General features: G+C 42.3%; 1 protein-coding gene across 1 annotated transcript; it reads right to left on the bottom strand.

Moving 5' to 3' along the window:
- Positions 1-14,577: 14,577 nt before the first annotated feature.
- acyp2 (acylphosphatase 2, muscle type) lies at positions 14,578-66,472 on the bottom strand. The gene is made up of 4 exons (XM_060940852.1): positions 66,324-66,472; positions 56,972-56,988; positions 53,511-53,620; positions 14,578-15,035 (listed from the first exon to the last, which is right to left on the bottom strand). Exons 1-4 carry the CDS (start codon positions 66,445-66,447, stop codon positions 14,921-14,923), a joined length of 366 nt encoding a protein of 121 aa, XP_060796835.1. The 5' UTR covers positions 66,448-66,472; the 3' UTR covers positions 14,578-14,920.
- Between the last annotated feature and the right edge of the window lie 5,617 nt (positions 66,473-72,089).

Raw genomic sequence — 72,089 nt, 5'->3', positions numbered from 1 at the left:
AGATCAACACAGACACTTGCTGTGACATGCAGCCTAGTGAGGTATTGGTGCAGACTGCTAAAAAAGCTGTCATGGAGTACAATTCAGAACATTAGAGTGACACTTTGTGTTTTTGTCGAACACTGGAGCTTTGTATTCATTCTGAAGGTTTATTGTTATTAATATTGAATAAAAAGTAACTTGGATATATCATTGTTAATTATCATTCAAATTTTAGGTAAATTATTTTAATTTGCATCTTATACGGATTTTATAAGGGAAATATGAATTTTGGAGGTTGGTTATACAGGTTTGATTGACCAAAGGTTGACATGTATGGTGTTGAGTGATTGTTTTTATTCATGATAGTGTTAATGAAAGTCTCATCTCATCTCATTATCTGTAGCCGCTTTATCCTGTTCTGCAGGGTCGCAGACAAGCTGGAGCCTATTCCAGCTGACTACGGGCGAAAGGCGGGGTACACCCTGGACAAGTCGCCAGGTCATCACAGGGCTGACACATAGACACAGACAACCATTCACACTCACATTCACACCTACGCTCAATTTAGAGTCACCAGTTAACCTAACCTGTATGTCTTATGTCTTTGGACTGTGGGGGAAACCGGAGCACCCGGAGGAAACCCACGCGGACACGGGGAGAACATGCAAACTCCGCACAGAAAGGCCCTCGCCGGCCACGGGGCTCGAACCCGGACCTTCTTGCTGTGAGGCGACAGCGCTAACCACTACACCACCGTGCCGCCTGTTAATGAAAGTGTTAGACAAATTTCACAAACTGTCCCTTTTCATGCTACTGTAGAGAGAAAGTAACTGCACACTCATCTTTATAACTGGAGTACCTCAGCTACCCTACAGGTGTAGTTGATGTGGTACATACCGGAATGCTTCTCGAACCTTCTTCTTTCGGGGCAGACATATCTCCGCACGCTGAAACATGTTTACACTTACAGAGTGCACTTAGTCCCTTACTTTCGAGTACCCTTTATTATTTGGAGGTTGCTAGGAAACCGGTCATGCAGTAATTTGACACATAACACGAAATGGTACTTTTTATTCCCTGTAGCCTTCTCATATAAACAGACATAAAAGAAAGTGTATTGATGCTAAATATAACATTTTAATGTAAAAGATTCTTTGTTTGTTTTGTTTGTTTTTCTGGTCATTTGTTCATTAACTTATAATTAAATGTACGAGTAAAGGTGGATTAGCCATAGCATTGCAGGCTAATAGTGTAACTTGATATGCCAGCCTAGCATTCAGTGAATTACTGAAGAAAAACAAACACTGTTAATCCTGTGATAACATCGATAAATAATACCTGTTTGCAACCTAAAATCTTTATAATACCCAATCAAAGAAAAGTAGACAGTAATAGCTTTTAGAAGACATTACTTTAGTTGCACGGAAAATAACGCTTTCTTATTAAAGATAGACCGCCTTTCAGATTTTTCAAGTGTAGGTCATAAAAAGAAATTTCCCCGACACCCAATTATTTTTGTTTAGTGGCCCTAAAGCGACTGAATTTGAATCACAGACTTCCAATTTTATTAGTTTTTTTTTTTTAAAGAGAACAAGTCATGAATTTATGGCCATGTGGCCCTAAATTCTCCGCTATTTTTTCCTGCTTCACCATGACCCAATTCAAGATACTACATCATGCATCCCGTGGTGAGCTTTCCCCGTTCGCACAAGGCATTGTGGGATAACAGGAGAGAAAAATGGAGGATGTGAGTGTGCGAATGAAACGTGAAAGGCCGACTACAGTAATGGAAAATGAGAAGAAAAGACGTTATGTTATATACAAAGGAAAGGAAGCGCGGGACCAAACTAATAAATATCGGCGCTCAGCGAGCACCTCGGTGTGATCAGCTGTTCGTTTAGCGACAGAATGATGGAACTGTCAGTGCACGCTCAAAGGTAAACCTGCGCATGTGCACACACACACACGTGGACTTCTTCTGTCTGCTTGACTGCGTGAAGCGAGCGATTTCATGCACATTATTTGCTTTAATCCCCTCAAATTAAATAACTTCCCAGCCACAGAATGGCCTGATATTTTGTGAGATATTACAGAAATAAACATATATCACAATGACCAAATTTCAGAGGGAACTCAATTTCACCGATTTTATGAAATCGAAAGGCCGTCTAGCTTTAATGGGAATCTTTTCAGTGAGTCAAATAATTTGGCTCAACTCACCAAAAATACTTTTCTAAACCATAATATTTGTGTGCAACCATATGACAAAATAGTATGACATGTGCATTCACCTGTGAGTGTGAATGGTTGTCTGTGTCTATGTGTCAGCCCTGTGATGACCTGGCGACTTGTCCAGGGTGTACCCCACCTTTCGCCCGTAGTCAGCTGGGATAGGCTCCAGCTTGCCTGCGACCCTGTAGAAGGATAAAGCGGCTAGAGATAATGAGATGTGCATTCACCGCCATGTTGGATGATATATAAATCCAAAATGCTGTCTTGTGCGAACAATAACTGTGATGCATCTCCGACTTTCTCGAAATATTATGATTCTCTGGAGTCCTCTCTCTGCCAAGTCAAGATTCAGAGAACAAGTTGAAATTTGTGGCTTTGACCTATATATGTTAAAGCCGTTCGATTATACAGAGGATTTAGCCTCATTACCAGCGATTGAATACCCTGATATTGTGAACAATATTCTCATCTCACCTCATTATCTGTAGCTACTTTATCCTGTTCTACAGGGTCGCAGGCAAGCTGGAGCCTATCCCAGCTGACTACGGGCGAAAGGCGGGGTACACCCTGGACAAGTCGCCAGGTCATCACAGGACTGACACACAGACAACCATTCACACTCACATTCACACCTACGCTCAATTTAGAGTCACCAGCTAACCTAACCTGCATGTCTTTGGACTGTGGGGGAAACCGGAGCACCCGGAGGAAACCCACGCAGACACGGGGAGAACATGCAAACTCCGCACAGAAAGGCCCTCGCCGGCCACGGGGCCTGAACCCGGACCTTCTTGCTGTGAGGCGACAGCGCTAACCACTACACCACCATGCCGCCCGTGAACAATCTCGTTCTACAAAAAAAAGTGCATCATAAACTGATGTTCCTGGGTTACTGGAACAGCATCGCTAATATCTAATATCTCACCTGGCAAAGTTGACCCACATTGTTCTCCTTGTGTATCCAACCTCGCCAAGGTTTGAGCTGCTTCTAATCTGGCTTTCTTGGTAGATCTTTCATTTATCCTGTTGCTTCTTGATACTGCGAGATGAGTTTTCTTCCGTCTTGGTCTTATCGTGTCCTAATTTGAGTGTTGGTGCCTGATCTGGATTTGTTTTATCGCATAGGTTTGCCGGTGCTCCAGCAAGGTGAGAAGCAGTATATTTGCGTTAAAGCTCATAAGTTCAATTTAATCAGCAGAAAACGGAGCTTTAATTAGCAATGAACTCTTACCAGATATAAAGTGGTCACCACACACATACACATACGGGTGTAATTAGTTTTTTCCTCAGTTAAGTCGTTACAATTTATGCTTTTGAACCACAGCGCATGCGCGGTGTTCTCTGGACAGTTCTTCTTCTGTTTTGTCTGGTTTGCCCACTGGAAATGAGTTCCAAGACAACTGACAGAGATTATTGGAAATCTAAAAATAACCCAGTTTGCTGTCTGTTTTGTTCTGATTTGACTTTCTGATTTTTTTTTTCTCAAGCTGACATGTAACTTGATTAGAACTCATTAAGGGCTTCTGAGTGGAAATGATGCAGGGAATGCTATAAGAAGACATCATTTAATCACACCCACTTTCACCTAATCTGTGAGATAAGTGACAGAAAAGTACAATATGATGGAGGAGAACGTTGATTAGATAAGGGAACACATGGCCTGGAGGTTGGTTTGAATGGTGGCGGCAATCTGGGCTGAAGGGGGGGAGGAGGGGCAACATAGTATAGTATGTCTAAGCAAGACTGTCAATGACCGCGTAGCTCACTCTGGTTCCATCTAGTCCAGAAAGAATGATCTAAAGTGGGCCACCTTGCGTAGGTCTACTCTCAACCAGTCCAGCTCAAATAGTTACCTGAAAGAATCCAAAACGGCAAGGAATTGACCAAGAAGAAGCAATTTTTGTTGAAGGCTTAATTAGTTCATAACTTCATTAATCATTGTAATGAAGCAAATCTGGGTAGAAGTTATATGCACCCTAGGTACCCCTACCTTCCTGCCAGAAAGAATCAAAATCGGTGAAGAATTGAGGGAGAAGAAGCAATTTGTGTGTAAACTGCTTGTTAGGTCTTAATTACTCCATATATTCATTATTAACTGCAATTATGCAAATTTGGGTAGAAGCTATATGCACCCCAAGCAGACCCACCTTCCTACCAAAAAGAATAAAAATTGGTGAAGAATTGAGAGAGAAGAAGCAATTTTCTTGAAATGTGGATGACACCGGACGGACAACACATGATGGCATAAGCTGCCTGCCAGCCGGATGAGCTAATAATTTTGATGAAAACAGAACACCATATGAAATTGAAAAATTTTTGGCTCAGAAGAATATTAGCAATATTTTTGCACAGCTTCCAGAATTCCTAGCTGTGCTCTTGCATGTGCTAGTTATGCTAGCTTTGGGGATTCGAAGAAAGCAGGTCAATGTTGAATTGACGTAATGAGAAAGCCTTCTTGCTGAAAGGTCATCTAACCCTGATTCCATCATCTGACTCTCAAGAATCTATTACAGCAAAATATAACACTTACAGTGTCTTGGAAAAGTATTCATCCACTTTGGTGTTTGTCCTGTTTTGTCGCATTACAAGCTGGAATTAAAATGGATTTTTGGGGGGTTAGCACCATTTGATTTACACAACATGCCTACCACTTTAAAGGTGCAAAGTAGCAACCCATCTAATTTGAAAGAGTTGGAGCAGTTTTGCCTTGAGGAATGGGCAAAAATCCCAGTGGCTAGATATGCTAAGCTAATAGAGACCTACCCCAAGAGACTTGCAGCTGTAATTGCAGCAAAAGGTGGCTCTACAAAGTATTGACTTTTGGGGGTGAATACCTATGCACACTCCAGGTTTCTGTGTTTTTCATCTTAATTATTGTTTGTGTCACAGTAAAAAAATAAAAAAAAATAAAAATGCACCTTTAAAGTGGGAGGCATTTTGTGTAAATCAAATGGTGCTCCCCCCCCCCGAAAAAAAATCCATTTTAATTCCAGCTTGTAATGCGACAAAACAGGACAAACACCAAGGGGATGAAAACTTTTGCAAGATACTGTAGGATTGACTACATTATCCTGTCATAAAATGTTTAAAATTTGAGACTGTGTAATGTCAAAAGCGAGTCAAAGAGTCCCATATATACATTTGGGTACGTACGTTGGGGGAGTGCCTGTTAGAGAACACACTCTGTCTAGGCCGTCGGCATGGTGAGGTAGGGTGGCCAGTTCCTTTCCTCGCTGCCTTTTGACTTCCCCAGTGTTTTTCCACCAGGTCCCCATTCACTGCTGGGTGCACAGGGAGCAAGCCCCAGATCCCCGTCAAGCCGAGGCTTGAACCGGGGACCGTTCGCTTAGCGGTCAAGCGCTCTAATCACTTGGCCACCTGCGTTCCCTGTGTAACGTTCACTGTCCTATTAAAGGGTTTCCAATGAAACAGGAAAGAGAGAAATTTTGACCAAAGCTGATCTTATGGAGTGTGGCATGGTGTTGCAGTGGTTGGCCCTGTCGCCTGATAGCTAAAAGGTTTTGGGTTTGAATTGGGGCCTTTCTGTGTGGAGTAAGTTTGCATGTTTTCTCCATGCTTGCATAGGTTTCCACTGGGTGCTCTGGTTTCTCCCTACAGTCCAATGATTAGATCAACTAGTTTCTCTAAATAGTCCATACAGTAGGTGTGAATATGAGTGTGAATGGGTGTTTGTCTCTCTGTTAACCTTGCGATAGATTGGCAACCTGCCCAGGGTGTACCCTGCCTCTTGCCCGAAGTCGGCTGGGATTTGCTTCAGCTCACCCATAACCCTGATGGATAAGCGGTATAGATAATGGATGGATAATCTTATGGAATTTTATCAACTTTCCACCACTTAAAAGTAGTTCTGTTACTTTACACTATGCTGAAGGGATCTGTCGTATCCATACACCATCACAGTCTCATAACTACACTTGTATTATTGGCATAATCATTAATTATTCCCTTTGAAAAAAAAAGGAAGGACATTACAAATGTATTTAGAGCCTATAAAGTCCACTGACTGAATATTTCATAGAGATTTGGTCGAAAAACACTTAAGGCTTTATATTTATGAACAGCTTTAGCAACCTTTTTTTTTTTTAAATGTAAAACTGCATCACATCACAGTGACTTGTGAATGTGTTTTGTCCTAAGGATGCCAATCTAAAAACATGACTTCATTTAATAGCATATTGTAGCATGACAGGTTTTGGGAAATCAATAAGAATTGGGAAAAACGTGTAAAGGGAATGGGAAATTTGGAGAAAAATTCAACAAGGTGTGTTTGGAATATTATTGGAAGGGATCTGTAGTGTTCAGGGCTCTTATAGTTGGTCTTTGTCCTAAAGAATTGGGCCAGCCATCTTATGAATCCTGAGTATATGGTATGAATAAGAAAATTAGCACAACATTACGAATAAATCTTTATTGAATATTTTTGTATTTGTAGCCTCTTAAAAAAAAACCCTATGCATTCATTCAATGGATTTTTCACAGTCATATTGCCTTGTATTTGATTTGTTATCTTTTTAATGCATGTTTTTCTCTTCTATTTCATTCCTTCTCTATTGTTCTTGCTTGCTCCAAGGTTTAATAAAAATATCATTTTATATATTGATAACTTCATATTGTCCTTCAAAGAAGGTTGGTAGTTTGAAAAAGAGAGAGACTAATAATAATAATAATAATAATAATAATAATAATAATAATAATAATAATAATAATACCATTGTTATATGACCACAGCCATCCAAATAGGAGTAACTGCATTTTTCAGCTAATAGACCCATTGATGACAGTTACATTACATTAATGGCATTTAGCAGACGCTCTTATTCAGAGCGACATACAACATACCAGGGAGCAGTTGGGGTGAGGTGCCTTTGCTCAAGGGCATGTCAGCCATTCCTGCTGAAGTAGGCCATGGCTTCCCCAATTATAATTGCAACAGGAGAAGCCATGGCCTAATGGTTAGAGAAGCAGCTTTGGGACCAAGAAGTCACCAGTTCAAGTCCCTGGACCAGCTGAAGTGGCCTTGAGCAAGGCACTGAACCCCTTACTGCTACTGGGTATGTTGCTCTGGATAAGAGTGTCTACTAAATGCCAGTAATATCCAGGGAATTGAGCTGGTGACCTTTTGGCCCCAAAGCTGCTTCTCTAACCATTAGGCCATGGCTTCTCCTGTTGCAATTGGGGAAGCCATGGCCTCATAGTTAGAGAAGCAGCTCCAGGACCAAAAGGTCACTGGCCGAAGTACCCTTGAGCAAGGAACCTAACCCCCAACTGCTCTGGCAAGAGCTTGTGTCTGATTAGCTAAAGAAAAACCAATGATGTGATTATCAGTTCAGGCGGGAGCCTGGCCAAAACTAAAAAAAAAGTCACAGTGATTGTGAACAATAGATAAAGAGCACAAAAATGAAGAATGAGGCACATTCCAGTAGGGGGATCTGTGCTACTGTCCAACCCATCCAACTGACGGCACAGACCTCTGTCTCGTCCTGTTCTGGGAGTAGGTTTGTGTGTTCTTACTCCATGGAGAGGTTCTGGATCAGTAGAAAACTGCAAGCTCTCTTTGTCTCCCATCCCATGATAAGCCTCTGTCCTAATCTTGGCACTGTCAGCTAAGAGGATTGCAACTGTCCTGGATGCAGATTTGCAGCAAGAGAGCATGCTGGGAGGAAAAAAACAAAACAAAATGACTCCCTGTGCGTTTCCACTGTTGTAAACATTACTGAACTGGTGGTGTTCTATGCATAAGAGACATCTCATAAGAAAACAATATCTGGAGACATTTTCAGTGCATCATAACAGAAGAGGCAGGTTAGATGTGCAACGGAGCAAAGCAAGCTTATGAGTGGTGGATTTTTCATGAACTGAAAGATGATCCAAAAGAGATCTGGGCCCAGTTTCCTAAAAGCAACATAAAAATAAAATCAACTTAATAGAGAGAGAGAGAGAGAGAGAGAGAGAAAATCAATGTGATGCTACCATTTTAGCAATTTAATGATCTTGATGCTGTGATGCTTTTAGCAAAGTTAAATTGTGCAAGATACATACAAGATACAATCCAAGAACAGATTTGACCAGAGATGCACCTGGCCCTAATTTGCACTGGCTGCAACAGTACTAGTCACATGCTTTGCTGTAATCTGTAATCGGATAGAAAAGAAAGGGCACGGTGTTACATGCTACAGCTGTCAGGAATGTGGCGTAGAGATGGACATAAGTGCAGGGCAGACATTTATTTACAGGTGCGCTATTTGCAAATGTGAGGCAAGGTCAGAGAAACTAAACTAAAGCAAACAAAATGAAAACAGAATGAACAGACGGCAGAGTCATAAATACATCGTCATAAACATGGCAAGGAACAAACTGTGACAATAAACAATATGTTGCCCCGTGGGTATAACAACAGCATCCTTATATGCGCATGCTGATTGTGCTCCAAATCAGCAACAGGTGTGAGCAGTGATGAATTATCCCAAGGGTGTGCATGCTACACACTCTGTGTATGTGGATGTGAGTGGGTGCTCGAGCTGTGCCAGGCTCGAGTGCACAAAGGCATGACAGACCCCCCCCCCCAAAGCACTCCCTCCAGGAGCTAAAGTCCTCTTTGGCTGCCTTGGGGTAAAGAGCCTGCCATGAGGAAATATCCAATCTCAGAGCTCCGCTCAGGCTCTGGGTGGACATGGCACCGGAACCTGGGCTTTGGCAGGGGCAAGGACACAGATGGAGGCTTGAGTTCTGGTCGAGCTCTAATCAGGGGTATGAGGATGGATGGGGACTCGGGCTTTGACATCGACTTGGGCTCTGGACTGGGCTTGGACATTGATTCTAGCTCTGGCCTAGACATGGACATAGACTCGGGGTCCGGGCTAGACATGGACATGCACTCCGGCTCTAGACTAGCTATGGATATGGACTTGGGCTCTGGACTGGACTTGGGCTCCAGACTGGACCTGAGCATAAACATGGTTTCAGGCATGGACATGGACTTGAGCATGGGCATGGACCCTGGCATAGGCATGAATTCAAACATGGGCATGGACTCAGGCATGACTCTGGGCTTGAGCATGGGCATGGAACCAGCTGTCGGCATGGGCATGAACTCAGGCATCAGCATAGACATGGACTCAGACATGACTAGACTCTGACCTTGACATGGACATGGACTTAAATCTTGGCATGAGTACTGGCATTACCATAGGCATGGACTTGGACCTGGGCTTGGTTCATGGCATGGGCACTGGAGTTAGCACGGGCATGGACTGGGATGTGGGCATTGATCTTGACATGGGCACTAGAGTGAGCGCAGGCATGAAATGGGACATAGGCTTTAATCTTGGTATGGGCACCAGCATTAGCATGGGCATGGACTTGGACCTAGGCTTGGATCTTGGCACCGGAGTGATGACATCTTCTTTGAAGCCTGGCAGCAGAGCGAAGAGCTCAGCCTCCCTGAAGCCTGGCAGTGGAGCGAAGAGCTTGTTGTCCTTGAACATTGGCAGTGGAGTGACGACATCTTCAAAGCCAGGAGGCGGAGCTAGCAGTGGAGCGGAGGCCACCCCATCAACCTCTGGTGCCAACTCTGGAGTGGGCAGTGGGGTGGAGGCCGCCCTGCTGACATCTGGTGCACGCTCTGGAACGGGCAGTGGATTGTAGGCCACCCCATCAGCATCTGGCACTGGTTTGGAGCAGAGACCACCCTATTGGCCTCTGGTGCTGACTCTGGACCTGGCTCTGTAGCGGAGGCCCCCCGTTAGTCTCTGGAGCTGGATCTGTAGTGGAGACCACCCTGTTGACCTTTGGTGCTAGCTCTGGAGTGGAGACTACCCTCTTGACCTCTGGCATCGGCTCTAGAGCTGGCTCTGGAGCAGAGGCCACCCCATCAGCCTCTGGCATTGACTTTGGAGCTGGCTCTGGAGTGGAGACTGCTTCATTGGCCTCTGGCCAGCTTTGGAGCTGGCTCTGGGCCTGACTCTGGAGCAGAGGCTGCCTTGTCAGCCTCTGGCATTGGCTCTGACTCTGGAGCGTAGGCTGCCCTGTTAGCCTCTAGCACTGACTCTGGAGCGTAGGCTGCTCTGTTAGCCTCTGGCACTGGCTCTGGAGTGGAGGCTGCCCTGTCGGCCTCCCAAGTCTCACCCCCCCCCCAAAAAAAAAAAATATATATATATATATATATATATATATATATATATATATATATATTGATTGGGGTCCTCCTTCCTAGAAGCCTGGACCCAGGGCTTGAGTGCCTCCCCATATGACATGGAGCTCTGGATGCATGGGTGCTGTACTCTCAGAAGGTGCTGGTCTGGTGAGCCAATAGATCATGTAGCCAACCCTCCAGAAATTTGATTAACTTGCGTTTTTTTTTTCTTTTCGTGGGTGTGTCCATATAATATAAAGAACATTACATGGTGGTGCAAAGACATGAAGTTTATCTTCTCGTGTTGAAAATATTTTCACTCGTTCACTTTGCTCACTTGTGAATATGTTCATCACTCACAGATAAACTTCATATTTTCATGCAACTGTGTAATATCCTCTATTTACATTTGGGAAAAAAAAAACCTGGCATATTTGAAAGAATTTCCAATGAGAAATGAGTTCTCACTTTGATTAGCAGCGTCATCTACATCAATCCCTGTCTCACATTCAAACATAAGTCTCATCATCATCATCCTCATCTCTTCACTGATCTCAACTGATCGTTGTTCATGCAAACATTAGAGAGGAAATAACTGCTGATTCATTCTTGTTATTCAGTCATTTAAACAGTATAAAATATACACCGTTACCTGTACAGCGTGTGTAAGTGCACGTCTCTGTTTTGATGATGATGTGCCGGCACAGGAGTATCACAGACATTTTAAGACTCAACATCTGATCACAAACTTTATCAAATGACAAGCACCAAAGTTTCACATATCTTTTGGCAGACCAAATATGTTTACAAATGTTTGTTTAGAAATCATGTGATCGCTATTCTGCTATCTTTCTGTGCAGCAAAACATCTGCAAATTCACTGTTAGTGACCCCTTCGAAATCTTCTTCTTCATTGTATCATACGGGAAGTTTTAAATAGCATTTACCTGATATTTTCTTTCTTTTGTGGCTGCCCGTGAGACAGCCGAGGCCGGTTCTGATCCATTACAATGGAATCCATATGAAAAAGGAATGGATCGGTTAAAATAATTTAAAATATAACGACTTTGAAAAAAAATCTTTAATTTCATGGTACAATTTGCTGAATTGTTGCAGATTGTTTTTCAAACAGTGGAATATCCATGGATGAGAAAATGGTGACTTGCTGAATGTGATTGGGGCGGCACGGTGGTGTAGTGGTTAGCATGGTTGCCTCACAGCAAGAAGGTTCGAACCCAGCGGCCGGCGAGGGCCTTTCTGTTTGGAGTTTGCATGTTCTCCCCATGTCTGCGTGGGTTTCCTCCAGGTGCTCCGGTTTCCCCCAGAGTCCAAAGACATGCGGTGAGGTTAATATGGGACGGCCTTGGGCTGAGGTGCCCTTGAGTGAGGCACCTAACTCTCAACTGCTCCCCGGGTGCTGTTAGCATGGCTGCCCACTGGTATGTGTGTGCATGTGTGTGCATCACTGCTTCAGATGGGTTAAATGCAGAGAGGAAATTTCACAAGTGTGGGATGAATAAAGTTGTGCTTTCTTTCTTTCTATGACGTTTTGATCCAAGTTCTCCGTATGTTTTATTTTGTTTTCTCCTTCCTTCTAAGTTCCTTTCTGTTTGTTAGCTTGGACTATTATCTATGGAATGTGTCTTGTTATTTAATCATGCTGTGTATATATTTTTAGTTTATGATCCTGGGATAGGCTCCAGCTTGCCTGCGACCCTGTAGAAGGATAAAACGGCGAGAGATAATGAGAATGAGATCCTGGTCTTGGGGTGTTCTTGTTTCATGTTCTGACTTACCGCATGTGTGTTTTCCAAGTATGCTAGATTTTTTTTTGTTACCATATACATTATTATTAAACCCTTCAGGCATTTCTTTTCAGTTTTCTTATACTTCCTTGACACCAAGGCAAGGTTAGAAAGTAGCACAAGTAAAAACATCATGCCTTCATCATTTACGGCTGTTTTTCCATCATTATTAGTTGTTTTCCAGAATTCGGCTGCAGTAATATGCGATGGGTTTTCCCAAACCACCGTATACTGTAAAACATGATTATTACGGTACCTCCACCAAGGCGGGTATGTTTGTTTGCAAAACCTACTGACATGATTTCCATTAAACTTGGTGGAAAGGTGTAGCATGGGCTAAGGAAGAACCCATTATATTTCAGAGTGGATCCGAGTCACGGGTGGCTCCATGAATTTATTTTCACTTTCACCAATGTTGCGAGACACCACATTTGGCCTTTGAAACCTGCGCCCAACATCAACATCTATACATCTTAAAATCCAGTAGATGGCAGTAAAGTTTAGTAGTGACAAAACATAACCGATGTAGAAATATGATGACTCCATATTCCTGGGTTTCAGTCACGTGACTTTTCTTAGCAGTTTTACCGGAAGTGAAATAGCTGGTGGTCTAAAGTCTGCCGTAGTGCAAACAACTAGCGATAACTTATTAGAGTACACTCGTAATCTAGAAGCCACTGCTGGCTTTAGATATATTCAGAAGATTGTTATGTGCAATGGAATCGACCCCGGGCGGCACGGTGGTGTAGTGGTTAGCGCTGTCACTTCACAACAAGAAGGTCCGGGTTCGAGCCCCGTGGCCGGCAAGGGCCTTTCTGTGCGGAGTTTGCATGTTCTCCCCGTGTCCGCGTGGGTTTCCTCCGGGTGCTCCGGTTTCCCCCACAGTCCAAAGACATGCAGGTTAGGTTAACTGGTGACTCTAAATTGACCGTAGGTGTGAATGTGAGTGTGAATGGTTGTCTGTGTCTATGTGTCAGCCCTGTGATGACCTGGCGACTTGTCCAGGGTGTACCCCGCCTTTCGCCCGTAGTCAGCTGGGATAGGCTCCAGCTTGCCTGCGACCCTGTAGAACAGGATAAAGCGGCTAGAGATAATGAGATGAGATGAGGAATCGACCCCTACAGTCTGGGAAAGAAGGATGTGTCATACGATCTCGAAAACTACCCTTCAGTCAAGTTCCCCGACATCTCGAACTATCTGGTGTTGCAGACGTCCTTCTACACCGCAAAACAGATGAAAGCGTGGAAGAGTATGGAGGCTTGCGACTTTTTTTGTATGTGGCTGGATAAAGGACCTCGCTATCAAGTCACTGCCGAATGAATCCTGGATTGTGTATGTTTTTTTTTTTAAGCTTCTCATTCACATCTTTACAACGAAGCGCTGCAAGTTGAAGTGTAAACAAACAACAGTTGGCTTGATTCTCTCATGTTGGCTCTTATCTCTCAGCTAAATCATTCACATAAATCATCAGAAACCCCTTTAAAGACCTGGATCTTAGTTAAACAAGACGGAGAAGTGATCACGGCGCATTGTAATTGTACGGCTGGGGAAGAATTTTGTCGCGACCTTCATGCATATGGACTTTGTGAGGAGGAAACAAAGAAACAGCTGCGGACTTTATCGCTTCGTGACTAAAAAAAAGTACCGTAAAATAACGACACATAGCAAGAAAAGTACTTGGAAAACACTAAGGCCATAGCTGAGAGGGAAATACAAACCTTTCACCAAGTGATCACTGCAAACTCGAGCATGCTTCGACTCGACTCCCTTCGATTTCACTGAGAGGTTCAAAAGCCACCTTTCTCGACGTCTTTTTGTGAAATCCTGTGTTCGTTCACCCTTTTTTATTAGTTCACAGGGAACCCTGAAGAAACTTTTATCAGTTTCACGGTTTGATCGATTCGAACAACCTAAAACAACGCAAGCGTAAGGCATTTTTCATGCGAGCAATGCACCTTCTCCGTACAAACGCTTTGTCAACTGAGCTTTGGTAGACCACCAGCTAAAGTTTTGAATAACTAATGAGGCGGATGTGACGTCACATGAAACCCAGAAATTACAATCGACATTCCACATCCATGTTTGCACATAATTCCAATAGTTTTGGAAATATATCCAGACATGAAAGTGGTTGTGGTTGCAGATTTGCATGTCATAGAAGAGCTGACGGTTGTCCATGGCGAAGGTCTGCGCTCTCTGAGCGTCCTTCTAGTCGCATTAATACGTATAACATAGAACAAAAAGTGGTCATGCGCTGCTTTGTTCAGTTTTATCATCAAAATCATACATTGTGTGGGTGGAAATGAGAGAGAGAGAGAGAGAGAGAGAGAGAGAGAGAGAGAGAGCGCATCATTGATTAGAAGAGAATATGGGTTTCAATGATTTCATGATTTATTTGACTGGCTTGTTAAAATGCAAACAATCATTTGGCAGTTCTGTGTTGCAACACGAAGTTGAAGTCACAAATGCATCGTAAGTAAATAAATAAGGAAATAAAAATAGAGTTTCTTTTAATTTGTAAATACTAATAAATGGTTTTGTACATACATAAAATCTATTAATAAATATAAATGGATTCAGAATGCAGTAGTTAGGGCTTTGGTTACATTTTGATAAATGCTTTGCTCATTTAGTTTTAAAGCACGTAACAGTCTGATAATGGAGGTGACTCAGCAGGGCGGACGGTAGGACCGAATTCTTTATGGACGTTTTCGAGAAAGGTTAAGGAGCCGTCGTCAGGGAGGTGGAATTCAATAACGAGTGCCAAATCCACGGACCTCCAGTTTAGAGATGTCCCTCTCGTTAGTGAACTCGGCACGGTCGATGCGTGAGCTGGGACTGCCAACATTCCTCAGCCAGTGTTTCCTACAGCAAAAGACACACACACACACACACACACACACAGATTAATTGTATTAAAGAGCCTTTTACACCGTAGGGGTAGAACAGTAAGGAAAATTCATAATATTACTATAACAGTATAACTCTGAAAAGAGGGGATACAAACTTTTGCACCCAACAGCATTTTATAAAGTTCCAAAGCAAAGGCTGTTCTTCAAATTCATCAGAGCATAATAAGAGGCAAAGCTAACAACATCAACCAAATCAGTAAGTGCATCAGAGGAGTCTGAGAAATCAGATTACACATGAAAGCATCTCTCTCTATTTCTAGCAGCCTCTGTCTCTCTCTTTCAGACTAGGCACGGATAGGTGGAACAACTCGTGCAATTATTCCTCTGAGGACCTCTAAATGCATTATCCTGCATGGTAGGCCACAGAAGCGGACTCTTATTGGCTCTGTGTGCGCGCGCGTGTGTATGCGTATGACTGCATCTGATTCACTCAGCTTGCAACACTAACCGGAAGACGAGTTACACTCAGACAGAAGGTAGGAGAAAGTCAGGATATTATCAATACAGGAAGAGATTACCTGATTAAAACAAAACAAAAAACCCACTGACCATTTTGTTCACCCCAAATATAGTCAGAGGTGGACAGTAATGAAGTACGTTGTGACCCCTCACCGAATCCAGGGACACATGTCGGCCGAAACGAACCCGAGATAATCGCAAAAAAAGCATTTTTTTTTTCGAAATTTGTGATTTTTGTTTTTTTCCATCATGTGCAAGTTGAGATCTTGAAGAATGCAATCAGTATTTCAGATAGATTGTTTTGTTGGAAAAGCATACATTTTTTGTTGCAAATTGTCTCGTTTTTGTCAGGACTGTAGCCTGCTGGGGGGTGTGGGTAAATTACCATATGGGCCATTCACATGATGATTTAAGTCTTTTTTTTTTCGCGAATCAGCTGTATGATACGAGCTGAGCTCGTGGCTACTTAGCTGCATACAGGCGTGTAATTTCACTATGGAATGAGCAAGCTAAACAGAGCGCAGAGGAGCTGAAACACCGCGAAGCAAACAGACATGGTATTTACATCGGAGATGACCATTTCTAGCAAAAAACCCCCGCAACCTCGTTTTCCAGATTGAATGGAATACTTGAATGATCGGATGATACACGGACCGTTCTAGGACTACATTCCATCGGAGGCATTGGTGTGTGCAAGGCGCCGTTTCTCTTTCTGATGGGGTAAGTTTATTAATCTAAGGCTGTGTGGTTATTTTTGCATGTAACGGAGAGTGTTGTGGTTTGGTTAAGCCTAGGTCACAACCGGATGTACGATTTTTGGGCCGTGCGATTTTTGGCGTTTCCCAAATTGCTGCGTTTTTTTTTTTGTTCACGGAGAAAGATGCGCGTTGGCCGTAAGTTTGTCTTGCAACCTGAAAAAAACGTAAGCGCCCGTAGAGTTTGTTTGACATGACAAAGAACCTCTGCGGCCGGTCTGTGGCTCGAAAATCAGCACGTCACACGCGCGCTCTCGTGCGTTTCTTGCGTTTTTTGCATGTAGACCGGCCGTAGGAGCACGTACTGTACGGCCGGTTGTGACCGAGGCTATACATGAAACTAGTGTTGTGTTAGTTGTGTCATCATTGTGCTATCTTTCTTTCTTACGGTGTGAGTAATTTTTCAACCACAAAACGTTAAAGTATACTTTAGGACTTATTTTTGTACTTCATAATTGTGTTGGGCATACTTTGCATGGAAGGAAAATTGACGTGGTGATCTTTGTTTACATGAAAGTGGCATCGTGCTAGCTCGTAGGGGGTAGGGCTTTCCTTAATGTCATGCAGATGAGCACCATTATGTGCCCGCCCTACACCCAGAGTAGCGGAGATGGAAAACTTTGAGGGCGATTTTCTCCCTTTCCTGTTTTAAGAAGTATACACTTTCAAAAGGCCACACATTCTTCAAATATTGTCAGATCTCTACATGGAAGGCATCATTGGAAAGCTTAGAAACTGTACTTTCTGAATCTGTCAATAACTCAAAATGCCCCCGGGCCGACATGTGTCCCTGGATTCTGTTTTCTGACACAGAGTACTGTACTTAAGTACACTTTTTGAGTATCTGTACTTTACTTCAGTATTATTTTTTTGGAAACTTGTGACTTTAACTTCACTACATTTGAAAGGCAAATATTGTACTTTTTACTCCATTACATTTCTATCAAGGTCCTCGTTACTCATTACTATGAAACAGCTTTGAAAGTGGATGTTTTTTCTTTTCTTCCTAAAACATGATGGTTTTTTCGCAGGTGACACTGAGAGCCGATCAGTAATCACGAGGGTCACGTCACGTCCATAGACTGCATAAAATCAACATCAATGATTTCTCAGCAGCGTTATTTGAACATGATCAGTTGATGGCAGAAAGGAAGGAGGCGGTTCTTTTGGGGAAAGCACGCACTCATGACCTTACCTAGAAGCCATGTTTCAGTTTTCTGCAAGGATTAAAGATTCATTTCGTTTTAAATGTTTGCTTTGTTTACCTAAAACGAACCATATTAGGGCCTTCAAAAACTTGCTGTCTGACTTGTGGAAGCATATTGAGGTCTGTAAACGTTTTATTCCAAGAGAAAGCTCGTAATGAAGTTGTCTGTGCTTTTAGAGCTAGTGGTAACGTTGCAATAGCTATGCAGTCTGGTTAGTCAAATGACTTTCTATGGATTTGCCCGCCAAGTTGCTGTAGCCTTGTCTACGGCTAACATTAACACATAGCTAGTTAACTTGGACGCTGTTGGTTAGCATGTACACACAGAGTTACGCTAACATGAATAACATTATCTTATCTGAAGTCTTTTCAGAAATGTGACCCCTCACTGAATCCAGGGACACATGTTGGCCGAAACGAATCCGAGATAATCGCAAAAGAAGCATTTTTTTTCGAAATTTGTGATTGTTTTTTTCCATCATGTGCAAGTTGAGATCTTGAAGAATGCAATCAGTATTTCAGATAATAGATTGTTTTGTTGGAAAAGCATACATTTTTTGTTGCAAATTGTCTCGTTTTTGTCAGGACTGTAGCCTGCTGGGGGGTGTGGGTAAATTACCATATGGGCCATTCACATGATGATTTAAGTCTTTTTTTTTTTTGCGAATCAGCTGTATGATCCGAGCTGAGCTCATGGCTACTTAGCTGCATACAGGCGTGTAATTTCACTATGGAATGAGTTACTAAACAGAGCGCAGAGGAGCTGAAACACCGCGAAGCAAACAGACACACGGTATTTACATCGGAGATAACCATTTCTAGCAAAAAAACCCCAACCTCGTTTTCAAGATTGAATGGAATACTTGAATGATCGGATGATACACGGACCGTTCTAGGATTACATTCCATCGGAGGCATTGGTGTGTGCAAGGCGCCGTTTCTCTTTCTGATGGGGTAAGTTTATTAATCTAAGGCTGTGTGGTTATTTTTGCATGTAACGGAGAGTGTTGTGGTTTGGTTAAGCCTAGGTCACAACCGGACGTACGATTTTTTTGGCCGTGCGATTTTTGGCGTTTCCCAAATCGCTGCGTTTTTTTTTTTGTTCACGGAGAAAGACGAGCGTTGGCCGTAAGTTTGTCTTGCAACCTGAAAAAAACGTAAGCGCCTGTAGAGTTTGTTTGACATGACAAAGAACCTCTGCGGTCGGTCTGCGGCTCGAAAATCAGCACATCACACGCGCGCTCTCGTGCGTTTCTTGCGGTTTTTGCATGTAGACCGGCCGTAGGAGCGCGTACTGTACGGCCGGTTGTGACCGAGGCTATACATGAAACTAGCGTTGTGTTAGTTGTGTCATCATCGTGCTATCTTTCTTTCTTACGGTGTGAGTAATTTTTCAACCACAAAACGTTAAAGTATACTTTAGGACTTATTTTTGTACTTCATAATTGTGTTGGGCATACTTTGCATGGAAGGAAAATTGACATGGTGATCTTTGTTTACATGAAAGTAGCATCGTGCTAGCTAGTAGGGGGTAGGGCTTTCCTTAATGTCATGCAGATGAGCACCATTATGTGCCCGCCCTACACCCAGAGTAGCGGAGATGGAAAACTTTGAGGGCGATTTTCTCCCTTTTCTGTTTTAAGAAGTATACACTTTCAAAAGGCCACACATTCTTCAAATATTGTCAGATCTCCACATGGAAGGCATCATTGGAAAGCTTAGAAACTGGACTTTCTGAATCTGTCAATAACTCAAAATGCCCCCGGGCCGACATGTGTCCCTGGATTCTGTTTTCTGACACAGAGTACTGTACTTAAGTACACTTTTTGAGTATCTGTACTTTACTTCAGTATTATTTTTTTGGAAACTTGTGACTTTAACTTCACTACATTTGAAAGGCAAATATTGTACTTTTTACTCCATTACATTTCTATCAAGGTCCTCGTTACTCGTTACTATGAAACAGCTTTGAAAGTGGATATTTTTCTTTTCTTCCTAAAACATGATGGTTTTTTCGCAGGTGACACTGAGAGCTGATCAGTAATCACGAGGGTCACGTCACGTCCACAGACTGCATAAAATCAACATCAATGATTTCTCAGCAGCGTTATTTGAACATGATCAGTTGATGGCAGAATGGAAGGAGGCGGTTCTTTTGGGGAAAGCACGCACTCATGACCTTATCCAGAAGCCATGTTTCAGTTTTCTGCAAGGATTAAAGATTCATTTCGTTGTAAATGTTTGCTTTGTTTACCTAAAACGAACCATATTAAGGCCTTCAAAAACTTGCTGTCTGACTTGTGGAAGCATATTGAGGTCTGTAAACGTTTTATTCCAAGAGAAAGCTTGCAACAAAGTGGTCTGTGCTTTTAGAGCTAGCGATAACGTTGCAATAGCTATGCAGTCTGGTTAGTCAAATGACTTTCTATGGATTTGCCCGCCAAGTTGCTGTAGCCTTGTCTACGGCTAACATTAACACATAGCTAGTTAACTTGGACGCTGTTAGTTAGCATGTACACACAGAGTTACGCTAACATGAATAACATTATCTTATCTGAAGTCCTTTCAGAAATATGTTTTAGCATAATCTTGCCAAATAAACAAAATGGAGAAATCTTTCTTTTCTAGTAGCGTTAGCTACCCAATATGATTTTGAGTTTGAAGAGTTTGCTAGCATGTCAGGTAGAGTTTCACTGACTAGCTAGTTTAACGTTAAACCACCATGATGGCACAGCATACATTCATTTTGAGAATTCACAAAATAATCCATTCGGTTGCTTCAGAGGCATGAAGTATTATAAGCGTTGTGGCAATAATACAACAATGCGTTGACAGAAAATGTACTTTTAATACTTAAGTATTTTTAAAAGCAAGTACTTCAGTACTTTAACTTAAGTAAAAATTTGACTGGACAACTTTCACTTGTATTGGAGTAACATTTGACCAATGGGATCTGTACTTTGACTTAAGTCATGAAGTTGGGTACTTTGCCCACCTCTGAATATAGTTGAGAAATATGTCGCCACTGATATGTTTGTTTCTTTAGTTTTATACTGAAACCTTTCGACACTGCCATCCATCCATCCACCCATCATACCCACTACACAGGTACTTAGCTCCGTTTCCAATAAAACGATCTTCTAAACTGGAAAATACAGACCATGTGCTGTTATTGAACAAAGAAAAACGTGTAATCGTTGATATGGAGATGGAAAGAGTCTCCAGTGTCAGAACGTCTTCAGGACACACAGTTTACATAATACAGTACTGCGCAAAAGTTTCAGACACCCTATTTTTTTCATATAAACTTTGTTATAGATTTCTATTTTATGACTTCTATATTATCAAGTCAAAACATTACAAAAACGTTCGTAATTTTCCAGCACAAAATTAAATGTTACTGAAAAAAAAAAGTTTGTATCTACACTGCAAAAAATAAAAATCTTAGGAAGTTTGTCTATTTTCAAGTCAAAACATCGAGCCACCCTTATTATAAGACATAATTGCCCAACAAGCAAAACCTCATTTAGCTAGAAAGGCTAGTTTTTAGACAATCCATCTTGAAAATCTTGTATAGACAAAATGTCTTGAAAAAGTCTTATTTGGAGCACCTTTGAAAATAAAACAAGTTTTTTTTAAAACAAGTAAGTACATTTTGGACATTTGTCAAATGCGGTTCATCTTGTTTCAAGAAAAAAAAAGTATGCTTGTTTTGGGAATAAATGAACTTTACTGAAATCTTTGAATCTTTCATTACAATTCAACTCCACCTTACAGATCCTAAGTTTACTGTGAGTGTTTTCTCAGTCATTCAGAGTGAGCTCCTTCTAGATGCTGTACAGACTCTAGACCAGACAAGTGCCTTCAAAAAGGCTATGAGTGAGTGGAGGGCGTTTTAGTGACGTCTTTTTGGAATGCTGTGACTTAAAGTGCCATTCCACCATTGGATGTATTCTTTGGCATAAAATACAATATATTTTATGACAACATGACTAGACAGAGAAATCTTTTAGCTTCAAAATGATATATCAAACATAATTTTTTGACAACGACAAGTATATTAATTTTGCGACCAAAGTCACCTACCCTTTTAATTTCCGCGCGGTAGTGAAACGTGATGTCATCGGCAGGTTCCCCTTCTTGTGTACCACGTGTCGGTCTATTTTTAGACCAGGAAACCCCCAAAGTGAGAGAGTCATTTCTCCTCGTATATGGGGGCCAAAAAAATTGCGAAAAATTTTGAGTTAATCTTTCAGTTAGCTAGATTTATTGGTATTAGCTAGATTTATTGGTATTATTTTTATCGCGTTCTATCCGCCATTGCTGATATGTGCCACGTCACACGTCACGTGGTACACAAGAAGGGGAACCTGCCGATGACATCACGCGTGGAAATTAAAAGGGTAGGTGACTTTGGTCGCAAAATTAATATACTTGTCGTTGTCAAAAAATTATGTTTGATATATCATTTTGAAGCTAAAAGATTTCTCTATCTAGTGATACCATTTATATATGTTGTCAAAAATATATTGTATTTTATGCCAAAGAATACATCCAATGGTGGAATGGCACTTTAAGTTCAGTGTTTTTTTTTTGTGCCTGATCCAGAGCCGAATCTAGGAATTTGAAAATAGGGGACCGATCCCTCACTAGTTGTAGAAACAGGGGACAGAAAATATTAACATGGGTAAAAATATCCCTCATTTGTTCCAGTTAGTGGGGACAGAAAAATAAGTAATACATTGGTAGATATTTTCAAGAGTACATCTATAAACAGAACAGTTTTATTAGGGGCCAAGCAGCGAAGCTGGCGAAGGCCCCTAATGAGTTTGTCGGTTTTCTTATTATTATTATTAGGGGCCAAGCAGCGAAGCTGGCGAAGGCCCCTAATGAGTTTGTCGGTTTTCTTATTATTATTATTATTATTATTATTCAACTTTCTTCTCCTATGGGAAGTCAATGGCAGCCCATAGAACCACACATAGGAAAATGCTCAAATTTGGCACACACATTCGAGACAGTCTCAGCATTCCCCACAACAATTTTTAGGTCCCCAGCCCCAACCCTCTAGCGCCACCAGCAGGTCAAAGTTGCAGGTACATTTCTGCTTGTAACTTTTGAACCGTTGGTCCGATTTTCAAAAACTTGGTATCCCTGGAATCCTTGGGTCAAGACGAATCCAAAGCACCCCATGACGTCATTTTCCGCCCATATAGTTTTCCCGCCATTTTGAATTTTGTGAAAATCACTTAAAATGCTTCTCCTCCCTCAATTTTGGACCAATTTCTCCCAAACTTGGTAGTTGGCAACTGTGGACTAAGCTGCACAAGAAACTTACCCGGTTTTTAGAAGTTCATAAGCGTTTGGCCGTGGCAGCCAATCAAAATTGGCGGCGCAGACGCCAAACAGGAAGTGTGCTCATATTTCGGCCGCCCTTTGGCGTATCTTAACGAAACTTGGTGACTTTATGCCACACCCCTCCATGAAGGACCCCAAAAAATTTGGAACAAATTGGCTGCTAGGGGGCGCTATAACTAGGAAAAATGTCTTTTGGCTCATATCTCATGATGCGTTTTGGCTAGAAACAAAATTCCACTGCCTATGGAATCCTTGGGTCAAGTCGAATCTATCGCACCCTATGACGTCATATTCTGCCTTGAGGATTTTCCGCCATTTTGAATTTTGTTAAAATCAATGAAATTCTATGGAAACCCATAGAACCGTCTGACGACAGGTTTTCAAATTTGGCACACTGATTCTAGGCTGCCTCACGGTTCTTGTCAGCAAATTTCAACTCAGCATCTCAAACTCTCTAGCGCCAACAACAGGTCAAAGTTGCAAGTACATTTCTGCTTGTTACTTTTGAACCGTATGTCTGATCGTCAAAATCTTAGTATGGCTGGAATCCTTGGGTCAACCCGAATCCAACGCACCCTATGGCGTCATATTCGGCCTGGTATATTTTCCGCCATTTTGAATTTTGTGAAAATCAATTAAAATGCTTCTCCTCCCTCAATTTTTGACCAATTCCTTCCAAACTTGGTAGATGGCAACTTTGGACTAAGCTGCACTAAAAACTTACCCGGTTTTTCGAATTTCATAAGCGTTTGGCCGTGGCTGCCAATCAAATTTGGCTGTGCAGACGCGAAACAGGAAGTGTGCTCATATCTCGGCAGCCCTTTGACCTTTCTTAACCAAACTTGGTGGGATTATGCACCACCCCTCCAAAATGGCCCATACCACATTTGGTGCACATTGGCCATTAGGGGGCGCTATAACTTTCCAAAATGTGTTTTGGCTCTTACGTCATTGAGCTCATATCTCAGCAGTCTTTTAGCACAGACACACACACACACACACACACCTAGTACACTGGAAGTAATTTCAGCCATCACAGTCAATCGAATTTGACGGTGAAGCCGTGCATGCCTCTAACCGTCTGGTTGGAGGTACATTCCTGCTTGTAAACACTTCCTGTGCGTGCCTATGACCGTCTGCCTGGTCAGTTCTTTCTGTTGCCATGGCAACTTAGGCTGGGTCACACTGCTTGGCCCCGGATTGCTGCTTGCAGCTATATTTATTATTATTATTATTCATCTTTCTTCTCCTATGGGAAGTCAATGGCAGCCCATAGAGCCACACATAGGAAAATGCTCAAATTTGGCACACACATTTTAGACAGTCTCAGCATTCCCCATAACAATTTTTAGGTCCCGACCCCCAACCCTCTAGCGCCACCAGCAGGTCAAAGTTGCAGGTACATTTCTGCTTGTAACTTTTGAACCGTACGTCCGATTTTCAAAAACTTGGTCTCCCTGGAATCCTTGGGTCAAGACGAATCCAAAGCACCCCATGACGTCATTTTCCGCCCATATAGTTTTCCCGCCATTTTGAATTTTGTGAAAATCACTTAAAATGCTTCTCCTCCCTCAATTTTTGACAAATTTCTCCCAAACTTGGTAGATGGCAACTGTGGACTAAGGTGCACAAGAAACTTACCCGGATTTTAGAATTTCATAAGCGTTTGGCCGTGGCAGCCAATCAAAATTGGCTGCGCAGACGCCAAACAGGAAGTGTGCTCATTTTTCGGCCGCCCTTTGGCGGATCTTAACGAAACTTGGTGAGATTATGCCCCACCCCTGCATGAAGGAACCCAAAAAAATTGGAACAAATTGGCTGCTAGGGGGCGCTATAACTAGGAAAAATGACTTTTGGCTCATATCTCATGATGCGTTTGGGGTAGAAACAAAATTCCACTATCTCTGGAATCCTTGGGTCAAGACGAATCTATCGCACCCTATGACGTCATATTCTGCCTTGAGGATTTTCCGCCATTTTGAATTTTGTTAAAATCAATGAAATTCTATGGCAACCCATAGAACTGTCTGACTAGAGGTTTTCAAATTTGGCACACTGATTCTAGGCTGCCTCAAGGTTCTTGTCAGCAAATTTCAACTCATCATCTCAAACTGTCTAGCGCCACCAACAGGTCAAAGTTGCAGGTACATTTCTGCTTGTTACTTTTGAACCGTACTTCTGATCATCAAAATCTAAGCATCTTTGGGATCCTTGGGTCAACCCGAATCCAACGCACCCTATGGCGTCATATTCCGCCTGGTATATTTTCCGCCATTTTGAATTTTGTGAAAATCAATTAAAATGCTTCTCCTCCCTCAATCTTTGACCAATTCCTTCCAAGCTTGGTAGATGGCAACTTTGGACTAAGCTGCACATAAAACTTACCCGGTTTTTCGAATTTCATAAGCGTTTGGCCGTGGCGGCCAATCAAATTTGGCAGTGCAGATGTGAAACAGGAAGTGTGGTCATATCTCGGCAGCCCTTTGACCTTTCTTAACCAAACTTGGTGGGATTATGCCCCACCCCTCCAAAAGGTCCCATACCACATTTGGTGCACATTGGCCATTAGGGGGCGCTATAACTTTCCAAAATGTATTTAGGATCATATATCATTGAGCTCATATCTCAGCAGTCTCTTAGCACACACACACACCTAGTACACTTGAAGTAATTTCAGGCATCACAGTCAATCGATTTTGACGGTGACACCGTGTATGCCTCTACCCATCTGGTTGGAGGTACATTTCTGCTTGTAAACACTTCCTGTGCGTGCCTCTGATCGTCTGCCTGGTCAGTTCTTTCTGTTGCCATGGCAACTTAGGCTGGGTCACGCTGCTTGGCCCCGCATTGCTGCTTGCAGCTATATTTAATCTTTACTTTTAGAATATCATTAACATAATACTAAATTGAACTTTCAACAAGAAAAATTAAACAAATTACTCAAAAAAAAAACAAAACAAAACTAGCAACCATGTAGAATGTGCAAGATTACCAGGACTACAAAAATGCAGAAAAATAGGCTTTACTTATCCAAATGCACCTGTTGGTTCAAAAGTTAAAGTGCAGAGAACCTCACAGCACAACATGAAGTTACCTTCAAATATAATATAAATGCCTCAGCTTTCATGTAAAAAAAAAAAAAAAACTATTAATACTAGTACTGTGTGCAGGCAGTCTCTCCTGAAGACTAAATTAAACAATAATTATAAACTAATAAAATAAATGGCTCAGGCTTCATAGAAGAAAAAAAACAATTTGAACAGAATCTCACAGTATGATGCTGAAGCTGCCTAAACAATGGAAAATAAAATACCATTTTGGCAAAAATGTTGGCATCCATTAATTTCTTGTATTAAGTAAAAAAAAATAAAGTGCACACAGTCCTTCACTGTAAACATAACACACTTTCAGTAACAGAATTTAAGCCTATAAACACTGACTCGCACATCATGCAATGTTGCCAGATACTGCTGACGTTTTCCAGTCCAAAATGTGTTCAAAACCCGCCAAAATGCACTTAAAACCGCCCAATCTGGCAATACTGAGCACATGCTGCTTCTCTTGAACGTATACACGGAAGTAAGGCAGAAGGTAGTTTGTTGACGTCACTGTAAGACGACGCCAACGATTGGTCAAATTTGCAGGAAAGTTGCGGTGTTTGGATAGAATTGCAACACCGCCCTGAATTCACGGGGATTGGTTGAATGTGTGTTGATGTTGCAAATCGCGAAATCCTGGAGGGTCTGACTTATGTTTGGATGAGACAGAACGATATGCCATGTGCTTTTGGGTATTTTTAAAACACTTCACACGATTGGTTGAGATACACTGTCTTCCGGTTCAGTGACCAATGATATAACAGTTCACAAAACTGTTTTACCCGCTAAATAAACCATTCGGAATACTTCGGTCCTTTCCGATATTTTAAAATTGGTGTGTAAGCAACGCTATATTTACCGCAGTGCTTGCTAGCTGGTGCTGACAAACTGATACGCACAAGATTCAGTAAAACGCGACTACACGCTCTACTTATAAATGCGCGACAAAATGAATAGATATGCGATATCACTCTCGCGCCCAAAAAGTGGATGTGCGACAGACAGATAAAAAAAACGCGTATTATCGCATATTACGCGCCCTAGACTAGGCTCTGTGATCTTGTAAACCCCTCGTACACATGAATAGTCAGTGCCCCCAAAATGCACTGTTGCTTTGGCATTCTGTAAGCACTGTCAAAATGCATAGACTTTTTTTTTTTTTTGGTGCCTGAGGTCCTGGGGAAGTGGAATCTTAAGAGATGTTTTAATGTTTGAATGTTGAAATGGGAAAAAAAAAAAAAACTTGTTGCAATGCTACACGTGTCGTCAACTTGATTCAAGATAGTCTCTGGTCTCATATCTAGAGTATTTTACTAATTACAGGTCACAAAAGGAGAATCTTTTAAGCTAGCAATGCTTAGTTGTAGAATTTAACAATCCTAATATTAGTATATTTGGCGGCACGGTGTTGTAGTGGTTAGCGCTGTCGCCTCACAGCAAGAAGGTCCTGGGTTCGAGCCCCATGGCCGGCGAGGGCCTTTCTGTGTGGAGTTTGCATGTTCTCCCCGTGTCCGTGTGGGTTTCCTCCGGGTGCTCCGGTTTCCCCCACAGTCCAAAGACATGCAGGTTAGGTTAACTGGTGACTCTAAATTGATCGTAGGTGTGAATGTGAGTGTGAATGGTTGTCTGTGTCTATGTGTCAGCCCTGTGATGACCTGGCGACTTGTCCAGGGTGTACCCCGCCTTTCACCCGTAGTCAGCTGGGATAGGCTCCAGCTTGCCTGCAACCCTGTAAAGGATAAAGTGGCTACAGATAATGAGATGAGATGAATAATATCATCAACTGTGAGCTCCTGCTCACTTCCGTATCCCCCGCTCTCGCTTATATCAGAATGCAAGCAATCAAAGGAATAGGACACTTATTACTATGAATGTTGACTTCAACAAATAATAAACCCTGAAACGAGTAAGTAAAGAGCAGTGTCTCTCCCCAGGGATTTCAAATCGCATCCTGGGAAACTGTCCTTTTGAAATCACATTTTGCTTCTTGAAATAGCATCAAAATCCACCCTATATGTTTCGTTAATACATTCAGTCGGTAAACAGGAAGTTGATGTGGGACCGACCTGAAAACGGTATACACGGTATAGAACCCCAAGCTGAAGCTCTGTACCAAATATCAAGCAGTTGTGATATGTAGTCGCTGAGAAAAATGTTTGGAAAATTTTGTAAATCCATGCTATACGTTTCATAAATACATTCAGTCAGTAAACAGGAAGTCGATGTGCGACAGACCTGAAAACGGTATACATGGTATAGAACCCCAAGCTGAAGTTTGGTACCAAGTACCAAGTGACTATGATTTGTGGTTGCTGAGAAAAAGGGTGTTTCGGAAGGATGGAGAATGATACGGACGGATGGACAGAGGTAAATAAACCAGTATACCCCCCTCCTTTGGAGCGGGGGTATAATAATAATAATTAAAAAAAATAGAGTACATATAAAGGCACAATAAAGCAGCAGCGCATCTCCATTGGGCAATCTGCAAGCACTATAACATCAAAGTGCAAGACAAATACTTATAGTATACTTAAAGACCCACTGACAACTTTTAACACCACGTAATATGTATATTTATTGTTTTATTGCTGTATTGTGAAATAAAATATCCAAAACTCAACTTGAATAAAGGGTCGTCTTTGTAGAAAATCAAGAATTTCAGAGCCGATTTTGTGTTTTTTTGCCCCGGCTTCTACAAGCGTCATGAGCCATTTGCCCGTTTTTGCCGCTAGGGTGAGTGACGTCACATCAGTGTATGTCGTTCTGGATTGCATGAAAACAAAACATGGCTCATGTCGAAGACGATCACTTCTCTTGTTCTTCGTCAAGTTTCAGTGGCGAATGTGTGGATATTTCTGATTCAGAGCATGAAGAAGAGTGTTATGAAGAATATCCAAAACTCGGCCTTTTACCGTATCAGTTTGAACCAACACAGTCGGCATCAATACAAAAATAAGAATAACATAAAGAGACAAAAGAACATTTGAACAATTTCATGGCAGGTAGAAGTTGAAAACAATGTCTGCATGGTCTGTGACAAACCTCAGATTCAATATTTGGTATAACCTCCTCTGCATGATCTGGCACATGTACACTGGGTTCTGAGTCTTCTATTTCTTGGAGCGTCTAATTTGAAGAAAGTTGCATTATATTATAGTCTGTCAGTATTTCGATTTCTATAATAAGACACGGAGGAGGGGGTGATGAAAGGAATTTGTTGTAATTTTTTTTCTTTTATGGTATAGGAAAAAACATGCCGGATGACATCTTATATCTATCACTCCACACATATATCATGTATATTATCCTAACTAAATATATGAAACAAGGTATTGGCCTTTCAGTTGTTGTACATTACTGGTATTAGCTGCTTTGGCCTATTGATAAGTAATATGCAATGGTATAAGACGCATTTGTGACGTTACAACAAATTTTAAACAACATACATGTATTGAATAACAACACATAGCCACGTACCCTGGCTCGTTCTCTTTTGGCAAAGGCACCACCGGACTTTCGCTTTTTGACCGCCCCTTCGGGGGGTCTGCTGTCATCTGTTTCTCTTTTGACAGATTGATTCGGCCCGGGCCTGTCGAACAACGTCGGCACAGCTGACTCCTCCAACACCAGTGGATAAGTTGGATCAAACGTTCTTCGAGTTCTGGACGACAAAGTGAAACAGTGCTCCTCGAAATGTGCTGAACAGAGACGTGACCATTTTGTTGACTTCCAGTTCGCACGTGTTTTGGAAACGTTTCTTTCCCACTCTTTTGCTATTTCAGGGTGTTTTTTCCAAGGAAAGGAATGGAGTTTCACTCCTTCCAACGTGGTGTTAGAACACCCGTAAGCCACACATATAATCCCTTTTCGGTTAGACGCCATTTAACTTTTTCACGCAAGGAAATCACAACAAAACCACAGCTCAATATCACAAGACTTGTGAGAACTGAACCAACATAGTGACTTGTAAACAAAAATGACACTGATGTGACATCACTTCCGGAATCTCTGGTGAGCCCAGTTCATATCCAGGTCAATCTCCCTACGTGAAATTTAAAATTACTTCTGATGTTTAAAACGGACAGTTAAACCAAGAATTAAAACCAGAATTTATCTTTGGAGGAGTCATACATTGTTTGTTTAAAAATTAATACGAAATGACTGTCAGTGGGTCTTTAAAGACAGTTTATCATCACCCAACTATCTACTGGAATCTGGCGTCCCACAGGGTTCTGTTCTTGGACCAGTCTTATTCTGCCTTTACATTGCACCATTGGAAGACATATTTACATCTCATGGAATATCGTCTATGACGTATGCTGATGATACACAACTGTATTGTGTTATCCAGAAGCATCACCAAGACTCTGCACAATCTACTCTTGAGAACTGCATACGTGATATCAAGTCCTGGTGTTCTGCCAACAAGCTTGTTTTGAATGATGGCAAAACTGAACTCTTGCATATTCACTCAAAGTTTGTCTGGTCACTTTCTACCTTACCTGGAATTGCTGTTGGCGATAAAATTATAGCACCCAAGCCTGAGGCCCGCAACCTTGGTGTTCTCTTCGATCATAATCTATCTCTAAAGGGTCAGATTACTAATTGTTGCAAAGCGTCTTTTATGGCTTTGAGTAACATTGCCAAGATTCGACGATATCTGGATCAAGACCAAGCTGAAAAGTTTTTCCATGCTTTTGTCACCTCTAGAGTGGACCACTGTAACAGCCTGTTGTATGGCTTACCTGCTTATGAGATCAACAAGCTTCAACGGGTCCTGAATGCTGCTGCCAGAGTTGTTGCAAGACCAAAGCCTGATGATAATATCCAAGATACTCTGAGGAGGTTACACTGGCTTCCAGTTCAAGATCGAATAATCTACAAGATCCTGTTACTGACGTATAAAATACGTAATGGCCTTGCACCTCAATACCTAACTTGTCTCTTGAACGATTACTCTACAACTCGATGTCTGAGGTCCACTACGAAGAATCTCTTGGCTGTTCCGCGCACATACACAAAAACCTATGGAGATCGTGCTTTCTCTGTAATAGCACCGAAGCTCTGGAATGCTCTCCCTGCTGAGCTTAAAGACTCTCCTTCTATAGATAGTTTTAAATCTAAGTTAAAGACATTTTTGTTTAAGTGATTAACCACCATGATTATTTTTTTATTAGGTAGTCGTATCTTTTTTTGAGTATTTATGATTCTTACTGTAAAAAGCATTGAGATTTCTATGTGAATGTGTTTTTAAGAAATAAATTATTATTATTATTAAATACTACGAACATGAACCGTCAACAGTCACCGAAAATGAAGTGTCGACTACACTCTGGGACATGCTGATCCAAACTGATAAAGCGATTATGGTGAACAGACCAGATATTGGAGTGAAGGACAAGGAGGAGAGAACTTGTCTGTTCATCGACATGTCCATCCACTCAGAAAGAAAGACCTCCTTGAAAACAACAGAAAAATTCTCCAAGTATAAGGACCTAGAAATAGAAATGGAGAGAACATGGGGTATGAGAACCACAACAATACCAGTGGTCATAGGCGCTTTTGGGCTCGTCAAGAAGCGGATGGAAAAGTACACCGGCAAAATCCCAGACAACATCAGAATGGAAGAGCTTCAGAAGACTGTCCTCCTTGGAACGGCTCACACACTCGGGAGGACCCGATCCATCAAGTAATCCATCACACCCTTAGGATTGCCCCGAGTTCAAGGGATGAACTCGGCTCCGTAAAAGAAAAGAGGTGGACTTCAAGAACAAAAAAAACCTTTTTCATGAGCCTTTTGTACTGTCAAATGAATTTTAATTACCTCGCCCAGGATGGAGTCCACCAGGAGGCGAGGTATTGTTTTTGGGTGGGGTTTGTTTCTTTCTTTGTTTTTTTGTTAATGATTGTGGCAGCGGGGGCGTGGTCAAGCATCGGTCTGTGACCGGAGGGCGGAGTCAGGGAAGGTAAGTGGCAGAATCACTGCACCTGATGTTAATTAATGTGTTTGTGTCTCTTCCCCAGTGACCGCGCCCTATTTAAGGAGGGACAGCGAGAGCAGATGGAGCTCTTCCCCGAACCAGACGCCGGTTGTGTGTGTGTGTGTGTGTGTGTGTGTGTGTGTGTGTGTGTGTGTCTGCGTTTATTTTCTGAGTGTTCACTGAAAAGTGTGACAATAAAAAAAACGGTTTACCAACCTGAACTCTGTCCTGCCGTCTTCTATGCTCCGCCCTTGCGTAAGAACTGCTACAGTGGTGCCGAAAACCCGGGAACCATTTGGAGCACAGAAGACGGCAGGACAGAGTTCAGGTTGGTAAACCGTTTTTTTTATTGTCACACTTTTCAGTGAACACTCAGAAAATAAACGCAGACACACACACACACACACACACACACACACACACACACAACCGGCGTCTGGTTCGGGGAAGAGCTCCCTCTGCTCTCGCTCTCCCTCCTTAAATAGGGCGCGGTCACTGGGGAAGAGACACAAACACATTAATTAACATCAGGTGCAGTGATTCTGCCATTTACCTTCCTTGACTCTGCCCTCCGGTCACAGACCGATGCTTGACCACGCCCCTGCTGCCACAATGATATTAAAGGAACAGTCCACCATACTTCCATAATGAAATATGCTCTTATCTGAATTGAGACGAGCTGCTCCGTACCTCTCCGAGCTTTGCGCGACCTCCCAGTCAGTCAGACGCAGTCAGACGTGCTGTCACTCCTGTTAGCAATGTAGCTAGGCTCAGTATGGCCAATGGTATTTTTTAGGGCTGTATTTAGATGCGACCAAACTCTTCCACGTTTTTCCTGTTTACATAGGTTTATATGAGCAGTGATATGAAACAAGTTCAGTTACACAAATTGAAACGTAGCGATTTTCTATGCTATGGAAAGTCCACACTATAATGACAGGCGTACTAACACCTTCTGCGCGCTTCGGCAGCGCATTGATATCTGAGCTCCGTATCAATGCGCTGTCGAAGCGCGCAGAAGGTGTTAGTACGCCTGTCATTATAGTGCGGACTTTCCATAGCATAGAAAATCGCTACGTTTCAATTTGTGTAACTGAACTTGTTTCATATCACTGGTCATATAAACCTATGTAAACAGGAAAAACGCGGAAGAGTTTGGTCGCATCTAACTACAGCCCCAAAAAATACCATTGGCCATGCTGAGCCTAGCTACATTGCTAACAGGAGTGACAGCGCGTCTGACTGACTGGGAGGTCGCGCAAAGCTCGGAGAGGTACGGAGCAGCTCGTCTCAATTCAGATAAGAGCATATTTCATTATGGAAGTACGGTGGACTGTTCCTTTAAGGCAAAATGGCTGGACCAATCTTCATGAAACTTTCAGGATAGATGGGGATTGGTCTCAAATAGAACCTCCAACATTTTGGGGGTCATCCAGTCAAGGTCAAGATTTTTATGGCTACTGCTTCATATAGAGGCGGTAGCCACTATGTCATCGTGCTGTAAGAATGTAAGAGTGTAACAATCGTGAAGTACGGTGTGAGAGCAGTACAGTGTGTTTTGATTGGCTGAGAGCAGCAGAGAATCAGAACCATGTTTATCGGCCAAGTATGTTCACACACAAGGTCAAAATCAAGGTCAAGGTCACCAAAAAGGTCAAAATTGTTTTTTCGCGATATCTTCCCTCATATTCATCATAAGTGCTACCGGGCGAGGTTTGTTTTGCCTGGCGACACTTGTTATGCCTCGGTCACAACAGGCCGTACGTGCTCCTACGGCTGGTCTACGTGCAAAAAACGCAAGAAACGCACGGAGGGCACACGTGAAACGCACGGAGGGCGCGGGTGTGACGTGCTGATTTTCAAGCCGTAGACTGGCCGCAGAGGTTCTTTGTCATGTCAAACAAACTCTACGGGCGCTTACGTTTTTTTTCAGGTTGCAAGACAAACTTACGGCCAATGTGCGTCTTTCTCCATGAACAAAAAAAAAAAACGCAGCGATTTGGGAAACACCAAAAATCGCACGGCCAAAAAATCGTACGTCTGGTTGTGACCTAGGCTTTGAAGGGGAACCGAAGTCATTTTTAAACTTGCTTTATTTCTTAATTAACGTGTTATTCAATTACGTTTTCGGTTTTAGTAACCTTATATCGTGACTTGTATTGGCGACTACCTGCAATTAAATATTATACTTATCGGCCTATTCGGTTTTTAGCCGTGTTGAATTTAGTTCGTTTGGTCCACGGCAGGCGTCGCTTATCCGCGCGATCTTCACGAGACTTGCGCGAGACTTCGAAACTTGAAGCGTCAGCCAGGTGTCAGTGCCGCCATTTTGAAAACTGTTTTCCAAATGAAATATTGCACAAAAACGAGTTTAAATGACGATTACTGCCTACTTTTTTCAAACTTTCCTGATCGCTTTCAAAACAAACAAAACTTCCGGCTTGATTACATCAGCATTCGAAAGAGGGCACGTGCGTCTTTTGACAACGTTGGCAGATGTCGGTCGCTTTGATTTCCGCCGTACGTTTTACTTCCGTCCTACGATGTCTCGCACAGGTCTCAACGAATCTCGTTTACGGCCGTCGCTTTGACATACGGACTGATATATTACAGAGCGTATTTCAAACACTCATAACTTGCTATAGCAGCGACAAAACAGCGATCAAAAATGCATTCCGATATTTAATAAAATGAGATAAATAGAATTTTGATGATAAATTTTTGCCATCAGTTCCCTTTTAAACTTGTATTCCTTTTTATGCTTTTGTAAATGCATTTAAAAAAAAAAAAAACACTAATGCTGACTGAAAAAAAAAAAAGTCCAGGGTTATAATAAAAAGTTTTTTTTTTCTTAAAGTCTTATTACTCAAAGAATTATTTTACAAATAACATAAAATATAAAACTATCATACAAGATGGGATTTGTACGTTGAGTGGGTTGTTGTGCTTTTAGGCTTCAAGTTAATCTAAAGTTTTGGGGGGGAGAAATGCCATTTTTTGCAAGCGTTCTTTTCCGTTGTCGTCGTTTGCCTTTGTGTTGTGTGTAATTATTACTTTATGATTGTTCACTGTATATTATTTGTATTCCGTCAGTATGTTGTCATTGTTGGTGTACTTGCTCTTCGTGCCATTGCATTTATTGTTAGGTTGTCGTTAGCGTCCCGTCTGAAGTATTACATCACTGATTAGGTGGAGTTCAGGGAAAACAGGAAACCCAGCCCTGAGAAAGAGTTCGACACAGATGCATGATTTATTGTTGCATTTGTGTCTGGTAGAGGAACGGCACACACAGTCGAGCCAAGATCTAAGAGCTAAGAGCGATGCTTTGGCTGAACTCTTACTAGCACTTGTGTTTGTTTTCACAGCACTGATGCACTTCGGCTTTAAATACGAACCACCTACAACTTTCCATTACTTTCACATCGTGACCGAACCTTCCTCTTTTCCTTGTAGTGCCTGTGTGCGGTTTATTGTGCAGTAAAGGAAAGGAGTCTTGTCCTTGCCTTGCTGTTGTGGAAGTCTGATAACATTCAAGTACGCTGATAGGAAGGAATTTCCTCCAGCTGGATGATTATCCACAAAAAGCACAGGTCAGGAAAATCACCAATCCCACAGTGGCTTGGACAGAGTGCGGTGAAAACTCAAGCAGATAGGACATCAGCCAGCAATGATGATGCCAAACGGCACTGTGCCCTTGGTGTGTCACTGAGTAATAAACCGTTTTTGGGTTTTTTTGTGAAAGGTTGTGTCGTGTTGTGCTGTGTGTTGTGTTGCAGCACAAGACGTCTCGCTGAAATCTACTCGGACGCTACGGTCTATTTTATGGTTAAGGATGTTATTCCTGTGTGCGTGCGTGCGTGCGTGCATGCGCGCGTCTGTAACGTATGTGATGAGGGTCCACTGGGACAACTTTCTTTCAACACCACACTGTCAAGTGAGGACACACACACACATACCCTACCCTCGTTCCTGTTATTACAGGAAAATAATCAACCATGAAGAAGTGGAGTACGTCCTTAAATGTTTTTATTCCTCCTATCCTTGTAAACTACAGCAATACCAAGAATGATAATTCCTTAAAGAATGACGCCATAGTTTTTTGTTATCCACTTAGTTATATTTACTGTTGAATGTCTGAAAGCAAGCCAGAATGTCAAGGATGTAGTCGCTCATCTGGCCTGCCATCAAAACAACCACGACAACCAAAACATCAAACAGGACTGAAATGTGACGATGTGAGACAGGCCCGACCTCCACGACTAATTGTTTACAACAGGAAAATCAACAAAGGACTAAATTTTGTTCCCTGAGAGAAGATCGACCCAAAGCATCGATCAGAACTGAATTCGCATAATAAATGAGAGAGGAGATACAATTCTAGCCAGAAGAAAATGTGTTAAGTCGACCTAATTACTAATTTGTTAGCATAAAATTGGCAATACAATGACCAAGTTTTGTACAGAAGGTCTAGTTCTTTCAAATAAAGCTATCAGAACTGAAATCCATTGAGAACCGAGGGAGGAGGCACAATTTAAAGGGGAACTGAAGACATTTTTAAACTTGCTTTATTTCTAAATTAACATGTTATTCAATTTCGCTTTTAGTAACCTTATATCATGACTCGTATTGGCAACTAATTGCAATTAAATATTATACTTATCGGCCTGTTCAGTTTTTAGCTGTGTTGAATGTAGTTTGTTTGGTCCACGGCAGGCGTCGCTTATCCGCGCGATCTTCACAAGACTCGTGCGAGACTTCGAAACGTGAAGTGTCAGCCAGGTGTCAGTGCCGCCATTTTGAAAACTGTTTTCCAAACGAAGTATTGCACAAAAACGAGTTTAAATGACGATTACTGCCTACTTTTTTCAAACTTTCCTGATTGCTATCAAAACAAACAAAACTTCCGGCTTGATTACGTCAGCATTCGAAAGAAGGCGCGCGCGACTTTTGATAATGTTGGCAGATGTTGATCACTTTGATTTCCACTGTATGTTTTACTTCCGTCCTACAATGTCTCACACAGGTCTCAACGAATCTCGTTTACAGCCATCGCTTTGGCATACGGACTGATATATTACAGAGCATATTCCAAACACTCATAACTTGCTATAGCAGCGACAAATAGCGATCAAAATGCATTCCTGTATTTAATAAAATTAAATAAATATAATTTTGATGATTAAAAAAAAAATTTGCCTTCAGTTCTCCTTTAACTGAAAATAAACAAAGTTATTAAAAAAATTGACAAAACAATGACCATGTTTTGTGTGGAGTGATGAGTTCTTTCAAACAAAACAATCGGAACAGAAATCCGTGGAGAACTGACGGAGGAGATACGATTTAACTGAATTGTGGACAACGGACGGATGACGGACGCCACGCCCTGGCAACAGCTCATCGACCTTATGCCTCCATGAGTTAATCATTCCTATTATCACTCAGGTAAACAGTCGTTCCCTCACTAGCTGTTCTTTTTTTTGTCTCTCCTGCAGCTTGTCATGGTACCGATAACAACAAGAGCACAATATCCCCCGCTGGCAACTCGGCCATAACTCTGGTAAAATGCGACTTAATTGAATGAAATTACAATATGTGTATTACCAACCTATAACAAAGAATCCTGTCAAGTTTCGTGAAATTCCTCCAAAAACTGTGAGAGGAGTTGATTTCAGAAGGTGAGTACCGTTCCCGGAACGGACGGACATCGCCACGACATAATCCCACTTCAGGACTTTCGGCCAAAAATTGTGAGGGAAGTTGATTTCAGAAAGCAAGCACACCTTGATGAAATTGCCAAAGTACAAGTTTGTTAATAATCAAGGGCATAACTCTGGGAAAATTTGCCCAAATTAAACGAAATTTCAATATGCATATAACTGTCATATAACAAAGCCTTTTGCCAAGTTTGGTGAAATTCCTCCACAAATTGTAAGAGGAGTTGATTTCAGAAGAACGTACACCCTCATGAAATTGTCAAAGTTATTTAATCAAGGGTCAAAACTCTGGGAAAATTCTCACAAACGAAATTAAATCACAATATGCGTATTACCATCATATAACAAGGCCTTTTACCGAGCTTCGAGAAATTCGTCCACAAATTGTGAGAGGAGTTGATGTCAGAAGGCGAGCACACCTTCATGAAATTGTCAAAGTATAATTTTGTTAATCAAGGGCCGTAACTCTGGTCAAATGCGACCAAATTGAACAAAATAACAATATGCATACTACTAACATATAACAAAGCCTTTTGCCAAGTTTGGTGAAATTCCTCCAAAAATTGTAAGAGGAGCTGATTTCAGAAGAACATACACCCTCATGAAACTGTCAAAGTACAAGTTATTTAATCAAGGGTCAAAACTCTGGGAAAATTTTCACAAATGAAATTAAATCACAATATGCGTATTACCGTCATATAACAAGGCCTTTTGCCAAGTTTGGTGAAATTCCTCCAAAAATTGTGAGAAGAGTTGATTTTAGAAGGAAAACACAATCATGAAATTGTCAAAGTACAATTTTGTTAATCAAGGGCTGTAACTCTGGTAAAACGCGACCCAATTGAACGAAATTATAATATGCATATTACCGACTTACAACAAAGAATCCTGCCAAGTTTTGTGAAATTCCTCCAAAAATTGAGAGAGGAGTTGATTTCAGAAGGTGAGCACCCTTCCCGGGACGGATGGAAATCGCGACGACATAATCCCCCTTTGGCTCTTTGGCCAGCGGGGGATAAAAAGTGTAAACTCCTCTGTCCTGAAGATGTCAAAAAACTTAAATTTACAGCTTTACCCTTGTCAGAATGCTGACACTGGAGACTCCTTCATTTATATCTAAAGTGGAATGACTGCAATACAATCCCTGTGTAAGTGATTATAAAAACGATAACGTATTAAAACAAGTTCATTAATATACATGAATATACACTATACCTGTGATTTGAATCCCCCTTCTGATCAATCAGAATCGAGGATCAACAACGATGTGCTTTAAGTCATAGTATGCTTTTCTGTTTTCGTTTTTTTCCCCTCTATATTGTGGCACTGCAGTTGTCCTAATGCTGTGTTCCATCTTTAACCTCAGCAAAACTAAATATCACACACGCACATTCAGTATTTACATCTTTAAGTATTAAGGTGCGATATTGTCACCTCTCACCCTTCCTGAACAGAGAGGCAGGAAAAGAAAACAGTAAAAGGAAGCCGAGAAGAGGGTACAGCATATTAAGGACTGGGGAACTGTACAGCTGCCTCTGCATGGTTAAATATTTAATGAGCAAATGCATTTCTGGTCTCTCACGTGTCCGGTTCAAGAGCTGGAACGAAGAAGAGGAGAGAGCGGGTTGACGGAGAAAAGCTTTTTAGTGAGCTTTCAGCGATGTATATAAGTGAACACACACACTCTCTCTCTCTCGCTCACACACATTAGGAAGTCGTACGAGCACACAGTGTTATTTAGGAAAGGGTGGGAATCTCAATCCAATCAAGATTTATGTATCTTAATTTTATAGTAAGATATGACATTATAAAATGGCGAAATTTATTTCGGACTATCACAGATTTTTTTCTTGTTGTCATGACAACTCCGTATAATTAACAGTTATTACATGAAATCGAGTCGTACATGAGCGGATACCTATAAGCCACGTACGATGAGATTCTTAATTGAAACAACTTCTGTTATACATTTAATACAACCCTGATTCCAAAAAAGTTGGGACAAAGTACAAATTGTAAATAAAAACGGAATGCAATGATGTGGAAGTTTCAAAATTCCATATTTTATTCAGAATAGAACATAGATGACATATCAAATGTTTAAACTGAGAAAATGTATCATTTAAAGAGAAAAATTAGGTGATTTTAAATTTTATGACAACAACACATCTCAAAAAAGTTGGGACAAGGCCATGTTTACCACTGTGAGACATCCCCTTTTCTCTTTACAACAGTCTGTAAACGTCTGGGGACTGAGGAGACAAGTTGCTCAAGTTTAGGGATAGGAATGTTAACCCATTCTTGTCTAATGTAGGATTCTAGTTGCTCAACTGTCTTAGGTCTTTTTTGTCGTATCTTCCGTTTTATGATGCACCAAATGTTTTCTATGGGTGAAAGATCTGGACTGCAGGCTGGCCAGTTCAGTACCCGGACCCTTCTTCTACGCAGCCATGATGCTGTAATTGATGCAGTATGTGGTTTGGCATTGTCATGTTGGAAAATGCAAGGTCTTCCCTGAAAGAGACGTCATCTGGATGGGAGCATATGTTGCTCTAGAACCTGGATATACCTTTCAGCATTGATGGTGTCTTTCCAGATGTGTAAGCTGCCCATGCCACACGCACTAATGCAACCCCATACCATCAGAGATGCAGGCTTCTGAACTGAGCGCCGATAACAACTTGGGTCGTCCTTCTCCTCTTTAGTCCGAATGACACGGCGTCCCTGATTTCCATAAAGAACTTCAAATTTTGATTTGTCTGACCACAGAACAGTTTTCCACTTTGCCACAGTCCATTTTAAATGAGCCTTGGCCCAGAGAAGACGTCTGCGCTTCTGGATCATGTTTAGATACGGCTTCTTCTTTGAACTATAGAGTTTTAGCTGGCAACGGCGGATGGCACGGTGAATTGCGTTCACAGATAATGTTCTCTGGAAATATTCCTGAGCCCATTTTGTGATTTCCAATACAGAAGCATGCCTGTATGTGATGCAGTGCCGTCTAAGGGCCCGAAGATCACGGGCACCCAGTATGGTTTTCCGGCCTTGACCCTTACGCACAGAGATTCTTCCAGATTCTCTGAATCTTTTGATGATATTATGCACTGTAGATGATGAAAGGTTCAAACTCTTTGCAATTGTACACTGTCGAACTCCTTTCTGATATTGCTCCACTATTTGTCGGTGCAGAATTAGGGGGATTGGTGATCCTCTTCCCATCTTTACTTCTGAGAGCCGCTGCCACTCCAAGATGCTCTTTTTATACCCAGTCATGTTAATGACCTATTGCCAATTGACCTAATGAGTTGCAATTTGGTCTTCCAGCTGTTCCTTTTTTGTACCTTTAACTTTTCCAGCCTCTTATTGCCCCTGTCCCAACTTTTTTGAGATGTGTTGCTGTCATGAAATTTCAAATGAGCCAATATTTGGCATGAAATTTCAAAATGTCTCACTTTCGACATTTGATATGTTGTCTATGTTCTATTGTGAATACAATATCAGTTTGAGATTTGTAAATTATTGCATTCCGTTTTTATTTACAATTTGTACTTTGTCCCAACTTTTTTGGAATCGGGGTTGTAATAAAAACTAATGTTTTGACATCACTGACATCATCAGAGCAAAACAGACAGTGTTTAAGTAACTTACTTAAAGTTAACTTACTTAAACACTGTTTGTTTTGCTCTGATGATGTCAGCGAAGTCAAAACGTCAGTTTATGGTATTACTAGTTATTATTAAATATACGACAAGATTGAGTGGAATAACTGTTTTATTCTATCAACATTCACTGGATTTTGAGAAACATTTTTACTGTTATTTTTTGCAAATTCCATCAATAAAAACTTTATACGAAATGTCCAACAAAATCATTTCTGCTTAGAATGTAAACAAACGGCGAAGTGACAGTAGCAAATTGTGAAAAATGCGATAATGATAATTTTTTTCAGCGGTCTCGGTAAGAAATCCTGCATTCTGATTGGCTGTTGCCGGTCTGCAGAACAGTCCATATTTTCCTATCTCTGACCGTGGTCCGAGCTCTTTTATCTTGGCTGAGATTATCAGCTTCGCTTCTGCAACTTTGTTCTTGCACAGTTGCTGCGAGTTTTTCAGTGTAATTTCCCGACAGTAGCACTAAAAAAATGGCTTCGGACCGAGACGAACAGCACAATGAAAGTGAATTTTACTACCCTGATGAAAATGATGAAAACACGAATGTTGAAAAAGAGAAATCCCAGGAAAAAGCGAAAAAAACACAACAAGAATTTATGAGCGAAGTTCAGAATTTTATTGAGCAACAAAGGCCAGAAAATACGGAAAAGAAAACTGCTTATGATATCAACGTGTGGAAAAGGTGGCTGCAATCATTCGGTGAGCATAGAAATATTGAAGACACAGCTGGGGAACAGATCAACATCCTTATCTGCCGCTTCTTCATGGAAATAAAGAAGAAAGATGGCAGCCGCTACGAACCCACCACCCTGACAGCATTTCATCGCAGTCTTCAGCACTATCTTAACGACCATGGTTCAAAGCTGGATATCCTTAGCCCATGTTTACATTAGACCGTATCAGCGGATCATCAGATTAACGTTTTTAAAACGATTAGTGTGCACACAGCAACACCAATACACGATTCGCGTGCACACAGCAACACCAATACACGATTTGCGTGCACACAGCAACACCAATACACGATTTGCGTGCACACAGCAACGCCAATACATGGATACGCTCGGCTCCGCAGGCATCCTGTGCTCCAAATCACTCCGCCCTGAACAGCGAGTGCCCTCTGGAGGGTGCGCACTCCGGCCCTGCACAGCTCACAGAGCGCGCGAGTGAAGTGAACAAGCAGTGATTCGGGACTGAGCCGCTGTGTGTGTGATCCCAGCGCATATCACTCACCACTTGCAAGTGGAAGGATGGCAAGCCTAAAGACAATCATAACTACACAATGGGCAGTATTTGCATCAGTATTTGCAGTATTTTCATACTTTTATACTCTTTAATGAAAGGTGATACAAGGCGGAAGTCCGCGCCGTTTTTCAGCACTCGCATCACATGACCAACGCCAGCGAATCAGGAAGGTGGATGTCACAGTGACGTTGTCCAATGAGACGCCAGCTAGAGCTCAGCACAGCGTATCCGTGTATTCTCAATGTTTACACAGCACCGGACCAGACACGATCTAGATTGAATACGTGGACCCTGGCGGATTCCCGTTTCCCGGCGTTTCCAGGCGGTTTAATGTAAATGGACAGTGCATCCGCGAAGAAAACGAGACAGATACGGTCTAATGTAAACATAGCCTTTAAGGCAAAACGTTTTGGTGGCTCCTTGCACTGCATTGTCGGTTTTGCACATTTTTCAGAAGCACTGAAGAATCAATTATTTTGTGGTGAAGAAAATAATAAAACGAGTTATTTACCGGCTTAAGGTCGGTCCGTATAGGGAAAAACTGTGACCTCGGCCTGGAAAATGCTGACCTCAGTCACAGTTTTTCCCTATACGAACCTCCCAACCAATAAATAACATATTTCTTGAAAAATAAAAAAAAGATACACTCTTACCATCTAATACTTTCATTCCATATTTTGTTGCTTTTTTGTGTGCTTTTTGGGGTTTTGTTTTCGAATAAAGTTTTTATTTCGTCCTCGGTTGGTTCAACAACACGCTCCACCATTTTGTTTTTCTCTACTCACGGTATATGAGCTAAAATCCTAGTAGTAGAGTAGCCAGTCAGAGCGCGTGATTGCTCATATCCAGTGAATGTGGATAGAATAATATCTACATAGCTACTATTATGTCTAATAATAGTAATGTAATAACGCACAATAGCTATTTATCAACTCTTAAATAAAAGCCTTGACTTTTTAGACTTCAGGATTTGTTGTTATATGCCTCGGTCACAACCGGCCGTACGTGCTCCTACGGCCCGTCTACGTGCAAAAAACGCAAGAAACGCATGGAGGGCGCGCGTGTGACATGCTGATTTTTGAGCCGCAGACCGGCCGCAGAGGTTCTTTGTCATGTCAAACAAACTCTACGGGCGCTTACGTTTTTTTTTTCAGGTTGCAAGACAAACTTACGGCCAACGTGCGTCTTTCTCCACGACCAAAAAAAACGCAGCGATTTGGGAAACGCCAAAAATCGCATGTCTGGTTGTGACCTAGGCTATAGGAAAATCATCAACACTAAAAGGGACACGGTGGTGCAGAGGTCAGCATTGTCACTGCACATCAAGGAGCTTCGAGCCTGTTGGTCGACCAGGGCCTTTCACCACAGGTTTCCTGTGGGTGGTCCGGTTTCCTCCCACAATCAAGACATGAGGATTAAACTGCCTACTCTCAATTGTTCATAAGTGTGACTGAGTGTGAATGGATGTCTCTTTCTGTGTAGCCCTGTGAAAGTTTGGCAACCTGTCCAGGGTGAACCCAGTCTCTTGATCAAAGTCAGCTGGGATCGGCTCCAGCTCACCTGCGACGGACAAGCAGTATAGATAACGGAAGGATGAATGAGTTAACGATGAAGTGGAGTACATTACATTACAGGCATTTAGCAGATTTTCTTATCCAGAGCAAAATGTACAACATACCCAGAGTAGCCTGGGTATATAGTTGAGGGTTAGGTGCCTTGCTCAAAGGCACATCAGCCATTCCTGCTGGTCCAGGGATTTGAACTGGCAACCGTTTGGTCACAAAGCTGCTTCTCTAACCTTTAGGCCATGGCTTCCCCCCTCACATTGATAATTTTCCAATAACAGCATATCCTCTTATACAGCATCCCCATTTCCTCTGGTTCTCCTGTTTTCTCCCACATCCCAAATACATGGCAGGAGGCAGCTTGCCTTGTCCAAATTGGGTGTACATGGTGCCCTGTGACAAATTGGCAACCTGTCCAGGCTATATTTCTGCTTTGCACTCAGTGCTACTGGGATAGACTCTGAATCCACCATGACCCTGACCAGGACAAAGTGCTGTGGCAGCAGGGGCGTGGTCGAGCGTCAGCCGTAGATGGAGAGGAGGCAGGTAGAACCAGTAGGTATCATGTGATGAGTCTCATGTTGGATTACCAGCAATTTATTTTAGAGTGTGTTTCAGAGAGAAACCAGTAACCAGAGAGCAAGCGAGAGCTAAACAGCACAGTGCTGTCTGTGTGCATGCATGTGCATATCAAGTAAAATTAAGTCGCTGGAAAGTGAAATAAAATGCACTTTGAGTTGTCTCCATTTCCTCATTTCCCCCGAAGTGTGGAAGTGTTACCATGGTGCTGAAACCTGGGATTTGAGTACGAAGTGTCATCATGGAATCCATGCCAGTCGCCGAGATCCTCCAAACTCTTGCCAGTATCCATCAAGGCCAACATCAGGGTCTCGTTGTGCTGTGCATAGAGCAGGAACAGCGCTTCTGAGCTCTGCTCCAGGCCCAGGCAGAGGACGGGCAGGTGATCTGGAGCGCTTGAGCAGCAGTGCCCGCGGATACTATGGCCCTTCCCCATGTCATGCTCACCAAGATGGATCTCTGCAGGACAACCCTGGAGCAATTGTGGAGCTGCTGAAGTATCCAGACCTGAAGCAAGCCATTATGCAATGGATCGGTTGCACCCCAGAGCTTCTGCACACTGGCACTCAGTGAGCTTGGCCGCCCGTTTGCCTTTGCCCAACAACTATGACCGAGCTACCGATGGTGGCTGATGGCAGAAGATTGCAATGCCAATGACATCATTGACCAAGTGGTACTGGAACAGTTCATCGTTAGGCTGCCAGAAGGGGCAAAGGTGTGGGTCCAGTGCCACTGCCTGGCCTCACTGGAAGAAGACCATCTGGCAATGTTTCTGGTAGCAGGTGCCTCTGCCACTCCCTACTCTTTTCCTTTCCCTCCATCTCCCCACCCCTCCACTATCCCTGCACCCTAGTAACAGGGGCCAATTCCCCTGAAGCCAGCTCCCTGAACCAGTGTCCCTCTCCGTTTTCCCTCACTCCCTTGTGCCTCCATGCCAATGCTGCCACTAACTCCCTCTCTCTCCACAGGTGGAATCGTCCCTGCTCACCAGGACGAGGACAAAGCCCCAACAGGTCTACAGACACAGGGGAAAGCCAAGAATATCTGGGATCAGAGTCCCCTTAAGGAGGTGGGGATTCTGATGTGCCTCGGGCCTCCCCTGATTGAGCAGAAACATACCGAGTGGAAGGGAGTACGCATCAGGACTCGGTGGAACCAGAGTGTAATCAGACCACAGTTCATCGAAGCCTGATTCAATGCAAGGCATTGGGAAATGCACAACCCCACGTGTATGTATGCATAGAGTAAAATTAAATTACTGGAAAGGGAACTTGACTACATGTCATAAACATATGACTATGTTTATGTTAGTGGCCTAGTGGTAGCGTGTCTGCCTCTCGATCGGGAGATCGTGAGTTCTATTCACGGTCGGGTCATACCAAAGACCATAAAAATGGTACCTACCGCCATCTGGCAAGGCACACTGCAATACAGATGTGCATGGGGAGTTAAACTCTCGTGGTTACCAGAGGACTAGCCCCCCACTGTAACCCTAGCTATGTAATAGGCGAGAGGCCGAGGGCTATGGAAACGGAGATCGGCGCCGCCCGATACGCCACATACAGGTTGGGCCTGGTTAGTACTTGAGTGGGAGACTGCCTAGGAATACCAGGTACTGTAAGGTGTGGGAAGGACATAAACATATGGTTTTAGACTCAATGTTAAGACAAAAATGACTCCAATAATTCTGATCAGCTCAAATATTGCAATTGGGTGATTATTTCATAATTGCAACAGGAGTAAATGTATTTAGTGGTTGTTAACTTAAAAAAAAAAAGTGTATGAAATTTAAAAGATGATATTTTGTGCATCAGAGAGAGAATCAGAATGCATTTACTTTTTTTTTTAATTCCTCAATAGTTTGGTGATGTGGTTGTGTGGATGCACAACTGAACTGAAGAGTCACTTGAGATTAAACCCTAAAAATGCAAAAATGACAATGGGTTTGTTTTTTTTAATCTGTTCATGACTGAGATGAGACTCAGTTATTTTTTATAGATATTAAATGAAAGGACAACAAATCAGTTAACGAGAGCATGCCTATCTCTATCCACCCTCCCTCTGCCCAAAAACAACAACAACAACAACAACACATTACCAATTCCAACTATATTTATCATAATATGCACAAATCAGTGCATTCATATATACATACCATACTGTTTTCCTCACACACAACCACTAGGGACCGGGTGGGTCTCAGTTTTGGTCTCTCTCTCTCTCTCGTCTGGTTTACATTAGGGAGCTGTGATGTCATACGCTCCCCAGCCCCGTGAGTCGCCCCAACCCAATCTCATGTTATGACATCATCTCTCCTCACCCTGCCCTGCGCCTGGCCCTATTGCAGGACACACTCACTATTTATTATTATTATTATTATTTTTGTTTAGCAGACCAATTACATACATCAGGGACAGATACTAAAATTTGCATCAGGACAAATGACATCACTCCCTGGCTGCAAGGGCTTTTTAAATTAAAACCTCTGTTTAATCGATTCTCTTTAAGGGAGCGTGTTGGACAGGGGTGGATGATATACACATGCTCATTTGGTCCTCTGAGGGATTCATTTGGAAGTGTAGTTTATATTCTGTGATCCAGGAGAATGAAGAGGCTCAAAGAAAAAAAAAAAACAAAACCCAAAACTGTTCTAGAGATTTCCATAACACAAGGACCGGTCGAGCTGCACCTCCTGCTGTTTGAAGAAGGTACTGCAGGGTGATGCAAGCTGAGACGTGGCTCAGAAATTTTTGACATGGATTTGTAGGTTGAAATGTTCCAACATACACGACACTCCTGTTTTATCACGAAAATTTTGTAATTTAATTTACTCATCAGCACAATTATTCTTATGGCTCTCTTACGCTACCGTTCAAAAGTTTGGGGTCACTTTGAAATGTCCTTATTTTTGAAAGAAAAGCACTGTTCTTTTCAATGAAGATCACTTTTAACTAATCAGAAATCCACTCTATACATTGCTAATGTGGTAAATGACTATTCTAGCTTAGGGTGACCAGACGTCCCGGTTTTACCGGGACAGTCCCGATTTGGGGTTGTGTGTCCTGAGTCCCGACAAAAGTCTGTCGAGACACGGATATGTCCCGGTTTTCGCCACTCGTGACATTTGTGACTGAGCAGCATGGGAATCATTAGCGGAGAAATGTCTGCATTTACTATTTTGATGAATTGACAGGAATCGCAAACTTTCCCGGTTACTGCCACCTGGCCCTGTGGCATGGGTGTTTATTTAGCCACATTATTCCAGACAACAGAACGTGTTGCCATGCAACAATAAAATAAACATTAACTGGCGCGAATGTTCTTTGTCTAGCAGCTAGTCTGGTTAACACCAGACCATATCACAAGTGAAATATGGTCTGGAATCCGCCTATTGAATTTCTCGTAGGGGAGGTGTGGTTTACAATTGTCAACAGCCGTTTATTGGACGTTGCGAATGTCTATCATTTGGCGTATACGTAGCCCATGGCCAATCATGGCAGTTGTACCCGGTGACGTAGTTAGAGCGACGAAGAAGACGAAGAAGAGAAGGAAAGAGAAAGAGAAGGCAAAACAAAAATAGGAAAACAATGGCACCGAACAATTACTGCCGTTTGTGCAAGACAAAGCTTGATCGAAAGTTTGGTTCGTATTGCTCGCCGCCATGTTAAATGTGATCCGTAAACAGTCCCAAATAAACTACAAGCTTCCGTTTGTCGAGTAGTACGCGTCACCGTCTTTCCACCCCTCCCCACTCTCTGATTGGCTCCCTAACTCAGGCGAGCCTTTAGACCATAGTTTCCATGCTGTCTTTTCAGATCGGAACGATTGTGCAAAGCAGCATGGGATTTCCCAGGCTAGCTAGCAGTAGTAATGCCGCAGCAATTATGCCGAAAAGAAAATGTACCTTTTCCAAAGATTTCCAGGGCACCTACCCCTTCCTCCGAGAGGTGCAGAACAATGCGCACGAAGCCTACTGCACACACTAAGTGTTCCTTCTCCGTAGTCCACGGTGGTAACACCGATATACAGGATCACATTAAAACTCTTCTTGTAAATATACATAGGCTAATGCATCTTGTTTAGGGTGGGTGGATTGACAGTCGCCTTAGCTTTGTTCCTGTACCGAGTTGGGTAGCCTATGTTGCAAATGCTGTGCGCTCCTGTGGGGGCTTTCCTTGGGCTGTCGCCCCTCTCCTCCTTTATTGCTGTTTTGTTTGAGTGTATATTCTCAAATCACTCGTCTCTTTTTTGTTTCTGTTTAACATACCATTCTGACAGTTTGGCTAGATTGCTGTGTTGAACAGCTTGTTGCACCTTCCATTAAAGTGTTCACTTTTGTACACATCTTGCTTTATTCATTCAGTTGTGGGGAATGGTTAGTAAGGTTGATTCTGACCTAGGCTATGTTGAGGTCACATATCTACTTTTTAAGTTCATGCTATAGTGCATACAATTTTAGAGATATAGCCTACATGTGCATATGCATTCTTCTTGGTGTTCTCACAAGCAGGTGAAATAAATCAGTTTAAATGTGGCCTATGGACATAGCCTGGCCTATTCTCAGCCATTACAAAATCTGTTGTCTGACCATAATTTAACTGATCTGTATACCACTATGCTACTAGATAACAAAATGCCTGTTTGTTTTATTTCATGTGAGTTGATAAATGTGAGCTTCAACAAAATGATAAGAGCACCTCTCTGAGTGTCACGTTTACGTAAAAAAAAAAAAGGTGTGCGTGCACGAGCATGGTCGCGCACAAAAGTGTCCCGGTTTCAGACTAGGGAAATCTGGTCACCCTAATCTAGCTGCAAATGTCTGGTTTTTGGTGCAATATCTCCATAGGTGTATAGAGGCCCATTTCCAGCAACTCTCACTCCAGTGTTCTAATGGTACAGTGTGTTTGCTCATTGCCTCAGAAGGCTAATGGATGATTAGAAAACCCTTGTACAATCATGTTAGCACAGCTGAAAACAGTTGAGCTCTTTAGAGAAGCTATAAAACTGACCTTCCTTTGAGCAGATTGAGTTTCTGGAGCATCACATTTGTGGGGCCGATTAAATGCTCAAAATGGCCAGAAAAATGTCTCGACTATATTTTCTATTCATTTTACAACTTATGGTGGTAAATAAAAGTGGGACTTTTCATGGAAAACACAAAATTGTCTGGGTGACCCCAAACTTTTGAACAGTAGTGCAAGTTCTTCATAATCAGCTGTAAATGAGTAATTTATTAATTTACCCAGAATCCATGGGGGATGCAAACTTCTGCACTCACTTCAGCAGCAACAGTGTTCTCCACAGGCGCTTTTAAAGTGGCGCACTGCCACGTTATAATTCTGGCTCGCCACCCTTCCCTTGGCCAAAAAATAAATAAATAAGTAACTTCATGGGCGGCACGGTGGTGTAGTGGTTAGCGCTGTCGCCTCACAGCAAGAAGGTCCGGGTTCGAGCCCTGGGGCCGGCGAAGGTCTTTCTGTGCGGAGTTTGCATGTTCTCCCCGTGTCCGCGTGGGTTTCCTCCGGGTGCTCCGGTTTCCCCCACAGTCCAAAGACATGCAGGTTAGGTTAACTGGTGACTCTAAATTGACCGTAGGTGTGAATGTGAGTGTGAATGGTTGTCTGTGTCTATGTGTCAGCCCTGTGATGACCTGGCGACTTGTCCAGGGTGTACCCTGCCTTTCGCCCGTAGTCAGCTGGGATAGGCTCCAGCTTGCCTGTAGAACAGGATAAAGCGGCTAGAGATAATGAGATGAGATAATTTTGTAACTGTTTAACATGCAGAAGATCATTAAACGAATGCATACGGGGCTACCTGAAGTGGCCACGCGATTGCAATAGAAAAACATCCGGTCGGCTGCATACAGACTGTGACACAGAGCTCTGCAGATTGAGGTCTATCTCTGCGTTACGCTACACCGCACCACATTACACTATACTGACACATAGTAATGCTGGAAGCTACAAGCTGCAGCTAGCCAGCAGCTAAATAACTTTGCGGTGCACATGCAGATTGTTTGTCGCGTTATTATGCAACGGTTACGCTTATCTATCATCTTTTCTAACCATACACTGTTACAGTAATCATATAACAGCACACAGACACATTAGTTAAGTTCAGGTCTTTTATTTTGTGTATCTGTGATCGTGTAGGCGAGAGCTGCATTTTCCTGTTGCTTCCCTGTGGTTCTTTACTGCAGGACTTCCAGGTTTCTGGGTCAAAGGACCCGAACTACGGAGGCCGGGGTGGCTTTGTAGTGCCAGTCTCGGGCACGCGCACCAGCTCGTGCATGGATTGGAGTGGTTTCACCCAATTAACATTATGTGTATTGTAAAAAAAAGTATGCATTTAGGGCCCGTTTACACGAGGACGCTGTCGGGTAAAAACGATTAAATATTTTATCGGAAGTGCCTTTCGTTTACACGAGGACGGCGTTTCCGAGGCTGAAAAACGGATAAAATTGAAAACGCCTTCCAGAGTGGATAAGTTAAAAACGGACCCCGTTGCATATCCGTCTAAACTACCCAATACGCGAAACTCTGCTCGGATCTGCTCACGTCGGGTACGCGTTTACATCATACATATGTCATATACTGTATACATGCCAGCCCGGGAAGTAAGAAAGTAAGTAAAAAAGTAAGAGTATGTCTGATTACATCGATCCAACGGACCTTCAAGCTGCTCTGTGTTTTAATGCAGTAGATGTGTTTTCCTGCTCACCCGCTCGGCTGGAGCTCCTCAGTTTGGTGTCGCCAAGTTACACACGCGCACGCGCGCGCCGCCTATTCAAGCCGCTCGTGAAACCATAAACCCGAGACTGAAAACAAAACTAGCAGCCGAACGGGTTTATTTTGCTGAGATGGACACTGCCTTTTCTCTTCTTCACCGAAACAAGAGTGAGTGTTACTTAATAAAGGCAGATTAAAAGACTTTCGGTTTGCTCCTGCTCCTCCCTCGAGCACTACAGTACCTCAGCCGGACCGGTGTTCTGTAAAGTTATCCTAGCAAGTTCTCATACAGACCGTTTTATTATTCAAAACAAGTCATTACAAATTATTTGACTCGACCAATACGCACAAAACATAAAAATCGGCAAATGCGTGAAATTCTCACCGATTTTCTATCAGCCCAGCTGATCGGGGGGACAAAACTACTGTTGAATTTTCCTACCCTCCTGGATTTCGCGCATGCTTGGTAGGATAACTTGACAGAACAGCGGTGCAGATCAGACAAGACAGAAGACGTTGCGCATGCGTGCAGACATAGCGGAGACATTTATGCGTCACCGTATAGACGCAGATTTCCTCCTTGAAAACGGTCGTGTAGACGCGGAAAAAAGTGAGAACGAAAACGGACTTTTGCGTTTTTGTTTTATACCGTCCCCGTGTAAAGTGGGCCTTATTGTACTTAGGTATTTTGTTTATGCATGGAAATTCATTTATTTTTCACACAGAAAAAAATATAATTAATTCAGGGATGCGCAACAGGCGCATCAGTCTCAACTAAAATGTCAAATGAGTCTCACACTGACAATAAAGATGATATGTACAGTAAGTATGTGTTAATTTTTTGTAAAATGATTTTAACAATGATTTCGTATTTCCTATCCATTTATTGGCCAGTTTCACTCTCAAAAAAGCCCAAAGTCCGTCAGCTTCAGGGTAGGGATGTTAACCGATGACCGTTTGACGGGTGGTTGACCGAATCAACGTCAACCGGTTAACTTTTTTTTGGTTGTCGGTTAAAAAAAAAAAAAAAAAATCGTTTTGAAGCTGCCGATTTTGGAGCGGAGAACCTGGAATTCCGTGTTGTAAACGCTTGGGGAATGCCATGCGGTGTAAGGACGACAGCTGACAAATCAGAAACACCCATTCAGTCATGTCCCGCCCTCCCGCCCCAGTTAAAGACAGCTGACAAATCAGAAACACCCATTCAGTCATGTCCCGCCCAGCTGCCACTCGGTGAAAGAAAAGTGTAGACACAGGCTTTTTAGCTTACAAATTACTATTCTGTTTTTTTTTTTTAATTATTATTAGAAGGCACATGGAGTTTAGTCCTGCCTTGGCCAGTGCATTCTGAAAGTATGTTTCGGTCTGTAGCCAACAATGCATGTTATTGCAGATCAGATCTCTCCACACCAACTAAAGGCGCAGATGCCGACTTTTTTTTTTGAATCGCGCAGATCCGTTTTTTTTTTTTTTTTGGGGGGGGGGGGCGTTGGAGTGTCTGATTGTAATTTCAAGGTGGATTCTGTATTAAAATTACTAAATAGGCGGGTGCCGTTGCAGTCCATGAGGCGTGGGGTGTGTGGGAGGAGGGCAGTGGATCGGGGGGCTGCACAATCAGTTTATTAAACTGTACATTAAATTTTGCGCGGCTTCGGCGCGGGCGTGTGCGGCTTTCTGATTTGCTGTTTTCTTCTCGTGCTTGTACTTCCTGTGTTTCGTGGACTGTGGCGGCATTTGCTTATATGCAGAATTTGCTTTGATGAAGTTGTGGTCGGACGCTCCAACGCCCCCCCCTTGGGAAAGGAAGCTCGGATCTGCGCGATTCAGCCGTGGAGAGGGCGGCATCCGCCAAAAGGCGCGCCGTTTGCATCCCTGTATAATTCCAATTCTAGAATTTTAAACTCATAGGTTAACCGACTTTAAACGGCTAATGAGGCTCGGTGGTCGGCCAAGATTTTTTTTTAGTTTTCGCCATCCCTACTTCAGGGGGACTTCATCCCCCCCCCGTATTTTTGAAAAGTGGAGAACCCTGAGTGAGTATCTATCATGAAGAAATCTTTGTACTCACATCTCGCTGACTTTCTCTGGAGGTCCCTGGACCTGGCCGATCACGGTGCCCTGTCTGGTGTTCTTCACCCAGCCATTCACGCCCAGCTTTTTCGCCTGATCCTCTGTGTACTGCACGGTCACATGAGCACTCAGACACTCACAGATCAAACACACTTCCACAAAATGGATTATTTCTTACAATTTATTAATGAATCATGCGATTATAGCGATCTTCTTTATGTAAATTTACACCACAGCGCTGCTGAATTCTCAATTCTGATTGGTCAGAAAGTGTGAATTCATTTTTGAAATCAAAAGCCCTGCAGTCCCAACTGCAAGGTTTATATTAATGCATTATAATGCTTCTGTAATAACAGCTCCTTCACATCATCTTGCATAGCAGATGCTTCACATACAACCCCGATTCCAAAAAAGTTGGGACAAAGTACAAATTGTAAATACAGGGTTTCTGCAGACTTGAACAAGTTCAATTTAAGACTTTTTAAGACCTTTTTAAGACCATAACAAGTTAAATTTAAGACTTATGCCGCAAAAAAAAAAAAAAAGAAAATTGGGAGAGCCTGAATTACTTTCAAAATAAAATTTATTATCATTCACCAATGAACTCATTACATCCCTAGGGTGCGCTCTTGCATTAATGAGGAACTAAGCTGCAGTGGAGCCAAAGACATCCCGCAAATCACTTGAGGATGAGGCATTCGATTCCGTACGGTTTGTGTGTTGTAATGTTACAGTTCGCACGGAGTTCGCTGATGCACCGTCTCAAGATGTGCTTGGACCTGACAACGGTGAACAAAATTGAGTGATGGCATGCAATTGTTGCAGACTTTTATGGGCAGCCTGGTGCTTCTCCGCTTTCGCGTGCGATTCCGGTGCCTTTACACCCAGGGTGCCGAGTTTGAGTGTTCTTTTGCACAATGTGCAGTACGCCTCAAACGGATCGTTTGGTACACGTTTTAGCCAGTCTACGAAATCATTGCGTTCAAGCGAGCAGTCGTTAAACTTGCATTTGCCCATTTTGCTACAAACCGTGACAATCTCCCTCGCTTCTTTTAGGCTCTACTGTCTAAATGCACGCGTACCATGCCCTGTGCATCACCATGCCAACCGGGCTAGACGCCGGATTCCACTGTGTCTCATTTGTAGTTTGCAGCGTAGCCTACTGACACTAAGTAGGCCTAGCCTATATGACTAATTATGAATATCACCAACGCATTTAACAAAAAAAAGCGACTGGGGTAAATGGATATAAGGATTTAAAACTTCACAAAATTACATTTAAGACCTACAATGCAAAATATGCTCGTATTTTAGACTTTTTAAGGCCTTAAATTAGGATTATCAAATTTTAGACTTTTTACGACTTTTTAAGACTCCGTGGAAACCCTGTAAATAAAAACGGAATGCAATAATTTATAAATCTCAAAAACTGATATTGTATTCACAATAGAACATAGACAACATATCAAATGTCGAAAGTGAGACATTTTGAAATTTCATGCCAAATATTGGCTCATTTGAAATTTCATGACCGCAACACATCTCAAAAAAGTTGGGACAGGGGCAATAAGAGGCTGGAAAAGTTAAAGGTACAAAAAAGGAACAGCTGGAGGACCAAATTGCAACTCATTAGGTCAATTGGCAATAGGTCATTAACATGACTGGGTATAAAAAGAGCATCTTGGAGTGGCAGCGGCTCTCAGAAGTAAAGATGGGAAGAGGATCACCAATCCCCCTAATTCTGCGCCGACAAATAGTGGCGCAATATCAGAAAGGAGTTCGACAGTGTAAAATTGCAAAGAGTTTGAACATATCATCATCTACAGTGCATAATATCATCAAAAGATTCAGAGAATCTGGAAGAATCTCTGTGCGTAAGGGTCAAGTCCGGAAAACCATACTGGGTGCCCGTGATCTTCGGGCCCTTAGACGGCACTGCATCACATACAGGCATGCTTCTGTATTGGAAATCACAAAATGGGCTCAGGAATATTTCCAGAGAACATTATCTGTGAACGCAATTCACCGTGCCATCCGCCGTTGCCAGCTAAAACTCTATAGTTCAAAGAAGAAGCCGTATCTAAACATGATCCAGAAGCGCAGACGTCTTCTCTGGGCCAAGGCTCATTTAAAATGGACTGTGGCAAAGTGGAAAACTGTTCTGTGGTCAGACGAATCAAAATTTGAAGTTCTTTATGGAAATCAGGGACGCCGTGTCATTCGGACTAAAGAGGAGAAGGACGACCCAAGTTGTTATCAGCGCTCAGTTCAGAAGCCTGCATCTCTGATGGTATGGGGTTGCATTAGTGCGTGTTGCATGGGCAGCTTACACATCTGGAAAGACACCATCAATGCCGAAAGGTATATCCAGGTTCTAGAGCAACATATGCTCCCATCCAGATGACGTCTCTTTCAGGGAAGACCTTGCATTTTCCAACATGACAATGCCAAACCACATACTGCATCAATTACAGCATCATGGCTGCGTAGAAGAAGGGTCCGGGTACTGAACTGGCCAGCCTGCAGTCCAGATCTTTCACCCATAGAAAACATTTGGCGCATCATAAAACGGAAGATACGACAAAAAAGACCTAAGACAGTTGAGCAACTAGAATCCTACATTAGACAAGAATGGGTTAACATTCCTATCCCTAAACTTGAGCAACTTGTCTCCTCAGTCCCCAGACGTTTACAGACTGTTGTAAAGAGAAAAGGGGATGTCTCACAGTGGTAAACATGGCCTTGTCCCAACTTTTTTGAGATGTGTTGTTGTCATGAAATTTAAAATCACCTAATTTTTCTCTTTAAATGATACATTTTCTCAGTTTAAACATTTGATATGTCATCTGTTCTATTCTGAATAAAATATGCAATTTTGAAACTTCCACATCATTGCATTCCGTTTTTATTTACAATTTGTACTTTGTCCCAACTTTTTTGGAATCGGGGTTGTAAAAAGTGTTCTTATGAAACAAACAAACAAACAAACAAAAAAGACTAATCATTAATTGATATGGTGACAATTTCTGGAAGGAGATGTTTATTTAACATTTATGGAAGAAGCCTCCAGTGCTGGTGCTTTATAACAGTCAAGTCTTCTGAACAGAAAAGGATTTTTTTTGTCTTATTAACTTAAAGAGAAAGAAAAAAATAGATGCTGGTGAAGGAATGAACGTAGACAGCAGCTGTAACTGTAAGTAACTTGTTTTGGCGGATATTCCACAACATTAAATGTACCAATAAAAATATATGTCATTTCCTAATTCATAAATTGTACTAATTGGTAAATTGCTGTGGTATAAAAGAATGAACACTTTGGCATTACAGGAAAACAATCAACTTTGCTTCAGCACACCACATCACTGTTGATTATTTTCCCTGACATTCTGAAGTGTTTTATTCTTTACAAACATTTTTCCTGAATACTAATCTAGTTGCATTAGAGGAATATTTTCTTACCATTCGGAAGCACACACCTGAAATGAGAACATTTTTAGTTTTAGTGAAATAAAGTTTATGATTTGTTGTACATAAATGAATCAAAATCGATGACTAATTTACTGCATAATTCACATGAAAAAAAAAAAAAATCACTGGTTATTTATTTTAAAGTTGAGGCTATTTGGGGGCGTACCCTGTCACGCCCTGCACACTATGTAATAACTCAAAGAAGTAGGCCTGTAAATAATGTCAATTCTGTATCTAAATTTTAACTTAAGAAAACGTTTTACAATTATTTTTAAATAGATTTCAATCCTCCTGATGTTTCAGCGGTCAGGACGGTTAATAAATTAACTGTCTGGACCACAATGTAAATAAGTGCTTGCAGTTTATTATTATGTTATTGTATCATTTTTATACAAGGCCATTTTAACAATGAATAAATCAATCACATTTTAAAAAGGTGTATTTTCTGCCCCCTGGTGGTCATTTGTGTTAACGCATGTTTATTATAGGTTGAGACTTTAGGGAGTGTTCACATGGCAACTTTTACTCCGGCGTAGCACCGGGGCTGCCCCCGTAGAGCGTTCACACGGTACAAAGTTATACCGGTGTATCCCCTGAAAGCTGCTTAAACCGGTGCAAATCTAACCCTGCTCGGGAGGTGGTTTAAGAAATTTACTCCGGAGTAAATGCTAGTTTGCGGGGCAGCACCGATATAAAATGGGACGTCTGAACGCTACAGGGGTAGACTCGCTACGCGTGAGGAGAGTTGATTACATACGGGCATTGCATAATTTGCATCCTGGTATTTTGTGCTTCCAAAATGGCGAATATCAACAACAACAGAACTGCGTGTCTTCCAGTGTTGCCAGATTGGGCGGTTTTAAGTGCATTTTGGCGGATTTGAACATATTTTGGGCTGGAAAACGTCAGCAGTATCTGGCAACACTGGTGTCTTCATCCACGTTGTTTTCCCGGCACTTGATGATGCCATGACAACCGGGAAAAGGAAGTACATTTTCATGCATGCGCATATTTCATTTCCGCATTATTACTATCGTATAGCACGGTCGCAAAAACTGCTGTGTGAACGCAAGTGGGGCTGCACCGGTGCTAACACGCTTCTCTCTAGTAAGCAGGTTTGTGATGTGTGAACGCTCCACAAAATTTACACCGGTGTAAGATATATCGCAACAAAATACATCGGTGCAGCATCGATGCAAATATGTGCTGTGTGAACACCCCTATTAAAGTGCATATCATGGGTAAATTCAGGAGCAAGATCAATGTAATTCTCCTATTTTATGTTAAACTTTGGTCAAATATCTGTCACATTTTGCATTTTGCGCAATTTTTTTACCTTGCACAATACCAGAAAAATTCAGTTGAAATCAAGCCATATGAGGCGAATTGGGCCGCCTCTGAAAAAACTTGGCGTTTGGATTTCCCGGCAAACATTGATTTTCGTGACGTCGCGTGCGGGACGCCTCCTTCTGAATCCTACGTCAGCGCTGGTTTGTTTATGAGAAAACGACCTGGTGGTTTTCTGCAAATTTCTTCAACGTTATCGCGTAATTATTAAAATGGTTAACAGATGTATCGTAGGAGGGTGTAGCAACGCCAATCATGATGGGATTAGTACTCATCGTTTCCCAAAAGCCCGGACAATGAGAGAGAAATGGGAGCGCTTGGTCTACACAGGCTGTGCACTGAAACCGTGCAAAGCTCGCGCAGCCTGCTGGCGCTTCCGCAGGTGACGTCACGAATCTGGCTCCAGACTCTCTTGGGATTTTTCCAGACGTGTTTTGTTATTTTATTTTTTTTCTGCTGTAGACAGATGGGCTTGTGTAAAATTACCCTTCTGGGTGAGTGTGTAAAGGAACATACTTTCATATAAAAAAAAAAATAAATTGGCCCAGGATATGCACTTTAACAAGCTAGAACGAGTTTATTTCTTTTCCTTTCTTTTTTGTGTTATTGTCATATACCTATTCCATGACAACACTTTATATATACAGTACCAGTCCAAAAGTTTGTACACCCCTACTTTGCTCATTCCTAGGTTTGTGTGTGCATGTGTGTGTTCACTGCTTCAGATGGGTTAAATGCAGAGAGGAATTTCACAAGCATGTGATGAATAAAGTTGTACTTTCTTTCTTTCTTTCTTTAGTATTTTCTACGTTGAAGAACAATACTGAAGACATCTTCTCATCTCATCTCATTATCTCTAGCCGCTTTATCCTGTTCTACAGGGTCGCAGGCGAGCTGGAGCCTATCCCAGCTGACTACGGGCGAAAGGCGGGGTACACCCTGGACAAGTCGCCAGGTCATCACAGGGCTGACACATAGACACAGACAACCATTCACACTCACATTCACACCTACGCTCAATTTAGAGTCACCAGTTAACCTAACCTGCATGTCTTTGGACTGTGGGGGAAACCGGAGCACCCGGAGGAAACCCACACGGACACGGGGAGAACATGCAAACTCCGCACAGAAAGGCCCTCGCCGGCCACGGGGCTCGAACCCAGACCTTCTTGCTGTGAGGCGACAGCGCTAACCACTACACCACCGTGCCGCCCCACTGAAGACATCAAAACTATGAAATAACATATGGAACACGTATGGAATTATGTGGTAAAAAAAAAAAAAAAAAGTGTCAATAAAGAAAAATTTTGATATTTTAGATTATCTGAAGTCTCCAGCGTTTACCAGAGCTGGACATTAACAAAGTACATTTACTTGAGTACTGTACTTAAGTACACTTTTTGAGTATCTGTACTGTGAGTATTTTTTTTTTTGGAAACTTATGACTTTAACTTCACTACATTTGAAAGGCAAATATCGTACTTTTCACTCCACTACATTTCTATCAAGCTCCTTGTTACTCGTTACTATGAAGCAGTTTTGAAAGTGGATGTTTTTTCTTTTCTTTTCTAAAACGTGATTGTTTTTTCGCAGGTGACACTGAGAGCCGATCAGTAATCACTAGGGTCACGTCACGTCCATAGACTGTATACAGTCAAGCTCAATGATTTCTCAGCAGTGTTATTTGAACACTATCAGTTGATGGCTGAATGGAAGGAGGCGGTTCTTCTGGCGAATGCACGCACTCATGGCTTTACCTATAACCCATGTTTCAGTTTTCCGAAAGGATTAAAGATTTGTTTCGTTTTAAACGTTTGCTTTGTTTGCTTAAAATGAACCACATCACGGCCTACAAAAACTCGCTATCTGACCTGCGGAAGCATATTGAGGTGTATAAACATTTTATTCCAAGAGAAAGCTTGCAATGAAGTGGTCTGTGCTTTTAGAGCTAGCGATAACGTTGCAATAGCTATGCAGTCTGGTTAGTCAAATGACTTTCTATGGATTTGCCCGCCAAGTTGCCGTAGCCTTGTCCACGGCTAACGTTAACACATAGCTAGTTAACTTGGACACTCTTAGTTAGCATGTAAAAACGGAGTTATGCTAACATGACTAACGTTAACTTATCTGAAGTCCTTTCAGAAATATGTTGTTTCAGCATAATCTTGCGAAACAGGATGTAGAAATCTTTCTTTTCTAGTAGCGTTAGCTACCAAATATGAGTTTGAGTCTGAAAAGAGTTTGCTAGCATGTCAGGTGGAGTTTCACTGACTTAACGTTAAACCACCATGATGGAACAGCATGCCTTCATTTTGTGAATCCAAATTTCTGTCTTTGGTAATGGCGTTGGGTTTTGTAAGCGTTGTGGAAATAATACAACGATGCGTTGACAGAAAACGTACTTTTAATTCAAGTACTTCAGTACTTTAACTTAAGTAAAAATATGACCGGGCAACTTTCACTTGTATCGGAGTAACATTTAACCAGTGGGATATGTACTTTGACTTAAGTAATGAAGTTGGGTACTTTGTCCATCTCTGGCGTTTAAGCCAGTATCTCACTGGGCTGCAACAGCCTGCGACTAGTTGGAGACACAACAACTGTGATAAAATATGTGAATTAGCGACAATTTTCACTTGGAATCACACCGAATTGATATTTGCATATTTTATCGCAATTGTTGTGTCTCCAACTAGTCGCAGGCTGTCGCAGCCCAGTGAGATACACTCGCACTTCCTGTCTCACGGAAACTGACTCGAGAAGGGTTCGCGACGGCTTTGCGACACCAGCGACGCATTTGCGGCTATTTTGAGAGAAATTTTGTCGCAAGCTGTTGCAGCCCAGTGTGATACTGGCTGAACTCGCACTTCCTGTCTCACGGAAACTGACTCGAGAAGGGTTCGCGATGGCTTTGCGACACCAGCGATGCATTTGCGGCTATTTTGAGAGAAATTTGTCGCAAGCTGTTGCAGCCCAGTGAGATACTGGCTGAACTCGCACTTCCTGTCTCACGGAACCTGACTTGAAAAGGGTTCGTGACGGCATTGCGACGGCTTTGCGACACCAGCGACGCATTTGTGGCTATTTTGAGAGAAATTTTGTCGCACTAATTTTTTGAACGTGTTCAAAATTTCAGTGACGAAGGAGCGACACTTTGCGACTCACACGAGGAAATTGAGAAGCCCCGCGAATGTTTCAAGACACTTTTGAAATTCTCTCGCGAATGACGCTCACAAACTGTCGCATCCCAGTGAGATACTGGTTGAACTCGCACTTCCTGTCTCACGGAAACTGACTCGAGAAGGGTTCGCGATGGCTTTGCGACACCAGCGACGCATTTGCAGCTATTTTGAGAGAAATTTTGTCGCACAAATTTTTTGAAAATGTTCAAAATTTCAGTGACGAAGGAGCGACACTTCGTGACTCATGCGAGGAAATTGAGAAGCCCCGCGAATGTTTCAAGACACTTTTGAAACTCTCTTGCAAATGACATTCTCAATTTGTCGCAAGCTGTCACAGCCCAGTGAGATACTGGCTGAACTCGCACTTCCTGTCTCACGGAAACTGACTTGAGAAGGGTTCGCGACGGCATTGCGACACCAGCGACGCATTTGCGGCTATTTTGAGAAAAATTTTGTCGCACAAATTTTTGAACATGTTCAAAATTTCAGCGATGAAGGAGCGACACTTTGCGACTCATGCGAGGAAATTGAGAAGCCCCACGAATGTTTCAAGACACTTTTGAAACTCTCTCACGAATGACGTTTGCAATTTGTCGCAGCCCAGTGAGATACTGGCTGAACTCGCACTTCGTGTCTCACGGAAACTGATTCGAGAAGTAGGGTTGGGCGGTATCCAAATTTTGATACCTTTAAACCGTCTCTGTGTTTTCCCGGGGTATACGGTATTACCGAGAAAAAAATAATATTTTGTTTCGGCCTACTGTGTAACGTGCGCCTATGCCTCAAATGTACTATTTAAAAGCAGCATAGCGAATTGTGTGCATTGTGGTATGGATTAAGCAGCAAAGCGAATTTTGTGCATTGATGAATGGATTAAGAGATATTATTTCAAAGCATCACGCAACTCTTCCTTCATCTTGAAAATAGCATTCAACTGTCGTTTACACATGTCTGCGTTGAAACGCCATTTGCAGCACTATTTCACCTGCTCCATCAAAAAAAAGTACACGATGAGCAGGATCATACCCTTTCAAGCATGGGAAATAAAAAAAAGAAAAAGAATCAACCAACACCCAAGTCCGTTTAGACTGCGCGATAAACCATATTCTTCAGCGCAAATGAGGCGAACCTAATTCAAATGCGCGGTAGCTGCACAAGGCAAAATCATATGGGCCCACGTCATGCCATGGCGGGGAAATTAATAATCAAATGGCCTTACCTTGCTTAAAACGTTGTCTTGATCACATAACTCCTTACAATTATTCCACTTAAATCCATACGGTTTAACACACCCAACAAAGATAGCAAGCGCATTGCTAATTCCCACCAGAAACCTAACAGTTTACGCTACGATGTTTTCTTCCGTTTCTTCAGTAGATGACATTCCAAACGTTTATTACCCACATCCCAAATGTCATACGTTATATTATTTTACCTTGTTGTTACTCATGTAACCTACTCAAAACACAACTCATTGGAGAGATCTCGTGGAAGTGGAGTACCCCAGGCTATGGTGTGCCTTAGGGGACATATTAGATTTTTCGTTTGGTTTGAAACCAAAATACTGCCACACTGCCGATGTTGTATTTTTTTTTTGCCACTAACTCGTTATCTTGACTTGCCATCTTTCAACCGCGGTCTCAGTCTTTCTTTTTTTTTTAGATAGGACAGTATAGAGAGACAGGAAATGAGCGGGGGAGAGAGAGACGGGATCGGGAAATAACCTCGGGTCGGAATCGAACCCGGGTCCCCGGATTTATGGTACGGTGCCTTAGCCATCTGAGCCACGACACCCCCGGGCTCAGTCTCTTGCGAAGCTTTCTGTCAGATTCCAAAATGTCACGCAGGGTTGCCATGGTAACGACATAAACAACCCTGCACGCGATGAGAACTTCTTTAGGAAATTGATAGAATTAGTGAAAATACGATCACACAGTTATTCGGGATGATCTTCAATTTATTATTTTATATTATGACCTCGTACTCCATATTTATTTAGATATTATATTTTTTTTTAAATGACGGTAATGAGACCGATACCGTTGGTACTTTTGGATACCTCGGGATACCTTCTTACCGTAATACCGCCCAACCCTATCGAGAAGGTTTCGCGACGGCTTTGCGACACCAGCGACACATTTGCGGCTATTTTGAGAGAAATTTTGTCGCACTAATTTTCTGAACATGTTCAAAATTTCAGTGACGAAGGAGCGACACTTCGCGACTCATGTGAGGAAATTGAGAAGCCCCGCGAATGTTTCAAGACATTTTTGAAACTCTCTCATGAATGACGTTCGCAATTTGTCGCAAGCTGTTGCAGCCCAGTGAGATACTGGCTGAACTCGCACTTCCTGTCTCACGGAAACTGACTTGAGAAGGGTTCGTGACGGCACTGCGATGGCTTTGCGACACCAGCGATGCATTTGCGGCTATTTTGAAAGAAATTTCGTCGCATGAATTTTTTGAACGTGTTCAAAATTTCAGCGACGAAGGAGCGACACTTTGCGACTCGTGCGAGGAAATTGAGAAGCCCCTGCTCTGTAAAGTTATCCTACCTCTTGGATTTGTCCTACCAAGCCTACTGCGCATCCGCAGAACACATGACATCATATCTTGGAATTTGGACCGAGTTTTGTCCTACCGATTGTGCGTATTGGTCGAGTCTTTGGCTGAGTCAAATAATTTGTAATGACTGGTTTTGAATAATGAAACGGTCTGTATGAGAACTTGCTAATTCTGTCACGCAGTGGGCACTGTGCAGTCAAAGTTATGACGGGGCATCGTTTCGTTTGTTTATAAATACTGTATTTTATACGTTTCTGAAGTGCAAATATGCTTACATTACGCATTACAAATGCGTGAAATACTCACCGATTTTCTATCGGCCCAGCTGATCGGTAGGACAAAACTCGGTCCAAATTCCAAGATATGACGTCATGTGTTCTGCGCATGCGCAGTAGGCTTGGTAGGACAAATCCAAGAGGTAGGATAACTTTACAGAACTACCAGAACACCCCGCGAATGTTTCAAGACACTTTTGAAACCACTCATGAGCTTAAAAAAAATGTACAGTCTGAGTCAAGGCAAGACATCATTTTTGAAATTGTACATATGGGAAATAACTTGAGGAAGGCTGGGGTTGAAATCACATTTCTATGGGTACCAGCACACATAGGTGTCAAAGGAAATGAGTTGGCTGACACACTTGCCAAGGAAGCCTTAAAAAAGGAAGAAAATGACATTGAAGTGCTATATAGTAAGGCTGAGGTTAAAAGTATTGTCAAGGCCAGGACAAGAAGTAAGTGGCAGAGCATGTGGAATGCTGGGGACACTGGAAGGCAGTACTATGCCATTCAAAACCAAGTGGGAAGAGCCAGGAGCACAAGCAGGGAGAAAAAGGTGGAGGATGTGTTCTCCAGAATGCGTTTTGGACACACAGCACTTAACAGCACACTATACAGGATTAAGAAACATGATGATGGAACCTGTGAGTGCAGTGACAGCCAGGAGACCGTAGAACATGTTCTTGTATACTGTCCAAAATACAGTGCTGACAGGGAGGTGCTTATAAGGCACCTACAGAGGGAAAAAGTGGTGTTTAATGTCCAGAACATGCTGCAGTTAAGCACAGGAGAGGTGTGTTTCAACCACCTATGTAGGTTTTTTAAAAACACAGGCCTAATTAACAAAATGTAGCTGGAAAACTGAGTGATTTCTCTTCCTTTTATACATTTTTTTCTTTTCTTTTTTGTTAAGAATTGTGGGTGGTAGATATTCTTGTGGGCGGCACGGTGGTGTAGTGGTTAGCGCTGTCGCCTCACGGCAAGAAGGTCCGGGTTCGAGCCCCGTGGCCGGCGAAGGCCTTTCTGTGCGGAGTTTGCATGTTCTCCCCGTGTCCGCGTGGGTTTCCTCCAGGTGCTCCGGTTTCCCCCACAGTCCAAAGACATGCAGGTTAGGTTAACTGGTGACTCTAAATTGACCGTAGGTGTGAATGTGAGTGTGAATGGTTGTCTGTGTCTATGTGTCAGCCCTGTGATGACCTGGCGACTTGTCCAGGGTGTACCCCGCCTCTCGCCCGTAGTCAGCTGGGATAGGCTCCAGCTCGCCTGTAGAACAGGATAAAGCGGCTAGAGATAATGAGATGAGATGAGATATTCTTGTTCCACACTCCAGTCCAGAGGTGGCGGTAATGCACCAATAAAGCTGGTTGCCATAAACCCTACGAAGAAGAAGACACTTTTGAAACTCTCTCGCGAATGACGTTTGCAGTTTGTCGCAGCCCAGTGAGAGACTGGTTTTACCCTGATGATGCTTTTTGCACACTAGACTATTGGTATTATCTTAACCACCTTGATGAGGTCGTCACCTGGAATGCTTTTCAATTAACAGGTGTGTCTGGGCAAAAGTTAATTAGTGGACGAGTTTCATGCCTTCTTAATGCGTTTGAGATCAAACTGTAAATAGTCTAGTAAATTATAAAAATACAAATAATAAAAGCCCCATTATTCCACACCACAACTGTAGTAAACCATATTATATCAAGAACCGCTCAACTCAGTAAAGGACAGAATTATTAGTTTAAGACATTAAGTGTCTTTTAATTAATAAAAATAAAGAAAAAACCCAACATTGAGTGAGACAGAAGGTGTGTCCGGGCTTTTGACTGGTACTGTGTGTCTGTAACTCGGATGTAAACACTGTAATCATCTCCGCTCTTTACACACTGCTCGCTTCTGCAGTGGACTGGAGCGGAGCGCAGAGCATGACGGGATATCTTGTCTCTACTGCACACACACACACTCTGAGCTACCTACCCTGAACATCGCCGAAAACTTCAAAATCTACAGATGAATATTTTGAAGACATGCCGAACTGAGAGAGAGGAAAGAGAAGGATGAGCAGAAACAGCCCCAAAACGTTCCAATCGTAGCCAAACATAAACACCGCGTATTTCTATCTTCTCGCGAGTCTCCAAATACCGTTTTCTATCGCGAGATTTCCAGGATATTTTTATTTTTTATAACTACTCCCGATGTGTTTATCTCGTTATATTTATAGCTCGAAACACAGATTCGCACAATGTTCTTAAAACACAATAATAATAATAATAATTCATTAAAAAATGTTAAAAACATAAAACAACATATTTTAGTCTGAGTAAAATCTATGTTGACGCCATATAGCCACTCGGAAATGCCATATATGGAGTACCTTTTGGGAGCCTTATCTCCAAATAAGGTCATGCATGTGATGGAGATCCAGTTTTAATTGGACATTTGTTTGTTTGTTTGTTTGTTTGTAACAATGTTTATACGGGAGGCTCTCATCACCATTGCGTTTTTCAGAGAGGTCCTGCACATATATAATCATAAATATCTAATAAACAAATAGTATGAATGAATGAATGAATGAATGAATATCTCATCTCATTATCTGTAGCCGCTTTATCCTGTTCTACAGGGCCGCAGGCAAGCTGGAGCCTATCCCAGCTGACTACGGGCGAAAGGCGGGGTACACCCTGGACAAGTCGCCGGGTCATCACAGGGCTGACACATAGACACAGACAACCATTCACACTCACATTCACACCTACGGTCAATTTAGAGTCACCAGTTAACCTAACCTGCATGTCTTTGGACTGTAGGGGAAACCGGAGCACCCGGAGGAAACCCACGCGGACACGGGGAGAACATGCAAACTCCACACAGAAAGGCCCTCGCCGGCCACGGGGCTCGAACCCGGACCTTCTTGCTGTGAGGCGACAGCGCTAACCACTACACCACCGTGCCGCCCTGAATGAATATTATATAAATAAAAACTAAGAGTGAAATCTCATCTCATCTCATCTCATTATCTCTAGCTGCTTTATCCTTCTACAGGGTCGCAGGCAAGCTGGAGCCTATCCCAGCTGACTACGGGCGAAAGGCGGGGTACACCCTGGACAAGTCGCCAGGTCATCACAGGGCTGACACATAGACACAGACAACCATTCACACTCACATTCACACCTACGGTCAATTTAGAGTCACCAGTTAACCTAACCTGCATGTCTTTGGACTGTGGGGGAAACCAGAGCACCCGGAGGAAACCCACGTGGACACGGAGAGAACATGCAAACTCCACACAGAAAGGCCCTCGCCGGCCACGGGGCTCGAACCCGGACCTTCTTGCTGTGAGGCGACAGCGCTAACCACTACACCACCGTGCCGCCCTGAATGAATATTATATAAATAAAAACTAAGAGTGAAATATTTCTTAAATAATATAAAATATATGTAATATATAAATATATATGAATAAAATTTAAATGCGTGACGAATATTAGTACTATATTCACACACACACACACACACATATATATATATATATATATATATATATATATATAGAGAGAGAGAGAGAGAGAGAGAGAGAGAGCGAGAGAGAGAGAGAGACAGACAGACAGACATATTACATTATTATATAGCGTACCATTCAAAACACACCTTCTATCCAATGCAATAGTTTTTCTTTATTTTTTATAAATTAAAAGATACTTCTTGACATAATATGGATTATTGCAGTTGTTGAATAGGGCTATTTTATTATTTGAATTGTTATTAGTTACTATTTACTATTTGATCTCAAACTCATTAAGAAGTCAAGAAACTCGTCCACTAATTACCTTCTGACTACCTCATGAAGCTGGTTAAGATAATGCCAACACTGTCAGACTACAGTAGGAGCCCATTTCTGTCCGCCAAGGTTCAGTCTACACTAATGCACCCCTTTAGGCTCTTTTGTGAACCTCAAGGTAACTACTATATGTGTACCTTTTTAGGGCCAAAAAGGTAAATATATGTTCCCAAGCAGTATATAAAGGGTACAGATAAATACTTTAGAGGGTACTGCTCCAGTGACAAGCCATTATACCCCTAAAGGTACAATAATGCACTTTATTTTCTGAGAGGGAATAGTGTGCAAAGGGTCATCAAGGTCAACGGTGGCTACTTTGAAGAACTTAATATATGAAACATCCATCCATTATCTGTAGCTGCTTATCCTGTTCTACAGAGTCACAGGCAAGCTGGAACCTATCCCAGCTGACTACGGGCGAAAGGCGGGGTACACCCTGGACAAGTCGCCAGGTTATCGCGGGGCTGACACATAGACACAGACAACCATTCACACTCACATTCACACCTACGCTCAATTTAGAGTCACCAGTTAACCTAACCTGCATGTCTTTGGACTGTGGGGGAAACCGGAGCACCCGGAGGAAACCCACGCGGACACGGGGAGAACATGCAAACTCCGCACAGAAAGGCCCTCGCTGGCCACGGGGCTCGAACCCGGACCTTCTTGCTGTGAGGCGACAGTGCTAACCACTACACCACCGTGTCACCCTATATGAAAAATATTATTTATATATATATATATATATATATATATATATAAATAAATATATATCATCTCATTATCTGTAGCCGCTTTATCCTTCTACAGGGTCGCAGGCAAGCTGGAGCCTATCCCAGCTGACTACAGGCGAAAGGCGGGGTACACCCTGGACAAGTCGCCAGGTCATCACAGGGCTGACACATAGACACAGACAACCATTCACACTCACATTCACACCTACGGTCAATTTAGAGTCACCAGTTAACCTAACCTGCATGTCTTTGGACTGTGGGGGAAACCGGAGCACCCGGAGGAAACCCACGCGGACACGGGGAGAACATGCAAACTCCGCACAGAAAGGCCCTCGCTGGCCACGGGGCTCGAACCCGGACCTTCTTGCTGTGAGGCGACAGCGCTAACCACTACACCACCGTGCCGCCCCCACCATATATATATATATATATATATATATATATATAGTGGCATGCAAAAGTTTGGGCACCCTTGCTGAAAATGTCTGTTACTGTGAATAGTTAAGTGAGCAGAAGATGAACTGATCACCAAAAGGCATAAAGGTAAAGACGACACATTTCTTTAATATTTTCCGCAATATTACATTTTTATTTCCATCATTTACAGGTGTGAAATACCAAAAAGTGAAAAGGACCTGAAGCAAAAGTTTGGGCACCCTGCATGGTCAGTACCTAGTAACACCCCCTTTGGCAAGTATCACAGCTTGTAAACACTTTTTGTAGCCAGCTAATAATCTTTCAGTTCTTACCTGGGGGATTTTCACACATTCGTCCTTGCAAAAGGCTTCCAGTTCTACAAGTTTCTTGGGCTGAATTGCATGCACTGCTCTTTTGAGATCTATCCACAGATTTTCAATGATGTTTAGGTCAGGGGACTGTGAGGGCCAGGGCAAAACCTTCAGCTTGGGCCTCTTGAGGTATTCCATTGTAGATTTTGAGGTGTGTTTTGGATCATCGTCTTATTGTAGGACCCGTCCTCTTTTTAACTTCAACTTTTTTACACATGGTGTGATGTTTGCTTCCAGAGTTTGCTGGTATTTATTCAAATCCATGCTTCCCTCGACCAATGAAATGTGCCCTGTGCCACTGGCTGCAACACAACCCCAAAGCATGATCGATCCACACCCATGCTTCAGAGTTGGAGAGGTGTTCTTTTCCTGGAATTTGGCACCCTTTTTTCTCCAAACATACCTTTGCACATTGTGGCCAAAAAGTTCTATTTTGATTTCATCAGTCCACAGGACTTGTTTCCAAAATGCATCAGGCTTATTTAGATGTTCATTTGCAAACTTCAGACACTGAATTTTGTGGCTAGGACGCAGGAAAGGTTTTCTTCTGATGACTCTCCCATGAAGGTCATATTTGTTCAGGTGTCGCTGCATAGTAGAACCGTGCACCACCACTCCAGGGTCTGCTCAATCTTTCTGAAGGTCTTTTGCAGTCAAACAGGGGTTTTTATTTGCCTTTCTAGCAATCCAACGAGCAGTTCTTTCAGAAAGTTTTCTTCATCTTCCAGACCTCACCTTGAGCTCCACTGTTTCTGTTAACTGCCATTTCTTAATAACATTACAATCTGAGGAAACAGCTACCTGAAAACACTTTGCTACGTTCTTGTAGCCTTCTCCTGCTTTGTGAGCATCAATTATTTTATTATTCAGAATGCAACGGAGTTGCTTAGAGGAGCCCATGGCTGTTGATTTTAGGGACAAGTTTGAGGAGTCAAAGAATTTACACAGCTTTGAACTCTGCATCATCTGACCTTTCCTAACGAAGAATTTGAACAAGCCACAGCTCAATAAGCTAATTAAGGTCTGGAACCTTGGGAAAGGTTACCTGAGAACTCAAATGTATTGGGGTGCCCAAATTTTCGCATGGTGTTCCTTTTCTTTTTTCACTCTCCAATTGTACAAAACAAAAATAATACACACATCCTGCAGAAAACGCTGAAAAAGAAATGTCTCATCTTTACTTTTATGCCTTTTTGTGATCAGTTCATCTTCTGCTCACTTAACTATTCACAGTAACAGACATTTTCAGCAAGGGTGCCCAAACTTTTTTAATAACACAGTTCCATGTTCCAGATGTTATTTAATCTGTCTTCAGTATTATTCTACACTGTAGAAAATACAAAATACAGAAAAACCTATGAATGAGTTGAGTAGGGTGTACAAACTTTTGACTGGTACTGTGTATATAAAGGGTTGTCATGGAATATATCCTTTATTTAAAAAAAGAAAAGAAATACACTCGTTCTAGTTTGTTAATGTCTTAACCTATAAACATCCATTAACACAAATGTCCACGAGGGGGCAGAAAAAACAGCTTATTGACTGTCGTTACCGTCGTAACGTCATGAGCACTGAGATCTTCTCTCATCTCATTATCTCTAGCCGCTTTATCCTGTTCTACAGGGTCGCAGGCAAGCTGGAGCCTATCCCAGCTGACTACGGGCGAAAGGCGGGGTACACCCTGGACAAGTCGCCAGGTCATCACAGGGCTGACACATAGACACAGACAACCATTCACACCTACGGTCAATTTAGAGTCACCAGTTAACCTAACCTGCATGTCTTTAGACTGTGGGGGAAACCGGAGCACCCGGAGGAAACCCACACGGACACCATGCAAACTCCACACAGAAAGGCCCTCGCCGGCCACGGGGCTTGAACCCAGGACCTTCTTGCTGTGAGGCGACAGCGCTAACCACTACACCACTGTGCCACTATGGTCACAGTAATTGAAAAAATACTCATCTTGATATAAGAAGGGGTTTATTATGATTGCTTAGGGTCAACACGTGCAAGAAACGAGTTGCTTCGACATCAAAACATCAGTTTCATGTGGCAAAGGTAACAGTTTTAATTATCTGTCGCGTCTATTACTTGTAATGCAACTTTTTTCTCATGATAAATTTCACCTTCACAAATGAAAATTATTTTTCTCAACTTATTGACATGTACAGTACATGCAAATCTTGGAACAGTTCGTTTCCTTTTCTCCATCAGTGTTCTCTTTTCATCTTCATTATTTCCTTTCTTCCTGCTGTTACTTATTTTTACACAATTTTCAGGACATTTACTGACAGACACTGGTTTTTAGTGGCGTCCCCAAGCCGACATTATGATTAAGTAATGTCTAAAACTGTTGTTGTAATAACAATGGGATTGCTGG

This window comes from Neoarius graeffei, chromosome 15 (genome assembly GCF_027579695.1).
Source record: "Neoarius graeffei isolate fNeoGra1 chromosome 15, fNeoGra1.pri, whole genome shotgun sequence".
NCBI classification, from domain to species: Eukaryota; Metazoa; Chordata; class Actinopteri; order Siluriformes; family Ariidae; genus Neoarius; species Neoarius graeffei.
The sequence above is the reverse complement of the archived record's forward strand: the minus strand, read 5'-3'. Positions and strand labels throughout refer to the sequence as shown.

Coding starts and splice junctions, on each gene's coding strand:
- acyp2 (XM_060940852.1), bottom strand. CDS start 66,447: ATGTTTGGCTACGATTGGAACGTTTTGGGGCTGTTTCTGCTCATCCTT. Junction 15,036..53,510: donor CCAGAGAAAGTCAGCGAGAT/GTGAGTACAAAG, acceptor CTTTTGCTGTAG/GAAACACTGGCTGAGGAATG.